The 60,948-nt window shown below is 35.8% G+C and overlaps 1 long non-coding RNA gene across 1 annotated transcript; it reads right to left on the reverse strand.

Annotated features, from left to right (window-relative positions):
• Positions 1-25,393: 25,393 nt before the first annotated feature.
• Positions 25,394-59,223, reverse strand: LOC148947836 (uncharacterized). Its single transcript, XR_016142264.1, has 2 exons — positions 59,119-59,223; positions 25,394-25,556 (listed from the first exon to the last, which is right to left on the reverse strand). It is a non-coding gene; the product is annotated as an uncharacterized LOC148947836 (long non-coding RNA).
• Between the last annotated feature and the right edge of the window lie 1,725 nt (positions 59,224-60,948).

Here is a 60,948-nt window from a genome sequence, read left to right on the forward strand (position 1 = left end):
TGTTCTCCTAGCTGCCTTTTTTGTTCTCTATTTATTTTGGCACTCATTTGTCCACCATGCTTTGGGAATATGTTTAAGGAAAGTTTTCCTGGGTGTTGTCATGGGGATAGCATGATTACCTATAATTATTAGTAAAGATGTCAAAACTTCAGCATGTGTGTCAGTTGTTGCGTTTGAAATGCATGAATTTTGGGTGAAACTTTTAGTTTCATCATTTAGCTTATTTTGGACCATAGGCCAATTTAGTGTTGATATATTTGGAGGTATATGATAGGGTTTCAGCAGGTTCGTTTAGGGAGCAAAGTATAGCAAAGTGGTCAGTACATAGACTATCAATTTTATTTATATAAATTTTGTTCAAAATATTTAAAGACACAATTTGTAGGTCAATTGAAGAGAAACTGCCACTTTTGGGATTGAAATATGTATTCAGGTTTGGAGGGGTAGCAACAGCTAATTCATTATTATTTGAAGTCATATGCTCAATGAACTTAGCAGCTTTTTTCGCTGGTTTATTCCCCAACCGAAGGCAGTGGGCATTAAAGTGTCTACAAATAATAATTTTTTTCAACATATTAGAATTATCTATATAGCTGAAGAAATCCATGGTATATGTAGTTTGGCCATTAGGGTTATAAACGTTTATTATGTAAGTTTTGGTATTATTCAGCCAAATACTGATACCAATTGCATCAACATCATTTACAAAATCAGGAAAGTTGATGCCACAGAATTGTATTTTATTATTAACTAATAAAGCTACTCCACCTCATTTTCTCTCTGATGATCTATCCTTTCTCAGGATAGTGTATCCCAGAGACTTAATTTGTTGATTTTGGGTTAAATGAGTTTCCTGGAGGCAAGCAATATTGATGGATTTATTATTCATAAAAGATATTAGTTCATTTAACTTATTTTCTGCAAGTGATCTTACGTTCCAATGAATTATTTATGTGTGTTGTGTTGTTGTTTTATTTGGCATATGACTGTGTATCAATGTTCAGCTTTGTTAATAGTAGAATAAGATCTTTTTTTGCTTGAATGAGCATATGATTAGGGATATAGATTTTTACCAATTCAGCAATAATTTTGTTTTCTGTTGATGTTGTATATTCATGGCCTGAACTGCATTGCAGTTTAGAATGAATAAGCATATATTTGGGGTTTGCATGTTTGGCTGTGCATCCAGTTTGTCAGTTAAGGGATTAATTCCTGGTAGTGTTTCTGGTTGGTTTCTTGTTCAGAGGGGGTACTAGGCCGACCTCATCTTACTAGGCAAGGAGGTTTGTTGGCTTGGTGATTCTTTCTGACAGAGATATGATCTGGGGGGCTTGAAGGATGGTGTTTTGTAAGGAGTACTTGATGCATTGGAAGTGTTTGACTTGGGAGTTTTATTTGATTTCAATATGGGTTTTATTTGGTGTGATTGGGCAGCATTTGCTTCCATAGCTGCAAAAGGGTATGGAATGGCCTTCTCTGTTGCTATTTGGAGTGTTAGTGCTTTCTTATATGCAGGGCATTGTGATTTATTGGTGGATTCATGTGGGCCTTTACAATTGATACATGTAGGCTGAGTGTTGTTGAAAGTTCTCAAATCTTTAGGATGGGAGCCTTTACAATTACTACAGGGTAGGAGAGTTTAATTGCATTTATTCGTTGTGTGTCCCAGTTTCAGACACTTCTGACACTGGATAGGCTTTGGCTTCTATTCCTTGTGCGGTTTGATTTGCCCAAATAGGAATAAATTTTCTGGGATATTAATTTTTTCCTTCAGTGTAAATAGGAAAGATCTACTTGTTTTTAATCCATTAGAGTTGGGTTTACCCAGTTAAGTGACATCTTCTACAGGGATTGTGTTACCAGCCCTATCTGAGAGCCCTTCTTTTAACTCCTGAATTGGTATTTCTAGGGGAACATTATATACTACTATTTTTTTGGGGGATAGTTTTGGGTTCCATTTAGATGAGTTAATCGGGGTATTCAAAAGAGATTTTAGATTAAGAATTATATCAGCTGATTTCTGATCTTGGACAGCTATTAGCAAAGATCCATCCCAGTGAATGTTCAGAGAAAACATTGATCTTAACATTTTGAAAATTTCAACCCTTATTGTAGTAATCTTTGTTATTTGAAAGGGGGTATTTGGAGAAATTTTGAGGTAAATTCCTAAGTTTTGGGAAGGATAATCTTGGAAAGGAGGAGGGGAAATACTTTTGATTGGGGATTTTTTTTTTCAGCTTTTTTTTTGGAGCTCCTAGAAAGGACCTCTTGAAAGCCATTATCATCTATAGTGACATTTGCTCCAACACTGATCATTGTCCTATTCTCAGAATTTGAGCTTTCATCTGAGCTTTGTGATAGGAAGCTTGACCAGCCAGGATGGGGCAAAAATTGATCAATTTCATTAGTATTTGGGGTGGGATCCGGAGGGACCTTTTTTTTAGGGGGAGTTCTTTGCATTGCCCTTATGAATAAGCTTTAAGCTAAAAAGGAAAGGATAATAGCATGATTCCAGACCGTCTGTACTCTACAGTGGGGAGAACGTCCGCAAAAGAAACATCAAAGTATGGGCCCGAGGAGGATTTTGAGCATGATGAGTTCAGTACAGCTACTGATTAATCGAGGCAATAATTCACAAGAAACTTATTTTTAAAATTTCTTAAAGTGTTGCTGTTGCCATCTTTTTCCTTGTTTTATGGAAGACTGTGGGGGAAGTGTCCTGCTCAAAGACATAATTTCCAGAACTTTCAACTGCGTTGAACAAAATGACTATCTCAAAATTTTGATTGGATATGATTGGGGAAATGGTGGGCAAGGAAGGGGCGTTAGTTTCCTTTCAATCACTTTTGACTATTAAAAAGGGCACTAGCCATTTCAATTTCTAATCGAATAAGCCCTTTTTGCAGTTTTTACGACAACGCTTTCTGTACAAACCTTATATGCCCCCAGGGCATAACTTACAACCATTGCCCTGAGGAATGGAGGGAGGGGGGTGTCATCCTCCAAGAACTAATTTCCAGAACTTTCAACTACGTTAAACACAATGGCTATCTTAAAATTTTGATTGGATGTGTTTGGTGAAAAGCTGGGCGTGAGAGGGGGGTTACTTGCCCTCCGATTACTTTTGGCTATTAAAAAGGGCATGAGCTCTTTGAATTCCTAATCGAATGAGCCCTTTTTCAAGTTTCTACAACACAGCTTTCAATAAAAAACCTTAAATGGTCCCGGGGTGTAAATTGAGACCTTAGCCCTAAGGGCTCTGGGGGGAGTGTCATACTCAAAGACCTAATTTCTAGAACTTTCAACTACGTTCAACAAAATCGCCATCTTGCAATTTTGATTGGATACGTTTGGGAAATAGGTGGTCGTGAGAGGGGGGTTAGTTGCCCTCCAATCACTTTTAACGATTAAAAAGGGAACTAGCCCTTTGAATTTCCAATCGAATCTAAAAATTATGATTGGATGTGTTTGGGGAAAAGTTGGGCGCATGAGGGGCTTAGTTGCTGTCCAATCACTTTGTTTTTTTTTTTGAAGTTTCTACAACATCACTTTCTATAAAAACTTTAGATGCCCCCAGAGCAAAACTGACAACCCTTGCCCCGAGGGCTGAGGGGGGATTGTCATCCTCAAAGACATAATTTCCAGAACTTTCAACTACGTTGAAAAATGGCTATCTAAAAATTTTGATTGGATATGTTTGGGGAAATGAAGGGCAAGGAAGGGGCGTTAGTTTCCTTTCAATCACTTTTGACTATTAAAAAGGGCACTAGCCATTTCAATTTCTAATCGAATAAACCCTTTTTGTAGTTTTTACGACAACGCTTTCTATACAAACCTTATATGCCCCCAGGGCATAACTTACAACCATTGCCCTGAGAGCTGTAGGGGGGGGTGTCATCTTCCAAGAACTAATTTCCGCAACTTTCAACTACGTTGAACACAATGGCTATCTCAAAATTTTGATTGGATGTGTTTGGTGAAAAGCTGGGCGTGAGAGGGGGGTTACTTGCCCTCCGATTACTTTCGTCTATTAAAAAGAGCATGAGCTCTTTGAATTCCTAATCGAATGAGCCCTTTTTCAAGTTTCTACCACACAGCTTTCAATAAAAAACCTTATATGGCCCCGGGGTGTAAATTGAGACCTTAGCCCTGAGGGCTCTGGGGGGAGTGTCATCCTCAAAGACTTAATTTCCAGAACTTTCAACTATGTTGAACAAAATGGCTATCTCAAAATTTTGATTGGATGTGTTTGGGAAATAGGTGGTCGTGAGAGGGGGTTTAGTTGCCCTCCAGTCACTTTTGACTATTAAAAAAGGAACTAGCCCTTTGAATTTCCAATCGAATCTAAAAATTATGATTGGATGTGTTTGGGGAAAAGGTGGGCGCATGAGGGGCTTAGTTGCTCTCCAATCACTTTGGTTTGTTTTTGAAGTTTCTACAACATCGCTTTCTATAAAAACTTTAGATGCCCCCAGAGCAAAACTGACAACCCTTGCCCCGAGGGCTGTGGGGGGATTGTCATCCTCAAGGACATAATTTCCAGAACTTTCAACTACGTTGAAAAAAAATGGCTATGTCAAAATTTTGAGTGTATTTGTTTGAGGAAATGGTGGGCGTGAGAAAGGGTTAGTTACCCTCCAATAATTTTAAACTACTAAAAATGATACTAGCCATTGAAATTTCCAATCGAATGAGCCCTTTTTGAATTTTCTACGACAACGCTTTCTATAAAAACCTTATGTGCCCCCAGGGCATAACTTACAACCCTTGCCCTGAGGGCTGTGGAGGGGGGGGTTTGTCATCCTTAAAGACATAATTTCCTAAACTTTACACTACGTTGAGCAAAATGGCTACCTAATAATTATGATTGCATGTGTTTGGGGAAAAGGTGGGCGCAAGAGGGGGCTTAGTTGCTTTCCAATCACTTTCGAAAATTAAAAAGGGCACTAGCCCTTTGAATTTCCAATCGAATGAGCCCTTTTTCAAGTTTTTGCGAGAAAGCTTTCAAAAAAAGCCTTATGTGCCCCCAGGGCATAACTTATAACCCTTGCCCTGTAGACGGAGGGGGGATTGTCCAGCTCAAAGATACAATTTCCAGAACTTTCAACTGCGTTGAATAAAATGGCTATCTCAAAATTTTGATTGGATATGTTTGGCGAAATGGTGGGCGTAGAGGGGGTGTTAGTTGGCTTCCAATTACTTTCGACTATTAAAAAGGGCACTAGCCATTTCCATTTCCAACCGAATAAGCCCTTTTTGAAGTTTCTACGACAATGCTTTCTATAAAAACCTTAGGTGCCCCTAGTGCACAACTTACAACCCTTGCCCTGAGGGCTCTGGGGGGGGGGTTGTCATCCTCAAAGACCTATTTTCCAGAACTTTCAACTACGTTCAACAAAATCGCTATCTTACAATTTTGATTGGATGCGTTTGGGAAATAGGTGGTCGTGAGAGGGGGGTTAGTTACCTTTCAATCATTTTTAGCTATTAAAAAGAAACTTAGCCCTTTGAATTTCCAATCGAATGAGCCCTTTTTGAAGTTTCTATGACAAAGCTTTCTATAAAAACCTTATATGCCCCCAGAGCATAACTTACAACCCTTGCCCTGGGGGCTATGGGGGGAGTGGCCTCCTCAAAAACACAATTTCTATCGGGAAATCAACTACGTTCAACAAAACGGCTATCTCAAAATTTTGATTGGATGTGTTTGGGGAAATGGTTGGCATGGAAGGGGTGTTAGTTGCCTTCCAATCCCTTTCGACTATTAAAAAGGGTACTCGCCATTCCAATTTCCAATCAAATGGGCCCGTTTAGAAGTTTCTACGGCAACTCCTTTGATATGAAGTACCTTGGTCTATAGAAAAAAACAATACATTGTGCTAACATTGCGCTGCTATTGCTATTGCTGTTGCGCTGGCTATCATAAGAGCAAAACTTACCAAACAGCAATTAAGCCAATGAAAGCGCAAGAAAAACAGCTTTACATCGAAAAGCTATCTTTCATTTAGTAGATTTAAGTTACAATCCCAGGGGAAAGCAATTTTGCAGACGTAAAATTATGTCCTTTAAGGACATCCCCATTTTTCACATCATGAATAATTATTTCCCAAGGGATTTCACACCTCAAGGCAAATTAATGATAGCTAGATATTTTTTTTGAAGAAAAGAACTATTTGTGCATCATGTCTCTGGAATTCACATCAAAATTATGCAGCTGCTGATAAGGTTATGAAAGGGGGACAATGAAAAGGAATTACTCCAAGTGGCAGTCCTGAACCAGTAACACTGAACAAAAAAAATTGAAATTTGCTGCTAAACAATAATTATTTGTCCATTTATCTTGAATTTATGTTCGGCAAATTAGTGTAGGAGTAAATTGAAAAAGCCCAAACTAGGGTAAAGGCCTCCTGGACCATAATAAAAATTAGAGTCACACCCCCCCCCTCCATCCACAGACCTGAGGGCATTTCTAGTCACAATAACGTTACCATATAAAAACAAATATACTATTTTTAGTTCTAATGGTATCTGAGGCATTGACCTCTCACACTGCGTTAGAAACCCTGTACGTTAAAAATATCCACTGAAAAACTATCTTCATTGGTAGATTCACTTTATACGCCCTACAGAAAGCAAACTCACGAATTGTAAATTATTTTTCTGTCACGAAATGCGCTCAAACATTCTCTGGGGAAAGAGGACAGGTTTTCTTCTTGAGGGTTCATCTTTGAAACCATGAATGTACATCTGCATGTTTGTTGACATGGTGCATATCTTGAAACACCATATAAATCTACCATCCTAGACCTAGAAAGTCAGCAGAGCATATGCCTGATTGGTAGACAAACGACTTATATTTAAGGATTGTATTGAAACTATAAACTTATCATAAAGCATCATTCTTCTTTAAATTATATAATCTAGTCGTAACATAAATCAAACTGTAAATATTAAATTTGGGCGGTTTATGTTTACTTATGTTTCTTCTAAAATCAAGTTCAGCTTCGAGAAGAGTCGGTTTTGTCCACGCCAACACACAGGACCAGGCATAGGGGTCAAGGAGGGCTGAGGGATTCCCAAGTTTTTTTTCGGTAGAACCCTGAAAAATCATTACCTAAATTCTATTTTTTTTACAATCAACCCCCCCCCCCAACACCAAGACAATTTTTTCTAATACCCATCGGTCAAACAGTCTGGCAACGTCCATCAATGTATGTAGTTCACGAACTATAGTTCACCTTGCATAGTTTTTCACTATTCAAAGTCTAATTGATTAAACCTACAGTTATTTGCCCGAATCCCACACTCATATTAGATATACGATTATTAAATAAGAAAGAAACAAAAAGCAATGCTATGAACTGAACTTAGGACTTGTAGGCAGTTGCAAAACGTTACATGTTCATCAAACGTATTTCCACCAGCGAGCGGAAACCCCAACTGAAAATTATTGCTAAGATTTACAATAAAAAACATATGTGAGTGCCTTATTTTAAAGAATCGTTGGCTTTTGAAACAATCTGTTTAATTCACATTTCTAGCAAAAAAAAAAAAAAAAAAAAAAAAAAAAAAAAAAATCAGCAAACTTAACAAAAGTGAATATTCCTGACCAGAACAAGAAGATAATAGAGACTAAAGTTAAATCCATAAAACTGCAAGGCATCGAGCAAAAAGAAAACATAGTCGGATCTTGTCTATTTTTATCAGCTTCTAAGTGTGCTTCCGATTCCATCTCCAAAGTCCTATGTCTTGAATGCAATCTTCTGCAAGTTAAATTTCATTACACTGGTCGTTGTTTTTTATGATGCTTCACATATTTAGTCAAAGAATTTTTTCGAGAAAAACAACTGTTACACTTATTACATTTAAACGGCTTTTCACCCGTGTGAATCCTCCGATGACGGGTCAATTCCGAACTTCTCCTTAGTGTTTTCTGACATATTAATTGAAAAAAAACTAATTCCACCAAATAAGTTTTTGAAAGAAAAGTAAAGAACTCCATTAAACAAAAATTGACCAAAAATAAAATCAAATAATCTACCAAGCGTGAAACTACCATAAATCAGCATCGATAAGTAAATGAAACCCAAAACGAGCAGAAACTACAATAAATAACCGAGCCAAACTCAAAACGAGCAGAAATTAACATAAGTTGGGCTCAAAACCCCTATGCCTTCCCAAGGCCAGAACATAATTTGCACTTTACTGAAAAAAATACAAATGAATATGCATTGTCAGTTTAATATACATTTACTGATACTTAGTAATTAAAATCTTAATATTATTTGATTTATTAAAGTTATAAAAGTATAAACATTTATATTTTTTTTCAGTAAAGTGCAAATTATGTTCTGGCCTTGGGAAGGCATAGGGGTTTTGAGCCCAACTCTAATAGCATTGATAGCTTTGATATCTCTAAGCTTTGATTGAATGTGTTTGGGGAAATAAAGGGCGTGAGAGGGGGGTTAATTACTCTCCACTCACTTTCGACTATTAAAAAGGGCAATTTCAATTTCTAATCATTTGAGCCCCTTTTGAAATTTCTAAAACAACTTTCTATATAAACCTTTTATGTCCCCAGGGCATTAATTACAACCCTTGCACTGAAAGCTCTGATGGGGTTTTTATCCTAAAAGGCCTAATTTCCAGAACTTTCGACTACGTTGAACAAAATGGATATCTCAAAATTTTGATTGGATATGTTTGGGGAAATGGTGGGATTAGTTGCCCATTTCAATAAAAACCTTATATGCCCCCAGGGCATAACTTATAACCCTTGCCCTGAAGACTATGGGGAGAGTGTCTTGCCCAAAGATATAATTTCCTGAACTTTAAACATCGTGGAACAAAATGGTTATCAAGAAATGTTCATCGGATATTTTTGGCGAAATGGTTGGCGTGGAAGAGGTGTTTGTTGCCTTGCGATCACTTTCGACTGTTAAACAGGGCACTAGCCATTTCAATTTCTAATCGAATGAGTCAGTTTTGAAGTTTCTGCGACGACGCGTTCAGTAAAAGCCTTATATACCCCCAGGGCATAACTTACAACCCTTGCCCTGAGGGCTTTGGGGCAGTGTCCTCCTCAAAAACATAATTTCTATCTGGAATTCCAAAACACTGAATAAATGGCTATATAAAAATTTTGATTGGATGTGTTTGGGAAAAAGGTGGGCGAAAGAAGGGGGCTAGTTGCCCTCAAACCACTTCTGACTATTAACTAAGGGACTAGCCATCAGAATTACCCACAGAAAGCGCCTTTTTTCAAGTTACCGTAACTAAGCTTTCAGCAACAACTTGTATGCCTCCGAGGTGATACTCATCACCCTTGCCCTGAAGACTGTGGGGGGAAAGGCTATCGCAAAAGTATAATTATCTAAACTTTAACTATGTGAAACAACATGGCTATCTACAATTTTCTGATTGGATGTCTTTGGGGAAATGGTGGGCGTGGAAGGGGTGTTAGTTGCCTTCCAATCACTTTTGACTATAAAAAAGGGCACGAGGCATTTCAATTTCTAATCAAATGAGCCCTTTTTGAACTTTCTACGACAACACGTTCTATAAAAACTTTATATGCCCCCAGGGCATAACTTACAACCCTTGTCCTGAGGGCTGCGAGGAGGTGATCATCCTCAAAGACCTAACTTCCAGAACTTAAAACTACATTGAACAAAATGGCTATCTCAAAATTTTGATTAGAAGGGTTCGGGGGAATGATGGGCGTGGGGGGGCTAGTTACCCTCCAATCACTTTCGACTATTAAAAAGGGTACTAGCCCTTTGATTTCCAATCGAATGAGCCTGTTTTGAAGTTCCTACGACAACGCTTTCTATAATAACCTTATATGTCCCCAGGCCATATCTTAAAACCCTTGCCCTGTGGGTTTTGAGGGAGTGTCCTCCTAAAAAATATATTTTCTATCAGTAAAACAACTACGCTGAACAAAATGGCTATCTCAAAATTTTGATTGGATGTGTTTGGGGCAATGAACGGCGTGGGGGGGGCTAGTTGCGCTCCAATCACTTTCGACTATTAAAAAGGGCACTCCAATCGAATGAGCCTGTTTTGAAGTTTCTACGACAACGCCTTCTATAAAAACCTAATATGCCCCCAGGGCATAACTTGAAACCTTTGCCCTGAGGGTTCTGGGGGAGTGTCCTTCTCAAAAACATCTTTTCTATCTGGAAATCAACTACGCTGAACAAAATGGATATCTCAAAATTTTTATTGGATGTGTTTTGGGGAATGATGGGCGTGGGGGGGGGGCTAGTTGCCCTCCAAACACTTTCGACTATTAAAAAGGGTACTAGCCCTTTGAATTTCCAATCGAATGAGCCTGTTTTGAAGTTTCTACGACAACGCCTTCTATAAAAACCTAATATGTCCCCAGGGAATAACTTAAAACCCGTGCCCTGAGGGTTGGGGGGGGGAGTATCCTCCTCAAAAACACATTTTCTATCTGGAAATTAACTACGCTGAACAAAATGGATATCTCAAAATTTGGATTGTATGTATTTGTGGGAATTATGGGCATGGGGGGGGTCTAGTTGCCCTCCAATCACTTTCGACCACTAAAAAGGGTACTAGCTTTTTGAATTTCCAATTGAATGAGCCTGTTTTGAAGTTTCTACGACAACGCCTTCTATAAAAACCTTTATACCCCCAGGGCATAACTTAAAACCCTTGCCCTGAGGGTTTTGGGGGAGTGTCCTCCTAAAAAACATATTTTCTCTCTTTAAATAAACTACGTTGAACACAATGGCTATCTCTAAAAATTTTGATTGGATGTGTGGGGGGGAAGGATGGGCGTGGGGGGCTAGATGCCCTCCAATAGTTTTCGATTATTAAAATGGGCACTAGCCCTTTATTTTCAATTTGAATGAGCCTTTTTTGAAGTTTCTACGACAACGCCTTCTATAAAAGCCTCATATGCCCCCAGGGCAGAACTTAAAACCCTTGCCCTGAGGGTTGGGGGGGGGAGTCTCCTCCTCAAAAACATATTTTCTATCTGGAAATCAACTACGCTGAACAAATGGATATCTCAAAATTTTGATTGAATGTATTTGGGGGAATGATGGGCGTGGAGGGCTAGTTGCCCTCCAATCACTTTCGACTATTAAAAAGGGTACTAGCTCTTTGAATTTCCAATCGAATGTGCCTGTTTTGAAGTTTCAACGACAACGCCTTCTATAAAAACCTTTATTCCTCCAGGGCATAACTTAAAACCCTTGCCCTGATGGTTGTGGGGGAGTTTCCTCCTAAAAAGCATATTTTCTATCTGGAAATCAACTACGCTGAACAAAATGGCTATCTCAAAATTTTGATTGGATGTGTTTGGGTGAATGATTTGCGGGGGGGGGCTATTTCCCCTCCAATAACCTTTGACTATTAAAAAAGGCACTAGCCACTTCAATGTCCACTTGAATGATTCCGTTTCGAAGTTTCTACGACAACTCCTTCGATACGAAGTGCCCGGGTGGAGAAAAACACATTGTGCCCACATCGTTCTTTACTTAGGCAGCGCTAGCGCGCTGCCTATGATGTCACATTCGATAGGTTTTTCCCCAGTATGAATTTTTCGGTGTTCAGTTAAATTAGAACTATATCAATTGAAATCAAGTTCGTAATCTGAATCTATTTCTTGTTTTAGATAAAAACTGTCGAAACCAGACACGCATGGTATTTCATGTTCCTGTTTGGATGGATCATTATCAGACAATGAAGCAACGGTGACATCTACAATAAAAATATCAATTGAAATCATATCTCTCAACAGTTAGGATATGGCCGGGGACATTCTTCCCTTCAGAAATTTGAAAAGCAGTAACTTAATTTTGTTCCTCTTATGATGTTCCCTTGAGAGAAATGCTCTAAGCACCCCCTCTTCCCTAAGTGGCAAACCTGTGTACGCCTGCGACTGAAAATGAAAATCTCAAGTTTGATTTTATTTTCCTCCTATTTAATTTTTGACTTTAAGCAACCGCATCATACCAGTAATCCCTTCAGATACCATTAATCCCTTTAGATACCAGTAATCCCTTCAGAGAGTCTGAATACTTTGGAACAGAGGTGTCCAAGGGAGGGGATCCAAGCAGCCCTGAGCAGCGTGGCTGAAGGGTGGGAGAATTTTTTTTAGAAAGGCAATTGCGTTAGTCATTTGGCAGCTCAAACACATTTTTTGGAGGGAGGAGGGGGAGAAATTTTTCCAGGGGCACCAACAACCCTAAAAACGGCCGCGGTACAGAGCCATTATTTATTTTTTCAATAGTGAGCTTTTACAATGGATTTTGTCTTGACTGACACCAAAGTACAATCGGGGATCATTAAGGCTGTTATTACAAAATTATATTAGTGTCCATCACTGAATTCCCTTAGTTTAAGAGAATACGAAATAAAATCCCATAGGAACCCAGCTAATCGGCCCTCTTGCGATGCAGTGCCACAAGATAATAAAATAAAACGTTAAGAAGAAAAATTACAAGACGCAATAAAAACCGTATATTATTTTTGTCACTTAAGGGAAAATTCTCACACCTAGGGTAAAATTATTATAACAATCAGAATAACTTTTAGATTTTACCTTTACCTTTCACCCAGAATTATCTTATTGTTTTTGCTTATATTTGCAAAAAATAAACCTTCCCTATTGGACATATCAAGAGGCACTGAAGTCATCTTCCACGAAAGTAGCTTCAGTTTGCCTATTGTACCTCAAACATGGTAAGAGTCCTTCATATTTATTTTTCAGTTATTGATGTTGACATAATCAAACAGTAAGGAGCGACAAGGGCTACTAGTAACTGAAGCTCTAAAAATAAGAGGTAATAATGCATACGCATTTTCAGAGACAGTAATCCCGCGCGGTAGCAAATTCATTGCTTAAGGTACACGAAGCCCATACAAAGTAGACATTTTAATTCCTGTAACGAAGTTAATTCAATTACTAGATATTTTTCCAAAGAAATTGCCTACAAATTTTTTGGGTACGCGACTGACTGACCGTATTTCATACAGTAGGATGCACGACAACTGTGGTTCAATCGCGCTTTTTAGGGCTATAACGAGAGAAAGGTTCAGATGGGTAGGGCTCGTTCTGCAGATGAAGGATGACAGATTGCCAAAAATTGTTCTTTTCGGCCAACCGCCTAGGGCTAAAAGGAAAGCAAATCGTCCGCGGCTGGGTTTGGAGGATGTCCTAAAGAAAGACTTAAGAGGAATGGGAACTTGCTGGGATGGTGTAAAAAGGTAGGCATTGAATAGATTGGGATGGAGGAGGAGCGTGCATAACTGTGTTGGCCTCAGGCGGCTAAGTACTGCAGTTAGTTAGTAAGAACCCTTCTTAAGATACAGGGCGAAGTGACGTCACAGCCACAGGCCCTTTTTCTAGGCCAATCAGAGAGCTAGAAATACTAACGGGAGTGACATCACTTGACTTCTAGGAATTATTAGCATTGGATTTGCGCAATAGCCCCAAGAGGTATTAGCAACCACAACTAATATAAGATACAGAGGGGAATGATTATGGCTTCACCGAGGGAGAGAGATGAAGCCTGTAGATTCTAGTGTATAAGATATATGTAATTTAAAATTCTTTAGTCTAAGAGATAAATTCTGGAATTATTATTTCGAAGCCCTTATAATGTAACTAGGACATATTAGATAATTTTCAGAAATTCAAACGAGATTAATAGATATTGTATATATTTAACGCGGGAATGTTTTCCTGAGAATTTTAAATGTGACAGTGCACAGTTGCCAAACAAAGGAACCGTCAGAGATTAATCGACATTTAGGGGACTATCTGGGCAAAACAGATTGAGACATTTTAGGAGTTATTTGGACAGGAAAAAAGTTAGAATTTCTAGGTTGTGGTCGCTATAATACACAAGTTAAAATTTAATTATAGAGGCTCCATTAAGAGTTATAAATGTGTAAGAAAAAAGTTATCAGAAGCTCTTTCAGACCTCATCTGTGAGAGTTAGACAAGCGAACGACTTGAACATTCAATTCTGACACTTTCTTGCTTGACATTATCAAATATGACAATTTAAAATGATATCTTTTTAAAAGTTCTCCATGGCCTAAATGTTTCCGTATTATAACTTATTTATTTACTATCCTTAGACACATCCACTTCAACTGTTCTTGCAAAAATCCAGCAGCAAAATTCATATTAAAAAGAAAATTTTCACGTTTTTAAAAATTATATTCATCGAAACCTCTATTTCCAGACACATTTTTACAAACTAATCTAAACAGGTAGAACATGTAATACAGATTGAAGACGTTTGTGAAACTTTGCATTTTTCCTTATTCTTAAATAATGCGTGAACTATAGACACCGAAATTAAATTTTAGGTGAATCTACAGAGTTTAAACTTCGTTCACTTTAAGCCTTTTTTTCATATTTTTTATTATTTTTGCGGATCGAGTTCAGAAGGACATTTGAGGTGAAGTTTTATTTTTAAGATGGGTTTGAAAAAAAAAAATTCAACAAAGTTATTATTTGAAATGAGAGCAGTTTGTTTGCCACTGGATCAAAGAAGAATCTTGGTATATATTTTAATGTTATATTTATTGAGATTACGCTCTTTTGAGGGAACACAACGAAATGTTGGACAAATTTAGTAACTGAAATTAGTGATTTGATGAGTTTGGGCTTATAAATAATGCCTGAAAGGCCTTATTGTTCCCCTCGTGAAAATTAGGATAATGTGAGATTACGCTCTTTGGGGGGGGACAACGAAATGGTGGACAAATTAAGTAACTGAAGTTAGTGATTTGATGAGAAATGATGATTTGCGCAACAATTTAATGCCTGAAAGCACTTATTGTTCCCCTCATGTAAATTTAGGGTATTGAGAGATTACGCTCTTTTGAAAGGCACGTCGAAATGGTGGACAAATTTATTAACTGAATTTACTGATTTGATGAATTTGGGCTTATAATTAACGCCTAAGAGCCCTTATTTCCCCCTCATGTAAATTTAGGGTAATTAGAGATTACGCTCTTTTGGGGAGGACAACGAAATTTTGGACAAATTTAGTAACTGTATTTAGTGATTGATGAGTTTGGGCTTATAAATAATGCCCGAACGGCCTTATTTTTCACTTTTTGTAAATTTGGGGTAATGAGAGATTACTCTCTTTTTTGGGGGTGGGGAGGGGGACAACGAAATGTCGGACAAATTTAGTAACTGAATTTACCGCATCATCGATGATTTTAGTATTATAAACTTTCAAGTATCATTTCATAGTAAGAGTCGGGGGTTGAGTTGGGCTTGGATCCTCCACCACGAATAGGATAATTTGGTCGCGGAGCATGACTGATTTTTGTGATGTTTTTTTTTCGCTTTGTCGATGATTTTAGTTTATTATAAGCTTTCAAGTACGACTTCATAGCAAGATACGGGGGCTGAACTGGGGTGCGATCCTCCCACACAAATAATATAATTTGGTTGCGGGGGCAACACTGATTTTTGTCATACTTTTTTTTTTGCTTTGTCGATGATTTTAGCTTAATATAAACTTTCAAGTACCATTTCATAGTAAGATTCGAGGGTCGAGTTGGGATGGGATCCTCCCACACAAATAGAATAATTTGGTTGGGGGCAACACTTTGACTTTTTTTTCCTGTGTCGATGTTTTAAGGTTAATATAAACTTTCAAGTACCACTTCATAGTGAGATTCGGGGGTTGAGTTGGGCTGAGACCCTCCCGCACAAATAGGATTTGGTTGCGGGGGCAACACCTTGATTTTCGTCATGTTTTGTTTCTTTGCTTTGTCGATGATTTTAGTTTAATATAAACTTTCAAGTACCACTTCAAAGCGAGATTCAGGGTTTGACTTGGGCCGGAATCCTCCCAAACAAATAGGATGATTTCGTTGCGGGGCCGACACATTGATTTTTGTCTTGTTTTTTTGGCTTTACCGATGATTTTAGTTTATTATACACTTTCAAGTACCACTTCATAGCATGATTCGGGGGTGGATTTGGGGTAAGATCCTCCCACACCGACTTATTGATTACTGTTAAAGCACCATGGACAGTGAAAATAAAATCTGTTGTTCGAATGGGTTAACGTGATGTTTGAATTGAGTATACTAATGAATGTGGAATAGGACTTTTAGATATCCATGGAAAAGTACCATCGCCTTATTGGTTACTGTTAAAGTATAGAGGACAGTGAAACTTAAATCTGTTGTTTGAAGGGGTTGTTTGAATTGAATGTGCTAATGGGTTGTTGAATGGGCTTTCTAGGTATTCATGGAAAAGTACCTTCGCCCTATTGGTTGCTGTTAGAGCACCGAGTACAGTGAAAATAAAATCTGTTATTCGAAAGGGTTAATGGGTTGTTTGAATTTAATATGCTAATGGGTTGTTGAATTGGCTTTTAGGTATCCATGGAAAAATACATCTGATTTTATTAATAATATTAAATGTTTCAATAAAGTTGGATTTTAGTTTTCATAAATATGAACATCCCTGTTTAAAATATATTTGATTTTATTAATAATATTTTTTTTTTTTTAATAAAATTGGCTTTTATTTTTCTAAAACAAGAACATCAACGTGTAAATTAAATCAGATTTTATTAACAATATTGGCTTTCTTAACAAAGTTTGGTTTTAGTTTTCAGAAATAATAACATCTACGTTTAAAATACATCTGAATTTAATAATCGTATTTGATTTTTTAATAAAGTTGGGTTTTAGTTTTCAGAAATAAGAATATCCACGTTTAAAATACATCCTATTTTATTAATATTATTCGATTTTGAATAAAGTTGGGTTTTAATGTTCGGAAATAAGAACATTCACGTTTAAAATACATCTGATTATATTAATAATATTTAATTTTTTTAATAAAGTTTGGTTTTAATTTTCGGAAATATAAACATCCATATTTAAAATAAATCTGATTTTATTAATAGTATTTGATTTTTTTAAAAAAGTTGGGTTTTAGTTTACAGAAATATGAACATCCATGTTTAAAATACATCTGATTTTATTAATAGTATTTGTTTTTTTTAATAAAGTTGGGTTTTTTAATTTTCGGAAATAAGAACATCCACGTTGAAAATACATCTCATTTTATTAATAGTATTTGATTTTTGAATAAGTTGGGTTTTAGCTTTCAGAAATAAGAACATCCACGTTTATTTTTCATCTGTTAATAATACATTTGATTTTATTAATAGTATTTGATTCTTATAAAGTTGGGTTTTAGTTTTCAGAAATAAGAGCATCCACGTTTAAAATACATTCTATCTTATTAATAATATTCGATTTTGAATAATATTGGATTTTAATTTTCGGAAAAAAGAACATTCACGTTTAAAATACATCTGATTTTATTAATATTATTTGATTTTTAAAATAAAGTTGGGTTACGGGTTTTAGTTTTCAGAAAAAAGAACATCCACGATTTAGTTTTCAGGAATAGGAACATCCATGTTTAAAGTACATATGATCATATTAATAATATTTAATTTTTTAATAAAGTTTGGTTTTAGTTTTCAGAAATATAAACATCCAATGTTTAAAATACATCTGATTTTAATAATTATATTTGATTTTTTAATAAAGTTAGGTTTTAGTTTTCAGAAATATGAACATCCATGTTTAAAATATATCTGAATTTATTAATAATATTTGATTTCTTAATAAAGGGGTTTTAGTTTTCAGAAACAAAAACATCCACGTTTAAAATACATCTGATTTTCTTAATAGTATGTGATTTTTTAATAAAGTTGGTTTTTGATATTCGGAAATAATAACATCCACGTTTAAAATACATCTGATTTTATTAATAACATTTGATTTTTTAATAAGGTTGAGTTTTAGTTTTCAGAAATAAAAGCATCCACGTTTAAAATACATCCGATTTTATTAATAATATTCAAGTTTGAATTAAGTTGAGCTTTAATTGTCAGAAATAAGAACATCCGCGTTTAAAATATATTTAATTTTATTAATAGTATTTGATTTTTAGAATAAAGTTCGGCTTTAATTTTCAGAACGAAGAACATCCACGTTTAAAATACATCTGATTTTATTAATAATATTTGATTTTTTTAATAAAGTTAGGTTTTAGTTTTCGGAAATAAGAACATCCACGTTTAAAATAAATCTGATTTTATTAATAATATTTGATTTTATAATAGAGTTGGGTTTTAGTTTTCAGAAATATGAGCATCCACGTTTAAAATTCATCTGATTTAATTAATAATACTTTATTTTCTAATAAAGTTGGGTTATAGTTTTCAGAAATAAAAACATCCACGTTTAAAATGCATCTGATTGTATTAATAATATTTGATTTTTTTAAGTTGAGTTAGAGTTTTCATAAATAAGAACATCCACCTTTAAAACACATCTGATTTTATTAATAATGTTTAATTTTATTTAAATAAAGTTGGGTTTTAGTTTTCAGAAATAAGAACATCCACGTTTAAAATTGTGGCGCCACGATAAGCGAACCTAAATGAAGCTAACTTTTTTGCATTTCTCTCTCTCACTAGGCCCCTGTGCTTGAGCTGGTGTGCTGTCATCTATAACTATAAGTGATATGAGGGGAGACTATGTGGTAGTGAAATTGTGTCAGCATCTTTACTTTTCTAAATGTGAATGAAGCTATTTGACTGCAGGTACTCGGGTTGTCTATTGTAACCTAACCTAAATGAATCTAACTTAAATGCAGTTGACTTAATGTAACCTAACCTAGTGATGATATGACCGCCCCTATGAAGGAAATTTTATAATAATGTCTTTTGAAAAGTATTGTTTAAAATTAGGATATGGATAAAGGTTCTTATATCTGAAAACTAAAACCCTACTTTTTTAACAATTCATGTATTTTTAATAAAATCAATTATATTTTAAACGTGGATGGTCTTATTTCTGAACACTAAAACCCAACTTTATTAAAAAAATCAAATCTTATTAATAAAAACAGATGTATTTTAAAAATAGATGTTCTTATTACCAAAAATTACAACCCAAATTTATCGTATTTCTGAAAACTAAAACCCAACTTTATTAAAAAAAATCAACTATAATTAATAAAATCACAAGTATTTTAAACGTGGATGTTCTTATTTCTGAAAACTGAAACCCAACTTTAGTAGAAAATCAAGTATTATTAATATAATCATATGTATTTTAAACGTGGATATTTTTATTTCTGAAAAGTAAAACCAACTATATTAATAAATCAAATATTATTAATAAAATCAAATGTATTTCAAACGTAGATGTTCTTATTTTTGAAAACTAAAACCCAACATTATTTATAAAAAATCAAATATTATTAATAAAATCAGATGTATTTTAAACGTGGATGTTCTTATTTCTGAAAACAAAAACTCCACTTTATTAAAAAATCAAATATTATTAATAAAATCAGATGTATTTTAAACGCGGATGTTCTTATTTCTGAAAACTAAAACCAAGTTTTATTAGAAAATTACATATTATTAATAAAATCAGATATATTTTAAACGTGGATGCTCTTTTTTCTGAAACCTAAAACCTAACTTTATTAAAAAAATCAAATATTATTAGTAAAATCAGATGTATTTTAAACGTGGATGTTCTTATTTCTGAAAATTAAAACCAAACTTTATTTTAAAAATCAAATACTATCATTAAAATCACATGTATTTTAAACGCGGATGTTTTTATTTCTGAAAATTAAAACCCAACTTTATTAAAAATCAAATACTATTAATAAAATCAGATGTATTTTAAACGTCAATTTTCTTGTTTCCGAAAATTAAAACCCAACTTTTTTTCAAAATTGATATTATTAATAAAATCCGATGTATTTTAAACGTGGATGTTCTTATTTCTGAAAATTAAAACCCAACTTTATTAAAAAATCAAATTTTATTAGTAAAATCAGATGTATTATAAACGTGAATGTTCTTGTTTCCGAAAATTAAAACCCAACTTTATTAAAAAATCAAAAACTATTAATAAAATCAGATGTTTTTTAAGCTTGGATGTTCTTATTTCTGAAAACTAAAACCCAATTTTATTAAAAAAAAGTCAAATATTATTAATATAATCAGATATACTTTAAACGTGGATTTTACTATTTCTTAAAAATAAAACCCAACTTTTTTAAAAAATCAATATTATTAATACAATCAGATGTACTTTTAAACGTGGATGTTCTTATTTTCGAAAATTAAAACCCAACTTTATTAAGAAATCAAATACTATTAACAAAATCAGACGTACTTTAAACGTAAATGTTCTTATTTCCGAAAATTAAACCCAAATTTATTCAAAATTCAATATTATTAATAAAATCAGATGTATTTAAAACGTGGATATTCTTATTTCTGAAAACTAAAACCCAACTTTATTAAAAAATTAAATATTATTAATATAATCAGATGTACTTTTAAACGTGGAAGTTCTTATTTCCGAAAATTAAAACCCAACTTTATTAAAAAATCAAATATTATTAATATAACCAGTTTTACTTTTCCATGGATACCTAAAAGTCAATTCAACAACCCATTAGCATATTAAATTCAAACAAACTATTAACTCTTTCGAATAACAGATTTTATTTTCACTGCCCTCTTCACTTTAACAGTAGCCAATAAGGCGATGGTAATTTCCATGGATATCTAAAAAGCCTATTCAACAACTCAATAGCATACTCAATTCAAACATCACATTGACCCATTTGAACAACAGATTTTATTTTCACTGTCCATGGTGCTTTAAAAGTAATCAATAAGTCGGTGTGGGAGGATCTTACCCCAACTCAACCCCCAAATTTCACTATAAAATTGTATTTGAAAGTTTATAATAAACTATAATAATCGAAAAAGCGAAAAAAATGACAAAAATCAATGTGTTGCCCCTGCAACGAAATTATCCTATTGGTGTGGGAGGATCTCAGCCCAACTCAACCCCCGAATCTTACTATGAAGTGGTACTTGAAAGTTTATAATAAACTAAAATCACCGACATAGCGAAAAAAAATGACAAAAATCCCAGCCCAAGTCAACCCCCGAATCTCACTATGAAGTGGTACTTGAAAGTTTATATTAAACTAAAATCATCGACAAAGCAAAAAAAAAGAAACATGACAAAAATCAAGGTGTTGCCCCCACAACCAATTTATCTTATATGTGTGGGAGGATCTCAACTTAACCCCCGAATCTTACTATGAAGTGGTACTTGCAAGTTTATATTAAACTAAAAACATAGACACATGAAAACAATCAGAGTGTTGCCCTGCAACCAAATTATTCTATTTGTATGGGAGGATCCCAACCGAACTTAATCCCCGAATGTTACTATGAAGTGGTACTTGAATGTTTATATTAAAATAAAATCCTCGACAAAGCATAAAAAATACGACAAAAATCAAGGTGTTGTCCCCGCAACCAAATTATCCTATTTGTTTGGGAGGATCCCACTCCAGCTCAATCCTCGAATTTCACTATGAAGTGGTACTTGAAAGTTTATAATAAACTAAAATCATCGACTATTTATCAGCCCAAATTCATCAAATCATTAAATTCAGCTGCTAAATTTGTCCACCATTTCGTTGTGCCCCCCAAAAGAGCGTACTTTCTCATTACCCTAAATTTACATGAGGGGGACAATAAGGGCTTTCAGGCATTATTTCGTTGTGCAAATCACCATTTCTCATCAAATCACTAAATTCAGTTATTAAATTCGTCCACTATTTCGTTGTGTCCCCCAAAAGAGCGTAATCTCTCATTAACCTAAATTTTCATGAGGGGGGCAATAAGCCCTTTCAGGCATTATTTTATTGTGCAAATAATCATTTCTCATCAAATCACTAAATCCAGTTACTAAATTTGTCCGACATTTCCTTGTACCCCCCCCCCCAAAAACAAGAGAGCGTAATTTCTCGTTACCCAAAATTTACATGAGGATAAAAATAAGGCCTTTTAGGCGTTATTTATATGGCCAAATTCATCAAATCACTGAATTCAGTTACTAAATTTTAACAATATTTCTTTGTGTCCCCCAAAAGCGCGTAATCTCTCATTACCCTAAATTTTCATGAGGGGAACAATAAGGCCTTTCAGGCATTATTTATATTCCCAAACTCATCAAATCACTAATTTTAGTTACTAAATTTGCCAACATTTTGTTGTGCTCCCTCAAAAGAGCGTAATCTCAATGAATATAACATTAAAATATATGCGAAGATTCTTCTTTGATCCAGTGGCAAACTAAATGCTCTCATTTCAATTAATAAATTTATTTAATTTTTTTCAAACCCATCTCAAATCTAAAACTTCACCTCAAATGTCCTTCTGAACTCGATCTGCAAAAATAATAAACAATATGAAAAAAAAGACTTAAAGTGAACTAAGTTTAAACTCTGTAGACTCATTGAAAATTTAATGTCTGTGTCTATAGTCCGCGCATTAAGAATAAGGAATAATGCAACGTTTCACGAACGTCTTCAATCTGTATTACATTTTTTACCCGTTTAAATTAGTTTGTCAAAAAATGTGTTTGGAAATAAGGGTTTGATGAGCATAATTTTTAAAATGGTAATAATTTTCTTTTCAATATGGATTTTATTGCTGGATGTATGCATGAACAGTTGAAGGGGAAGTGTCTAAGGTTAGTAAATAAAGAAGTCATAATCAGGAAACATTTAGACCATGGAGAACTTTTAAAAAGATAACATTCTAAATCGTCATATTTAATAATGTTAAGCAAGAAGTGTCAGAATTGAATGTTCAATTCGCTCGCTTGTCTAATTGTCACATATGCGGTCTGAAAGACGTTCTGATAACTTTTTTCTTACACATTTATAACTCTTAATGGAGCCTCTATATTGAAAATTGGAACTTGTGTATTATAGCGACCACAACCTAGAAGTTCTAGCTTTTTACTGTCCACATAACTCCTAAAATGTCTCAATCTATTTCGCCCAAATAGTCTCCTAATGTCGATTAATCTCTGAAGGTTCCTTTGTTTTGGCAACTGTGCACTGTCACATTTAAAATTCTCTGGAAACCATTCCCGCGTTAAATATATTTAATCTCTATTAATCTCTTTTGAATTACTAAAAATTATCTAATATGTCCTAGTTACATTATTAAGGCTTCGAAATAATAATTCCAGAATTTATCTCTCAGACTAAAGAATTTTAAACTACATATCTCGTATACACTAGAATCTACAGGCTTCATCTCTCTCCCTCGGTGAAGCCATAATCATTCCCCTCTGTATCTCATATTAGTTGTGATTTCTAAGACCTCTTGGGGCTATTGCGAAAATCCAAATGCTAATAATTCCTAAAAGTCAAGTGATGTCACTCCCGTTAGTATTTCTAGCTCTCTGAGTGGCCTAGAAAAAGAGCCTGGGGCTTTGACGTCAGTCCTCCCTGTATCTTAGGAAGGGTTCCTACTTGAGTTGTTAGTAGTAGTAGTAGTATGCCCAAAGTTTCTAACTCTCCAAGAGCCTTCAGATAAATATAGAAGGAGGTTAAAGGAAGCCGAGGAGAGGGGAGAGAGAAATTATGCCCTAATTCCTCTTGATTCCCGATAATACCTTTGGACTAAGCATATAATATTGGGGCTGGGAGGGATCGGGTGATTGAATCCCTCTTATTACTATTTTTTCTGTTTTTTGTTTCCTTGAGGCACTACATCCCTACTGGCGTCCAGGATAATATCCCTAAAATATTTTGTTCACAGAATTCACTTTGAAAACCAAGACAAGAATTAACCTATAATTTATTCTTTATATTTCAAGAATCAGTAAGCCAAATGGGTTACTAATAATAAGTAGTAACCCTCCTTTACATTTAAGGGAGGCTTTGATCAAACAGCTCGTAGTAAAAAGCTGTTACTATGAATAAAACTTAAACGAAAATTTGATTACGATATGTGCAATAGTTTGATGGCGCATATTGCATCCAATCGGCGTTTCAATTGCTGGGTCTTTTTCACATGGTCGGGTAGTAAGCCTGTCGCCTAACCTTGCAGCAGCTGGAATCAAGCTCCGGGCGCAGCATTGCCAGGCAGAGCATCAATCCACTGCCCTACCACAAGGAACTTCAACAAAAACCCAATGAAAAATGCCACCTTTGTTTCCTGATGAAGAGTAGTACAATTTGTTTAAAAGACCGACCTTACACGAATAGAAAGATATAAATGTAATCACCCCAAGGAATAGAAATTTTAAGGAGATGAAACAAAAGATAACAAGAGGTTAAAAAAGAAAATTAGGATAGAGATATCAAAGGCTACTACAATAATAAAATAAATCATCTCGCAAAAACCAATCCCAAGAAGAGGAATAAGAATCTGAAAAAGGATGGGAAAAGAAGTCGCTGGGATTGATTTTTGATTGGTAGAGCAAAACAGATTCACAAATACAGATAAAAAAACACAAAAAAATTACAAATTGCGACAATTCAGCTTGATTCCTTTAGCCTGTGATTCCCAGCGTGGGGAGCAAGCCACACCGGTGGGGCATGGCAATATTTTGGTGGGTAATGGAAAGGACGTGCACCCTTCGGTTGACTTTACTATAGAGCCTTAATTTTTTTTTTAAATGATGCGAATGGCGTCACATTCAAATGTATTTAAAGAGCAAAAAAAATAATAAAAAACACAAACATGATAGTGGTGCAGTGACGTTGTACATTCTATAAACGGGGTATGTGTGCAACTGAGCCCATGTAAAGGAACCCTCGTGCATCGGACCCCAGGTGCAACTGTACTCCCGTGCAAATCAACCCCATCTATCTGAACCCTCATGCAACTGAACCCCCGTTTAACTGGACCAACGTGCAACTCAACCCTATTTAATTGAACCCTCGTGAAACTGAATTCAAGTGCGACTCAGCCCAGGTGTAACTCAACACTCTTTGGACTGAACCCTCATGAAACTGAACCCCGTGTTCAACTAGGCCCCCGAGAAACTCAGCCCACATGCAACTCAACCCTAATTCAGCTGAGCCTCTTTACAACTCGAACCCATTCAGCTGAACCTTCGTTTAAATCAGCCCTCCTTTAACTCAACCCTTATGTAACTCACCTATATTTAAATCAAGCCCTTTGTCACTGAACTCAATCTAAGACTTAGGAACATGTTTGAACTAGTGCTGCCTAGAGGCTTAAAATTTGCTTCTTGCTCCGTTCAGACTTTCTAACTTGTATTGCCCATTTGGACAAGCCAAACTAATTTGGACCAAAGACGAAGAACCGGCAGCACCATGATTGCAACTATTTTTCCGTCACTGTCAGTCAATGAAATCACATATTTTTCAGGATACTGCTTTCGTGTGTCAAAGTACCCTCTAAGTTAGGGCTAAAAAGTGGTAACGCGTTATAAGTGAGGCGTTAGGTAAGATCGGTACTCAAAATCCAATGACAACTAAAATTTATTATTGATTAGAATAAAAGGAGAAAATGCTGCAATTCTTATTATTCTAAACTCTTCCAATATGGTCTCTTCTGGGATGGCTAATCATATATTGTGTGTGTGTCCGTTGTTCAGGAGATTTCCTCTACAGCCAACTTCGTTCACTGAAAAAAAGGATAATTTTAGTTGAAGGCTAATAATACTTCTAATTGAAAGCGTTACACTTGAATAGTTAGACAAGGCTTGAGTTCTAAGGTAATTAAGGTCCTTAGTTCAAATTATTGTTTCTTGGAAACTAGGAATAACCGTATTTGATTAGATATCAATTTATTTCTTTAACCTAAACCAAGGTCCTATATTTACATCTTATAAAAGAGATTACTGTTCCTTGGACCTTTGATAAGCTTTAACTTCACCTAGTGAAAAGAATTATTTAAATCTATCTGGACAGAAAGGAATTGAAATTCTAAGTTTGACAAAAATAGTTCCCCTTTTCCCCTAACCTATCTGTATAACATCGAGGTCTCCTTTATATGAATAGTCGGCACGGGTTAACGAGATGAAAGAGTGAAAAAAAGAGGAATTAGGTCCCCTTTCGTTTAAACGTCAGAGAATACACAAGGAAGGGGGGGGGTAATGTTAGTGTCCGATAGTCCCAATTTTCTTATATGTAACATTTTTTATAAATGCCAGGCAAGTTCCAAGGGACTCTAGGCTGGAAATAGGAAGCACAAAAGCTCTCGTAATGTTGACTTCTTGGTTAGGGTTTTTTTCCTTTCTTTAAATCCTAGGTTATTCACAAGTTTAAGTTTCTGGGAAGAAACTAATTTTGTCCTATTTTAACCCTTAAAATGCTGTACCTTGTCTAGATGGCCCAAGCCTTGGCTAATCAAGATACACTAACTGAATTATAAACCCAATCACCAAATAGAAAAAAATCTAGAGTCCTAAACTAGTTACGCGCGTATTTTTCCTGTTCTAATCAGTTTCAATTAGATTACGCGTCCTTTAATTAATAACAAATCTATTGACAACCCTCAAAGGGGAATTTCTGCACTGACTCAAATTTCAGTTTAAATGTCTCAAATGTAAGCATTAAATTAATTCAGCATAAGACCTGGGTCTAGTCCAAGTGACAGAAATCTCTCTGAAGCTTATTACCTTATTTCAGAATTATTCTCAAAGGAAATTTAAAGGATTCAATTGATAACTTAATTCGGCATGGAACTGAGGTTTTCTCGGTATAGTCTAAAGTGACGAAAAGGTTTGCTATTATTATTTTAACTTTACATTTAAAGAAATTGAGACAAGGCAGGTACTTGTCATAATTAATTAAAAAGGCTACTTACCAAAAGTTCCTTTCCAGTCTGCCCTCCTCACTAGATAACCCCTATTTTTTCTCATCCTTACACTTTATTCAATTTGATACTTAATTCGCTTAGCGACCTTCCTCCATTCTTTTAGCCGATCATCGACTTTTGGTTAAAAAAAAAAATTCCACAATTTTCAGGCCTTGCATTCCTCTTTGTTTTATACATAACGGGTCTAAATTAGGTCTTAAAATATTCATTTCTGGTTCAAATTTCGTTCGCCTCTTGAACAAAGAAATGTCACTATAAGATTTATGACCAGTTACACAGAGCGGAGGTTTTTTCAAACTCAAGTTAATTTGAAATTGTCACTTTATTTCTGATCTATTAGAGCAAAGGGTATTCCAAATTTTACTGAAATTGAGTTACCAAATTTACACAAAATAAGGCCTCCTCACAATCTCCCCACTTAAAATCTTAGTATAATTTTTGTTTTAAAAGGAATAAAAGAAAAGAAACACAAATTTACTAGATGCATTGTAACTCAATTTCTCCTTATACTTTTTCTAAATGGAACCCCTAAGACTTTTGGTCTCAATAACCTGCATATAAATTTCTTAATTTTTTGCAATATCAGTCCTACTGAAAGAAATCCTTTTATATATATAAAGAGTGTAGAAATTTTATAAGTCGATGTCCAATATGTTGTTACATCTTTCCCTTTTTCCTTCTTGCGAGAAAACTCGTATTTGCCTCACTTCATCCAGGCCAATTGTTGAACTAAACCTATTCTGAAAGTAAATAAAAGGTAAATATTCAATATTCGCCTTTCTAAGGTAAACTTATGCGAAGTTCTCGGCCAGAATCCCTATGAGTTTATGCGGATATTTTTAGCCTACGGTTTTTTTCTGTCGTTTCTCGGCATCTGAAATCAAACCCCTGCTCCTGTGTTCCTAAGCACAGCTAAATCGACTCTTCGATTACTTTAAGTCTAAAATTAAGTATATCTTTTTTAAAAAGAAGATATATTAATTGACTTTTGCGAACAGCTGAATTTAATTTTCTTATTTAGGCTTTTTCAACCTTTATTCGCAATTTTTGGTGATAGACTTTTTAACATGAAGGTTCAATAGACTTTTTTTTTTAATTAGAAGAGATGGAAGCCTAGTGGTGTAAGTGCCTTATGCTGAATTATGCAAAATTATAGAGGACTAGTAACGTGAGAAAAATAATTAATGACAAATTGGTATTTATGTAAGCTTCTCAAATTATGCGTCAGGATTTTCAGGTTTTATTTTTGTTTTTACAATTCAAGCGTGGCAGCACTAAGTATAATAACAGCTCAGTCATAACTATTGTTCTTTAATGGCAGTTATGACTGTACTTTGGTGACGATATTAGAGAATTTTTTTTTACTTATAAGTGAATACTTGAAAGAGTATTTAAAGGGGTCAAAAGGTCCGATAACAATGGAAGACTTGAAAAACGAAAGGCAAATGACAATTATACTCTACGATGAAAGAAAAAAATATGTACCCGTTCTCTACTTTGAAAAATAAATACGAGTTATTAAATGTTGAACTTTTCGAACATTCTGAGCTCATATCCTTTGTTGGAGACAGAAAAAACACGAATTATTACTAGTTTAAGTTAGTGCGTGGCTATATTACAAGGAGTCTTTTATTTAATTCCTATAATTCTTATCTGTATTTTACGGATGTTCTATCGGTAGTGTGTTTTAATCTCAACAATATTCTAAATCCTACGGGCAATGCCTTTTACACTCATCAATTTTCCTTAGATGGTGCTACTAATATATTTTTAGCAATGTGTATTGGTCACCATTCGCGCTAAGTCATAATTTTCCTGTTGTATCACTTGACCGAGTATGAAAGAGGTCACAAGGGAAAATATTATCTCTAAGAGTGGGGTAATTAACACTAACTTTATCTCTTCTCAAACAGAGTTCATAATTTTTTACTACCTCTTCAATCTGGCAGTACATATTTTCAAAGACACCATATTGTCTTAATTTATTTAGGGTCTTGACAGCTCTCATTTGGGCCCCCAGAAAAAAAGACCTGAATGTGTGAAACGGACGACTCCATTAACTGGTTTTTCTTCGTAAAATGATCTTAAATTGACATGACTGTTTGACGTTAGCTCTCCTAATGTTGACTTCTTGGTTAAGGTTTTTTTCCTTTCCTTAAAACTTTGGTTATTCATAAGTTTAAATTTCTGGGAAGAAACTAATTTTGTCCTATTTTAACCCTTAAAATGCTGTACTTTGTCTAGATGGCCCAAGCCTTGACTAATCAAGATACACTAACTGAATTATAAACCCAGTCACCAAATAGAAAAATCTAGCGTCCTTTAATTAATAACAAATCTATTGACAACCCTCAAAGGGGAATTTTCGCACTGACTCCAATTTCAGTTTAAATGTCTCAAATGTAAGCATTAAATTAATTCAGCATAAGACCTGGGTCTAGTCGAAGTGACAGAAATATCTCTGAAGCTTATTACATTATTTCAGAATTATTCTCAAAGGATATTTAGGATTCAATTGATAACTTAATTCGGCGCGGAACTGAGGTTTTCTCAGTATAGTCTAAAGTGACGAAAAGTTTACTATTATCATTTTAACCTTACATTTAAAGTAATTTAAACAAGGTAGGTACTTGCCATAATTAGTTAAGAAGGTTACTTACCAAAAGTTCCTCTCCAGTCTGCCCTCCTCACAAGATAACCCTTATTTTTTCTCATCCGTACATTTTATTCAGTTTGATACTTGATTCGCATAGCAACCTTCCCCTGTTCTTTTCGCCAATCAACGACTTTTTTGTTAAAAAGTAGCTTTTTCTAGAATTTCGAGGCCTTACCTCTTTGTTTTATACAAAACTGGTCTAAATTGGGTCTTCAAATATTTATTACTGGTTCAAATTTCGTTCACCTCTTAAACAAAGAAATGTTGCTACAAGATTTATGACTAGTCACACAAAGCAGAGTTATTTTAAATTAAAGTTAATTCGAAATTGTCACTTTATTTCTGAGCCATTGGAGCAAAGAGTATTCCAAATTTTACTGTAATTGAGTTACCAAATTTACACAAGAATAAGGCTTCCTTATACGCGTATCTTTTCGCGCATGCCAAAATTTATAATTACTCCATTCAAGTAAGACTTTATCCAGTTTCTATATAAATGACCAGTTTCTTTATAATTTGAGTTAGGAGCAATTCAATCGGATAAAAATACAGGATTAAATCTGGATAGCTTGCGTAACCAATTTTTACCTGTTTGTGGCTTTGTGCCAAAATTGTGATTATTTTTTAGAAGAAAAGAAAAATTATTGCTTTGTAACGATACTATATCAAATTAAGAACTACATTTTTACATCAATAAGATCCAAAGTGTAAAAATTACAAACCAAACAATAGAGGCCGAGCAAATGCAGAATGCCCAGTTTCTGCGAGAGATTATTTTCAAATTGGATTTATTACCAGCGCTTTAGCAGAAAGATAATGCAATTCCTGGACTATCAGATAGCATTGCTGCCTTACAAGTACAGATGAATAACATTAGTACACAACTATCTAGCAATGCTAAGACACATTAAGAAATTAAAAGAGAGCTGGAAAATGTGAAATCAGACCTAGTAATCACATACGAACGAACTAACCAGCTCGAAGCAGAGCATAAAAGAACAAATTTGATTATATATGATTATTCTCCGCAACACCTTGGCGAGTATACTGTGAAGCAAGAAATAATGGATTTATTAAACCATGCTATGCCATCTCTTAAAATAAGTCGAGGTGATGTACGTGACATTTCTAGATTGAAATCAGGGCCAGTAGTAGTGAAGGTAAACTTAGTCGAAGTCACAGACTACATCTTAAGAAATAATTCCTTATCGAGAAGGGTAGGTCTATCGGTGGCCCCAGATTACTCGGCTAAACAAAGAGAGGCCCGTAAACACTTAAAGGAAATTATGAATCTTGCAAAGAACGACGGCCGTGATGCAAAGTTACGAGGTGACAAGCTGTTTACCCAAGGCCAACTATTCAGGTACGATGGAAAGGCTGTGATTGAGGTTAAAAGTAACTTGGTGCCAGTAAAAAGGCACCAAGGCTTGGTGCCTTTTTACCCTCAGGGGGTTGACCCTCAGAAATGACCTGAAATATTAAGAAATAACTATCTCGAAAGTTTTATTTACAGTTAAAAGTGTGCTTGAAAATAAAAAGATTCTTCGAACTGTCCCATTTCTCGCTCAGTCAAATTCGTGGAACCCGTGAAGTACTGGCAGCAAGAATTTTTCTTAGCTGGGTTTTATGTCGAAATGTACCGACTAAACCGATTGATTTGTCCATCTTTAATTATTCAAGAGTGTCCAATATAAAAGACTTTTACGATAGGAACAGAAGTCTAGACATTCCTGTGTCAAGAATCGGCTATTTGCCTATCATACCCAGCCCTCCATCAAATCCAGATGTAATCGCAGCTGCCCTGGAGAAGCTTAAGTGCACTTCAGCTGCTCTGAAGTGCACTGAATATGAGTCAGACAATAGCTATTTGTGACCTTGAAATTTACGACATAGTGCTAGCCCTGAAATCAAAAGACCTTGCAAAATACCGCACTGTAATTGTGCGGCCAAGAGGACTACATATTACCATGAACTTCCTTTCTTTTATTGGTTATATGATGGAAGGATCAGGACTTGAAGAGCTGATCATCAAGCAGGCGTCATTTTCCCGGGACTACAAAAAAGATCATGACTTGCAAACCCTACTATCGATGTCTGAGAACTCATTGTGTCGTGTTAGAATTATATTTGGATGCCTTTGAAGATTTTTATGTTTAAGAAGAAGTAGATACACGTCTGTTCGACGAACTGTCATCGTGTTTCTCCGAAATGGATACGACTCCGGAAAGTCAGATAAAAGTCTCACTGTGCATTGACCAGCTTCTCCCCAGGCTGTATAGTTATGAAAACTCACGAGATAAGTATTGTACCTCAAAACTGTGGTTTCAGTATATAAGAATGGGGCACTCATGCAGTATCTTCTGAGTGAGCGTGCTGGTGATTGGAAAGAACTTCTAGCTGCTGAAGACGTCGGCCTCAAAGCTATTGAAGGATTTCTGAGTGGGGAAATGTCTAGTTTCTCAAAGATTAGAGTTAAAACCATGGACACGCCAAAAAAACTGGTTACTGCAGTCAAAAGGGTACCTGTGACAGCATTACAGAAACTTGATGTTATTAAAAAGGTCATGCTGGCATGCGAAGGGGGACAAGGATCTCCAGTGGATGTTCTGGGAAAACTCTTATCGCACGAATTGCTTCCATTTTCAAATAGCATTTATGAAGAAAAAGAAGGCGTTTCGAGACTACGTAGTGGTACAAAGTCGGTTTGGCTATATTTATTCAAGAATTGTTTGAATATAATATTCAAGAACTGTTTGAAAAATAGTAGGCACGAGTTAACGAAATGAAAGAGTGGCTGAAAAGAGGAACAAGGTCCCATTTCATATAAACGTCAGAGAATACACAAGGGGGGGGGGAGTAATGTTAGTGTCCGATAGTCCCAATTTATTTATATGTAAGATTTTGATAAATGCCAGACACGTTACAAGGGTCACTAGGCAGGGAAAGGGAAGCACAAAAGCTCTCCTAACGTTGATTTCTTGATAAAGTTTTTTTGCCTTTCCTTAAACCTTCGGTTATTCACAAGTTTAGATTTCTGGGAAGAAACTAATTTTGTCCTATTTTAACCCTTAAAATGCTGTACTTTGTCTAGATGGCCCAAGCCTTGGCTAATCAAGATACACTAACTGAATTATAAACCCAATCACCAAATAGAAAAAAATAGAGTCCTAAACTATCTACGCGCGTATTTTTCCGCTTCTAATCAGTTTCAATTAGATCACGCGTCCCTTAATTAATAACAAATCTATTGACAACCCTCAAAGGGGAATTTTCGCACTGACTCCAATTTCAGTTTAAATGTCTCAAATGTAAGCATTAAATTGATTAGCATAAGACCTGAGTCTATCCAAAGCGAGAGAAATTTCTTTGAAGCTTATTACTTTATTTCAGTACTATTATCAAAGGAAATTCAGGATTCAATTGATAACTTAATTCGACGCGGAACTGAGGTTTTCTCAGTATAGTCTAAAGTGACGAAAAGTTTACTATTATCATTTTAACCTTACATTTAAAGAAATTTAAATTAGGCAGGTACTTCCCATAATTAGTTAAGAAGGTTACTTACCAAAAGTTCCTCTCCAGTCTGCCCTCCTCACAAGATAACCCCTATTTTCTCTCATCCGTATATTTTATTCAGTTTGATACTTGATTCGCATAGCGACCTTCCCCCGTTCTTTTTGCCAATCAACGACTTTTTGTTAAAAAGTAGTTTTTTCTAGAATTTCGAGGCCTTACATTCCTCTTTGTTTTATACAAAACTGGTCTAAATTGGGTCTTCAAATATTTATTACTGGTTCAAATTTCGTTCACCTCTAAAACAAAGCAATGTCGCTACAAGATTTATGACTAGTTACACAAGGCAGAGTTATTTTAAATTAAAGTTAATTCGAAATCGTCACTTTATTTCTGAGCCATTGGAGCAAAGGGTATTCCAAGTTTTACTGTAATTGAGTTACCAAATTTACACAAAAATAAGGCTTCCTTATACGCGTATCTTTTCGCGCATGCCCAAACTTATAATTGCTCCATTCAAGTAGGACGTTATCCAGTTTCTATATAAATGACCAGATTTTTATTTGTTTTTCCCGTAGACTTGGTTGTAATTATTTATTTTTTTAATATATGAATAGGGAGGAGGGATGGTCGTTGAATTTTGACCTTAGCCCTGAGATTAGAAATAGCTTTTTTCTCGTCGGGCTTAAATTTTATATGGTTGTAGTCTCTAGCATGGAAATACACAAAATTCAGAAGGAATTTCAATAAAAATTTGAGGTATTGAGAAGAAACTAAAGTTTTACAGGCTCGAAAATTTTTGCTGAAAAAATCTCTTAAAGGATATTTTGACGGCAGTGATTATTACACTTGTAAGCAGGTTTGAATAGTGAATCAATCGTCTTTTATTTGGAACTTTTGGGTAAATTATGTTATGCAACATAAAAACCAGTGATCAGTTCATGCTCGTCCTTATGGGGGTGGGTGGAAAATAAAACACTAATTATGAGAACCTCGGATGTAGACCCCGAAGCCGCGCCGAAAAGTCGGTGGCACGCCGCCGAAAAAAAATGGCGGCACGCCGCCAAGCTTGCATCAGCGCGCTGACGCCGCCGCTGATTCTATCGGCGGCGGCGTCGCTAATACGCCGCCGTTTTTTTTTGTTTTTTTTCTCTCTTTTTTTGTTATCGATATCGACCTCCGGGCTTCAACCGTCATCCCGGATAATCTGTTTCTGAAAAATAAATACTGTCATCTTGGGCTCGCCATGTATATCGGTTCATAGGAAGGAGAAGAAGAAATTTTTCTTGAAACAAAAATTTTACCTTCCACTTTAAAATTCTGTTAATTTTTCTTTCTTATTTTTTGGATAAAAAGAGGTAGGTCCAGGAGCAATAGGCAATTCAGGATTTTGTCATAGACAGGGCTCTCGGGCTGTCTTATGTAAAAAACAATGTAGGCACAATGTATTATTTTTTTTTTCCATATCTGAGCAATTCGTATTGAAGGAGTTTTCGTAAAAACTTCAAAAAGGGCTCATTCGATTGGAAATTGGAATAACTAGTGCCCTTTTTAATAGTCGAAAGTGATTGGAAGGCAGCTAACACCCCTTCAACGCCCACCGTTTCCCCAAACACATCAAATCAAATTTTTAAGATAGCCATTTTGTTCAGAGTAACTGATCTCCAAAGAGAAAATATGTTTTTTGAGGAGGTTACTCCCCCACCACCCTTAGGTCAAGGGTTTTGTAATTATGCCCTGGAGGTATATAAGTACAATGTTGGCACAATGTATTATTTATTTTTTTTTCTTTAGACCAGGGCACTTCATATCGAAGAAGTTGTCGTAGAAACTTCGAAAAAGGCTCATTCAATTAGAGATTGGAGTGGCTTGTGCCCTTTTTAATAGTGAAAAATGATTGGAAGGCAACTAACACCCCTTCCACGCCCACCATTTCCCGAAACACATACTATTAAAATTTTGAGATAGCCATTTTGTTTAACGTAGTTGAAAGTTATTGAAATTATGTCTTAAAGGATGACAACCACCCTAACAGTCTTTAGGGTAAGGGTTGTAATTTATTCCCTGGGGGCACAAAAGGTGTTTATAGAAAGCGCTGCCATAGAAACTCAAAAAGGGATCATTAGTTTGGAAATCGAAAAGCCTAGTGCCCTTTTTGATAATCGAAAGTGATTGGAAGGCTTGACATTTTTATAGTAGAGATCGATGTGGGTATAATATATCATTTTTTTTTGTTGTTGTTGTTTAGACCAGGGCACTCCGTATTGAAGGAGTTGTCGCAGGAACTTCGAAAAGGGCTCATTTGATTGAAAATACAAAGGGATGATGTCCTTTTTAACAGTTGAAAGTGATTGGAGGGAAACTAATCCCCCACCCACCCCCACCCTACCAATTGACGTTTTGTTTTAAAAGTAAATGTTTCCTTAAGATTAAATAAAAATGCACTGTTTTTATGCTAATTCCCAACAAGGCATCTCAGCAGTATCCCAAGAACGACTGAGGGTATTATGTTCAAACTTTCAGGGCTTCTTCTGCTCTTAAAATTTGACCAAATCAAAATAGCGTAAGTGTATCCAAGCTATCAAAGAAAGTAAACAAATTTTTTTGCGAATTTTATCAAGTTTTCCATTTCAGGTCAACTAGAGGAGGTATGAAACTAAATTAAACACTACTATTTGTGTCCAGATTTTAATAAGGGTCTATGTTGTTAAATTTTGCCGAAAATTGTTTTCCGGCATACAAATAGCAGGCCAAACCATAAATTCTTAAAAAAACGAAAAGATTTAAAGTGTGATTTTCTTTTTCCCTGAAAAGAATGTGTCAAAATAAAACGAACAGAAATTAATTTAAAAAACTGTTTCCAAAAAATAAGTTTTTTCAATGAAAAGTAAAGAACTCCATTAAACCAAAAATGAGCAAAATTAAAATCAAATAATCTACCAAGCGTGAAACTACCACATATCAGCATCGATAAATAAATGAAACCCAAAACGAACAGAAATTACAATAAATAACCGAGTCAAACTAAAAAACGAGCAGAAATTAACATAAGTTGGGCTCAAAACCCCTATGCCTTCCCAAGGCCAGAACATAATTTGTACTTTACTGACAAAAATACAAATGAATGTGCATTGTCAGTTTAATATACGTATACTGATTTTTATTAATCAAAATTTTAATATTATTTGATTTATTTAAGTTATAAAAGTAAAAAAAATTATATTTTTTAAGTAAACTGAAAATTATATTCTGACCTTGGGAAGGCATAGGGGTTTTGAGCCCAACTTATGTTAATTTCTGCTCGTTTTGAGTTTGACTCAGTTATTTATTGTTATTTTTGTTCGTTTTGGGTTTCATTTATTTATCGTTGCTGATTTGTGGTGGTTTCCTGCTTGGTAGATAATCTAGAGCTAGTATAGAAACATATCTATAGAAATGAATTACATTTTTTTTGCACACTTAGCAGAGCATATTGAAGTTGAAGTAGCCTTAAACTTTGACTTTAAACATTATAGGTTGGCCAATTCTTTCAGAAAAGAATTTTGGAGGGTTACTCCATGTTGATGAGAAAAGAGGCTATAGTTGCAGTTCAGTTTCTTCTGCAGTGTAGGGCGCAGAAACCCTATGGTGAAGGTGCAGGTTTGTTCTCCCTTATAAAACAACATATTTCAGTAGATACAAAGAAGAAGCCCATTTGCGGCATTCTGTGGGACCCCAAGGTCCAATACTAGTATCAGATCCCGTGAGTGGCAGTTTACGCTCGTCAAGTTCTGTCTGTACCGGCCACATGTGCCCCAGCTAAACGGCTTTTTAGCACGACAGGACTGATAGTGACTGCAAAAAGATCAATGGCTCCAGGCAGAGTTACTTTTGTTACATCAATTGTAACTGAAGTGATGTAACCGCCGATTTAAAATTGTTGGTGTTGTTAAACCATGGTATCTGATTTGTATACAGTGTTTTTTCGATTTTGTTATTTGTTTTTTTTCCCAAATAATTAAAAAGCAGGAAATGACTAAGCACTGGGTTTTATATTAACAATATGATGTTAAACATAAAAACAACATAGGTTTCCCTTAGTCTAGTGGCTGAAAATGAGAATTCTATTTGGTCTGATCGACGGTGAACGAAAACACTTTCCGCATGGCCCAAAAAATTCCTGTTTTGTCATATTGTTCTTGTATGTTTTTAGCCAACCATTTAAAAATCCTTACTAAAATCGAGGTCGAACGTGCTTGTTGAAGTGGAATTTTTATTATTATTTTTATTCAGAAAAATCGGCGCGCCGTGGCGCGCCGCCGGTCTAAAATCGGCGGCGCGCCGCCAAAAAACTTTCGGTGTGCCTGGCGGCGCGCCACCGCCGAGACTGAATCCCACATTCGTCGCCGTCATTTCGGCGTGGCGTGGCTTCGGGGACTACTCGGATGGCTATCCATTTCAGGACCCCTATAACGTTCTATTGACCGGCTAGTGCTGGGGGAAAAAGAAAGAAAAAAGACACCTCCAGTGTATGAAGCATTTTTTCGTAGTTTCCAATAATCTGTTCCGTACTTTATTTTATTGTTAATATTTTAATTAACTAATTAGCTTTATATTTGAATGATTTTTTTTACTTGGTAGTTTTTTCAAACTTTTTTCCACTTGGAAAAGTGACTGGAAAGGGGAGTATTTGAGAGGGGGATATTAAAAGGCAGTTTAAGGGCTTTTGATCCTGGAGATTTCAGTGGTAGTCCTTCTATGGTTTAAAGCCTTTGCACTCCAGAAATGACTCTAAACTCAGATGTTGGTACCATAACGCATTTTATGATGCTGTTGTCATGACAACATTGAATATATAGGACAAAAGGACAAATTGTTGTTTTTAGAGGGAGGGGGATAGTTCTACATCGAAGCGGTGAAAACAAAAGAATTTACCAACAAACTAAGACCATTTGATTTGAGTCAGCTTTAGTCACCTCTGACAAAACGGGATGAATTAAATTTTGTAGTTATATTATTGATTTGAGAAGGATTGAGCTGAATGCGGTTGATTTGAATGGGGGTTTATTCAAACAGGTTTGGATTAAACGGTGTTGAGTTGAACGAAGATTGGGTTAAATGAATGTTGAATTACACGGAAGTTGAGTTGAACGAAGATTGGGTTAAATGAATGTTGAATTACACGGAAGTTGAGTTTCATGGGGGTTGAGTTTCAGTATGGTTGAATTACATGGAGCTTGAGTTAAATGACGCCTCAGTTGAAATGGAATCTATAAAACGTGTTATATTCAGACAATGTGTTTCATTAATATATAAATCATCTTAGAGGACGACCTAAAGTAGTTACGAAGTTTATAGCCTTTTAAGCTTCCTTCAGATTAATTAAGTATAATTTTGAAAAACAAAATTTAAATACAACAAGGGGGGCATCAGGATTTTCAAAATGTCTTGTTGGGGCATGGCCCAAAATCGGTTGGGAGCCAATGCTTTAGATATACTAGCAGTTCCAATCGAATCTTTTCCACAAAAAACAAGCCAAGCCCCTTGCTAAATATTATATATAATAAAATTATTCGAACAGGCATATAACCAACCCTGTTAAAACTTTGGCATGTAGTCCCAATAGCAAAATCAGGAGCTCCAAATGGTCATACAGGTGTCCAACCTAAAACAATGTTCATAGTTTTATTAAAGTGCAAGAACAATTTCTCTATAAATGGATAAAAACTCCAAATCCCCCTCTTATGGATGATGCACAATTTGGAAACCTCCACTGTAGCTCCATATCACATTACCTGGTAAGTCTTCTTAATAATATTCTAAAAAGACTAGATTTACAAGAAATATAGTTAAAATTTATTGTAATTTACTTGCGTAAGGTATTTGACCTGATTAGACTCAGTATTGTTCTAAAGAAACTACCTGATAAATTCAATGTGAACTTTTTCTAATAAAAATTGTTGCTAGCTTTCTCACTAATAAAAAGCAAAAAACTATGCACCAGGGAAAAATTTCTGATAACCTACAGATTAACTGTGGCATTCCCCAAATAAACTCCTTTGCGGGCAATTTTATTTCTTGACATGGTAAACAAATTAACAGGAGGATATCCATATCACCAGAAATATATCGCCGATCTATTTTAACTAGAGAAATGCTGTAGATGTAACATTAGCAAAGCAGGAAACATCACTTTGAGCAGCCTGACATGAGCCGACATATTCCCCTATCTTCCAGAAAAATTCCTTCAACCCCCAAACAGTGGACTCTCAACACATATTTACTTTGGGAATGTCGACACAAGATACTAAATACTTCAATTTGAATCAATGCACGATTATTTTGGGTTTAAATAAGTAAACCACTTTCATAAAATGTTAGAAAAATAAAACCAATTTTTACGATGTACTTCAACAATATAAAAAAACTTTAAAAATTATAATCTTAAGATGACGGGAAGACTACCTTGAGTTTTGTAGATAGGCTTCACTAGCCGAAAATTGCTTTCATAACTATTTAGATTACATTTAGATGATTTAACTATTCCCGTATAATTGATTGAAATAGCCAAATCAAGATCTTGACTTGAAAATCTTTTCATAGGAAAAGGTTTAAAAGACATAAAAGGATAGACGTCTATTGAGTGCTTAATGATTGCATCATCATTTGCCCTTTCCATTAATAATTTTCAACACAATCATTTTCCATTTTCTTTAAATACATTTCGATACAACCAACTACAGTATGTAGGAGCAGGTTAACTTTTTCTGAACTTACTAAATAGACTTCTTAGAATTTCAATAGACTATTCTTTTTAGTAACAGTCTTGTCCATGGCTTCTTCTGAAAGATGACTTATTTTACATTGTACATAGAATCTAATAAAGGCTATTCTTGATCTTACGGTCGAAAAATGGATCCAACTGACTTCTCTGATTAGGTTGCTATTAAGCAAGGTAATTTAATGCTCCTTACAGTTTAGGCCAGCATTGATAACAAAAGTTTTTTCTTATTCGTTTTGCCTCTGCTAAAAAAAAAAAATATTGTTCAACAGTGGAAATTATTAGATATGTCTTATCGGCCATAAGTGACTTGAGTTCCAAAAATAAACTCTTCTGATTCTAAGAAAAAACTTCTGTTTATCATTGCTGGCCTAAACTGTAAGGAGCATTGAATTACCTTGCTTAATAGCAGCATATTCAGAAGAGTCAGTTAGATCCATTTTTCGACAATCAAATCAAAAACACCCTTTATTTTCTGCCCCAAATCACTTCTTCCGGTAAGTTCAGGTCTTGAAGAAGTAATATTAGAATGTCTACGGTACACAAAAGAAAAAAGCAAGAAGACTAGAAAGTATTTGGAAGAAAAACTACTTATGTAAATTGACAGATATGTATAAAATAAAAAGCACTGAATTTTAGTCACAACCTAAGACATGACAATGGTTTTGATAAAACAGCATTCAGATTCAGTTTATTAAAATTTTAATTTGTGTCGATCAATCGTAAGCGCGTTCAGGTAAAGATAGTCTGCGTGATTAAACCCAGAACAATAAAATACAAGTGTGCAGTTGTTTGCAGGTATTCAATAATTTTCAAATAGTCATTGTGCACAAACCACTCAAGGTGATTTTTTACCACCCTCATATGGTGAAATGTACTTTTTTTACTCCAATGAAACTGTTGAAGAATGCCTGAAACATTTTTTCAATTATGGGATCTCTCATAACCTAATGCAGTTTTTAGAAGAAATATTGCAAGACACAAACAACTATGCCAAAAGTTACGAGAAAATACAAGAAGTGGAGGACGATGTAAATCAACGTGCTGCTTCACAGCCACCAAATTTATCCCCATTTCCAACCAGGATATATCCAGTTTGATTTCATCGCCTGTGTAAAAACACAACTACCTTCAACCACCGTTCTATATCCTACAAAATAAAGGAGCCAAACGGAGAAGTTGCCAATGGCCCATTTTGCAGGTATTGAAAGAACAGAAGATAACCCTGAGGATATATTATTGAATTGTAAAATACTGGAAATACAATAAACGAATCTCTTCAATTTGTAAATTGAACTATGACTGAATTTAAACCCACTGACTGATGTAAACCCTTTAACTCAATCTTCAAAAAGAGATTTTTTCATACATGCTTTTAAACTGCTAATGGATCTAAACCTACAACACCATATATTGATTCAGAGTTCAGAGAGTTAAGAGCAGTTCAATCGGATAAAATACAGGATTAAATCTGGATAGCTTGCGTAACCAATTTTTACCTGTGTGTGGCTTTGTGCCAAAATTGTGATTATTTTTTTGAAGACAAGAAAAATAACTTATTGCTTTCTAACGATACTAGATCAAATTAAGGATTATATTTGCACATCAATAAGATCCAAAATGTGAAAATGACAAACCAAACAATAGAGGCAGAGAAAATGCAAAATGCCCAGTTTTTGCGAGAGATTATTTTCAAATTGGATTTATTACCAGCACTTTCGGAGAAAGTTAATGCAATCCCTGGACTTTCGGATAGCATTGCTGCCTTACAAGTACAGATGAATAACATTAGTACACAGCTATATAGCAATGCTAAGATAAACTAAGAAATTAAGCAAGGTAATTTAGCTGCTATTAAGCAAGGTAATTTAATGCTCCTTACAGTTTAGGCCAGCAATGATGAACATAAGTTTTTTCTTATCACTTTTGCCTCTGCTAAAAAAAATATTGTTCAACAGTGGAAATTATTAGATATGTCTTATCTGCCATAAGTGCCTTGATTTCACGTTGTTTTAGTTAGGCCGTATAAACAATGTTAGGGGAAGGGTGATGCGGGATCTTTTTTTTATTGAAATTGATCAGTTGTGAAATCATGTTTCTTGTTTTCGGTATATTTCAACATGAAAATATTTCAAATACAAATATATAACAAAAATATGAATATGATTTGGAAAATAAAACAAAATTTTAATGGATAAAGCGTGAGTTAAAGTGGAGTTCCAAAAAGTGCCTTGTGTTCCAAAAATAAAGATTGCAGGTTATATCCTTTGTAATATCCAATGTATGTTACCCTCATTATTCATAATTGCATATTTGTTTTGTTTAGTTCGATCAATATTACGCAGGACATTTAAACAATCATTAGTTTTAAAGACATCGTTTTATGCCCAGGACATCAAAGCAAAACATCTTAAAAAGATTATTATACCTTTCCTGCAAAAAAAGTTGATTTCAATTACCTTATAAAATTACACTCTATTTTATTTGTAATAACAGGGTTATCTAAAGCTAGCCTTAGATAATATTTTGAATAATTACGACATCATTTTCGTTTTGGGCGAAGATTCGCAAATGCCTTTTTAAGGGCTCTAGAATTTAATAAAGGTGTTTCACGCGTATTTAGTTAGGCCGTATAAACAATGTTAGGGGAAGGGTGATGCGGGATCTTTTTTTTATTGAAATTGATCAGTTGTGAAATCATGTTTCTTGTTTTCGGTATATTTCAACATGAAAATATTTCAAATACAAATATATAACAAAAATATGAATATGATTTGGAAAATAAAACAAAATTTTAATGGATAAAGCGTGAGTTAAAGTGGAAGTAGCCCAGAAATCCGTATAACATAGATTCTACGTACATTGTAAAATAAGTCTTCGTTCAGAAGAAGCCATAGACAAGACTGTTTTGTCAATCAAGAATCACTTTGATTGTCAGCTTACTAAAGCAAGTGTCAAATTCTATAAATAATTGAAATCAACCATTTTTGCAGGAAAGGTATAAAAATCTTTTTAAGATATTTTGCTTTGATGTCCGGGGCATAAAATGATCTCTTTAAAAACTAATGACTGTTTAAATACTCTGCTTAATATTGATCGAACTAAACAAAACAAATATGCAATTATGAATAATGAGGGTAACATACATTGGATATTACAAAGGATATAACCTACATTCTTTATTTTTGGAACTCAAGTCACTTATGGCAGATAAGATGTTTCTAATAATTTCCACTGTTTATTTTAGCAGAGGCAAAAGGAATAAGAAAAAACTTGTTTATCATTGCTGGCCTAAACTGTAAGGAGCATTAAATTACCTAGCTTAATAGCAGCATAATCAGAGGAGTCAGTTGGATCCATTTTTCAACACTTATATCAAGAACTCACTTTATTTTCTTGGTAAAATTATTTCTTCCGGTAAGTTAAGGTATTGAAGGAGAAACATAAGAATGTCTACGGTACACAGAAGAAAAAAGCAAGAAAGCTAGAAAGTATTTGGAAGAAAAATTACTTATGTAAATTGACAGATATGTATAAAATCAAAAGCACTGAATTTTAGTCATAACCTAAGACATGATAATATTTTTGATAAAACAGCATTCAGATTCAGTTTATTAAAATTTTAATTTGTGTCGTTCAATCATAAACGCGCTCAGATAAAGATAAGTCTCCTTAATTAGACCCAGAACAATAAAATACCAGTGTGCAGTTGTTTGCAAGTATTCAAATGGCCATTGTGCACAAACCACTTAAGGTAATTTTTACCACCCTCATTCGGCCAGTTGTAATTTTTTGACTCTAATAAAACTGATGAAGAATGCCTGAAACAACTTTTCAATTATGGGATCTCTCATAACCTAATGCAGTTTTTAGAAGAAATATTGCAAGACGCAAACAACTATGCCAAAAATTACATGAAAATACAAGAAGTGGAGGACGATGTAAATCAACGTGTTGCTTCACAGCCATCAAATTTATCCCCCTCTCCAACCAGGATATATCCAGTTTGAATTCATCGCCTGTGCAAAAACACAGCTAACTTCAACCACCATTCTATTTCCAACAAAGTAAAGGAGCCAAATGGAGAAGTTACCCATGGCCCATTTTGCAGGTAGTGGAAGAACAGAATAAAACCATGAAAAATACTGGAGATAAAATAAATGAATCTCTTCAATTTGTAAATTGAACTATGACTGAATTTAAACCCATTGACTGATGTAAACCCTTTAACTCAATCTTCAAAAAGAGATTTTTTCATACATGCTTTTAAACTGCTAATGGATCTAAACCTACAACACCATATATTGATTCAGAGTTCAGAGAGTTAAGAGCAGTTCAATCGGATAAAATACAGGATTAAATCTGGATAGCTTGCGTAACCAATTTTTACTTGTGTGTGGCTTTGTGCCAAAATTGTGATTATTTTTTTGAAGACAAGAAAAATAACTTATTGCTTTCTAACGATACTAGATCAAATTAAGAACTACATTTTTACATCAATAAGATCCAAAGTGTAAAAATGACAAACCAAACAATAGAGGCCGAGCAAATGCAGAATGTCCAGTTTCTGCGAGAGATTATTTTCAAATTGGATTTATTACCAGCGGTTTAGCAGAAAGATGATGCAATTCCTGGACTATCGGATAGCATTGCTGCCTTACAAGTACAGATGAATAACATTAGTACACAACTATCTAGCAATACTAAGACAAATTAAGAAATTAAAAGAGAGCTGGAAAATGCGAAATTAGACCTAGTAATCACATACGAACGAGCCAACCAGCTCGAAGCAGAGCAGACAAGAACAAATTTTCGTATATATGATTATACTCCGCAACACCTTGGCGAGTATACTGTGAAGCAAGAAATAATGGATTTATTGAACCGTGCTATGCCATCTCTCAAAATAAGTCAAGGTGATGTACGTGACATTTTAGATTGAAATCAGGGCCAGTAGTAGTGAAGCTAAACTTAGTCGAAGTCACAGACTACATCTTAAGAAATAATTCCTCATTGAGAAGGGTAGGTCTATCGGTGGCCCCAGATTACTCGGCTAAACGAAGATAGGCTCGTAAATACTTAAAGGAAATTATGAATCTTACACAGAACGATGGCCGTGATGTGAAGTTACGAGGTGACAAGTTGTTTACCCAAGGCCGACTATTCAGGTACGATGGAAAGGCTGTGAATGAGGTTAAAAGTAACTTGGTGCCAGTAAAAATCTTCGTCCACCTCCTAGTGCTAGGCTCCCAAATGACCCCGCTGTTATCCCGATGGGGCTAAATAGTGACACGAGTGATAGTAATGCCGAGACAGTGATACCATCAACAGCCTATTCTCAGGCAGTATCGGCAACTAAAAGACCTGCTAGTGCTATTATTAGCCCTAATGACCTACATCGACCGCGTACTCGTAAGTGGCACCCAGAGGAAACCGTTCTCCAAGGAAAGGATTTGACAGAACACCTCGCAGTGGTTTTTCCCGTTATTTTATTGATAATAAACAGCGAAATATGCTAACAGATATTAATAGTCGCAGTCGTGAGTATTACCATTTTGCTTTTTCCCCGACGGAGGCTAGAAACGAGGATAGTAATATTAATGCACTGACAGAAAGCGTAGACGCATAGAAAATAAAGGGCCATATACTGAGTTTAGTGTCATGGAACAAACAAGGAATGCGTGATGAATTGCCTTATTTATATGATTAATTAAAAAAACTTTTTCAACAAAATAAAATTTTCAAAGAAAATTAAAGAACTCCATTGAACAAAAAATGAGCAAAAATCAAATCAAATAATCTATCAAGCGTGAAACTACCGCAAATCAGCATCGATGAATAAATGAAACCCAAAACGAACAGAAATTACAATAAATAACCGAGTCAAACTCAAAACGAGCAGAAATTAACATAAGCTGGGCTCAAAACCCCTATGCCTTCCAAAGGCCAGAACAAAATTTGCACTTTATTGAAAAATTATAAATATTTTTACTTTTATAACTTTAATAAATCAAATAATATTAACGTTTTGATTATAGTAAGGGCGCCAGTACACAAAAAGACGTTTATTTTCAGGTCGTCAAGACACATCTGTTTCACGCTATTTAAAGCAGTTTCTAGTCATATCGAAAACTTTGATTACGATTATACCCGGGAATAGGTACCTCAGAGGGGGGCTTGACCCTCAGAAATGACCTGAAATATTAAGAAAAAACTATCTCGAAAGTTTTATTTACAGTTAAAAGTCTGCTTGAAAAGAAAAAGAATCTTCGAACTGTCCCATTTCTCGCTCTGTTAAATTCTTGGAACCGGTGAAGTACTGGCAGCAAACCTTTTACTTAGCTGGGTTTTATGTCGAAATGTACCGACTAAACCGATTGATGTGTCCATCTTTAATGATTTAAGAGTATCCGATATGAAAGACTTTTACGATAGGAACAGAAGTTTAGACATTCCTGTGTCAAGAATCGGCTATTTGCCTATCATACCCAGCCCTCCATCAAATCCAGATGTAATTGCAGCTGCCCTGGAGAAGCTTAAGTGCAATTCAGCTGCTCTGAAGTGCACTGAATATGAGTCATACAATAGTTACTTGTGACCTTCAAATTTACGAAATAGTGCTAGCCCTGAAATCGAAAGACCCTGCAAAATACCGCAATGTAATTGTGCGGCCAGGAGGATTACATATTACCATGAACTTTCTTTCTGTTATTGGTTATATGATGGAAGGATCAGGACTTGAAGAGCTGATCAACAAGCCGGCGTCATTCTCCCGGGACTGCAAAAAAGATCATGACTGGCAAACCCTACTATCGATGTCTGAGAACTCACTGTATCGTGTTAGAAGCTGTATGCAGATTATATTGGGATGCCTTTGAAGATTTTTGTGTTGAAGAAGAAGTAGATACACGTCTTTTCGATGAACTGTAATCGTGTTTCTCCAAAATGGATACGACTCTGGAAAGTCAGATAAAAGTCTCACTGTGTATTGACCAGCTTCTCCCCAGGCTGTATAGTTATGAAAACTCGCGAGATAAGTATTGTACCTCAAAACTGTGGTTTCAGTATATAAGAATGGGGCTTATACTCATGCAGTTTCTTCTGAGTGAGCGTGCTGGTGATTGTAAAGAACATCTAGCTGCTGAAGACGTCGGCCTCAAAGCTATTGAAGGATTTCTGAGTGGGGAAATGTCTAGTTTCTCAAAGATTAGAGTTAAAACCATGGACACGCCAAAAAAACTGGTTACTGCAGTCAAAAGGGTAGCTGTCACAGCATTACAGGAACTTGATGTTATTAAAAAGGTCATGTTGGCATGCCAAGGTGGTCAAGAATCTCCATTTGATGTTCTGGGGAAACTCTTATCGCACGAATTGCTTCCATTTTCAAATTGCGTTTATGAAGAAAAAGAAGGCGTTCCGAGACTACGTAGTGGTACAAAATCAGTTTTGCTAGATCTATTTAAGAACTATTTGAATGTAGACTCATGGCCAACTGTAATAGCGGACCACCAATCCTGCAACCAAGTGGGAGTGGTTGTTGATTTTATGCCATATTTTCGGCTTCAGAAGCCAATTGAAAAGGGATTTTGAAGTGTTTCTCTCAGAGGATATTTCGGAAACTTCTGGATATTTTACCTGCAGACGCTAGACAGTTGCATGTGGTTGCAGATAGGTATGACGGACTTTTTGGTCAAATGAACCCCTCTGGCTCTTCTGTCTGCCTCAAAGATAGTAGCGGGAGTCATGAACGAAGAGGCGATAAATTGTTAATAAAAAACATTTCTGTGACAGAGACAATCATGCTTGAAAACTTAAATGCTCTTCTCAAGAATTCCAAGTGTAAAGCAAAGATAATCAAATTAGTGTTTGCAGAATGGAAGAACCAGTGCATTCCCAGAAGTGATTTCAGCATTTTTATGGAAGGAGGCTTTTCGGAGAGAAAGAGCGTGGTCAGGCTCCAGATGAATGAGGTTCCTGTCGCTATTCCAGAGCTTGGAAGTACCCAAGAGAAGGCCGACACTCAGATAGTGCTAATGGGTGTTTGAAAGTTATTGTTCGTGCTAATGACACAGACATTATTGTGTTTTTGATTCAACATTACCAACAGCTGGCTTTACTATCTCAGAACCAAAATCCCGCTCTGTTTGTACAGTTTCCCGAAAAAATAATTCCAGTTCATTGCGTGGCAAAATCGGCACCAACTTCATTGTTATCCTCCTTGGATCTATTGCATTGTTTGAGTGGTTGCGATACAACCAGTTTTTTTACTCCAAAGGAAAAAGACATATCTGAGTGCAAGTGTGAAGAGTGGATTATTGGAAGCTACGGCTGATTTTGGCAAGAAGATTGAAAGTGACATTTCAAACTTAACCTTATTTGAACAAGAAAATGACGCAAGTATGCAGGAAGCTGGTTGGTGCCGCGGTCAGTGAGAAGCCTGGTGACTTTAAGTCACTCAAAGATCATCGGGTCCATCTATTCCATAGAAAGAAAGTTCTAAGAAATATTTCGCCGACCGACAACACTTTTCGGTTCCATATAAAGTGTGTCCTTTTCCAACTCCTTATAGCTGATTCAGGCTCTAAAACCCCTTCCAATTATCCACAGCCCCTTCAACTTCGGATGGGTATTCAGCGAAGCCCATGGTGTGATACCATTAACTAGTTCCTTGCCTCAGTGGCCAATTTCGATCCAGAGAATCTCGCCATATTGCACTTGTACAAATGGTTGCAGGTCCCGTTGTGGTTGTGAAGGAATATAAACTTGTAGCTTGCTATGTCGTTGTGGAAGTGGATTTGTGTCGGATTCTGACGATGATAACTATTTTTGATTTTATTATCTATTGATATATTTTCATTTTATGACTTATAGCAAATGCTGTACGTTTCTTTGACTGGATAGCCTCTATTTTAAAGGCTATTCAGACTGAATAAGTATTGCGTTTTTTTTTTTCATTATCGAAACCTCTCCTGGCTAAGTTTCCACTATCTAATTTTCTTGAAAATTTCAAATTTGAATTATACTTCACCTTTCGTGTTCGTTTATCTTTTTAAGTTGTCTTATATTTACTAACCGTCGTTTACAAGTTTTTAACTCGTGTTACAAAAAGACGTTTTTATATAATTCGATAATACTAGATAGGGTCCCCTATAAGAATAATTTTTTTTTATGAACTTTCTTGAATGACATATACTTTCATTTATACTTCAATAGCAAAACATTTTTTTTTGGTTTTAAGCTTGATTTTCATATTTAATCTAAGCATTACTCGCTTTAAGATCTATTTATTCACTTATATTATTGCTTGTTGTATGTTTTTTTGCTTTGATTGTTTATTTAATTTCTGTTCGTTTTGGGTTTCATTTATTCCTTAATAGTAATTTCTGGTCGTTTTGAGGTTGAATTTTAACATGTATCTGTGTCTGCTGATCTTAAGTTTAAAATTGCCTTTACTTTTATTTAAAAACTTTTATTTTGGAAAGTTTTTTTTAAAATTAATTATTGAGAAAGATATGCATGTTTGAACTTTATTTTTATAAGCGACATCAGCGACAGTTCGTCATCTAAAATTTCCCAAGTTTTTCTCGACTATACGAACTATTTTGCGGAGGGATATACCCAACACCAGAAATTAATTTCTTCCAACATTTAAAACAAATACGCAGCTAAGGTAAGTTTTCAGATCTACTATTAACTCTTTCATAACCATCAATAGCTGATTGTTTAATCAAAACCTAAATACCACCATAATGTCTATAATTGCTTGCTGGTTTACGCACCACCTGTTAAACCAAATACCCTGGGAGAGGTAATATAGGAGAATGATCGTTCCATGTTTCAATAAATGAAATCAAATCAAACGAAAGTAATTCATCATAGGCAGCGCAATCGCGCTGTCTATGTACAATGTATTAGGTACTATGTACTATGTACTATGAACAATGTATTATTTTTTTTTCCATATCAGGGCATTTCGTATCGAAGGAGTTGTCGAAGAAACTTCAAAAAGGGCTCATTCGATTGGAAATTGGAGTAGCTAGTGGCCTTTTTAATAGTCGAAAGTGATTGGAGGGCAACTAGCCCCCCCCCCCGACGCCCATGATTCCCCCAAACACATCCAATCAAAATTTTGAGATAGCCATTTTGTACAGAGTAGCTGATTTCCAGATAGAAAATATGCTTTTGAGGAGGACACTCCCCCACAACCCTCAGGGCAAGGGTTTTAAGTTATGCCCTGGGGCATGTAAGAACGATTTTGGCACAGTGTATTATTTATTATTTTTTTTCCTTTAGAGCAGGGCACTTCGTATCGAAGAAGATGTCGTAGAAACTTCGAAAAGGACTCATTTAATTGGAAATTGGAGTGGTTTGTTCCCTTTTTAATAGTCGAAAGTGATTGGAAGGCGACTAACACCCGTTCCACGCCCCCCATTTCCCGAAACATATCCAATAAGAATTTTGAGATAGTCATTTTGTTCAGCGTAGCTGATTTCCAGATAAAAATGATGTTTTCGAGGAGGACACTCCCCCACAGCCCTCAGGGCATGGGTTGTAAGTTATGCCCTGGGGGCATATAAGGTTTTTATAGAAGGTGTTGTCGTAGAAAATTCAAAATGGGCTCATTTGATTGGATTCAAAGGGCTAGTGCCCTTTTTAATAGTCGAAAGTGATTGGAAGGCAACTAACATCCCTTCAACACCCACCATTTCCCCAAACACATCTAATAAAAATTTTGAGATAGCCATTTTGTTCTATGCAGTTAAAAAATCAGGAAGTTATACCTTTGAGCAGGACACTTCCCCCACAGTCCTCAGGGCAAGGGTTATAAGTTATGCCCTGGGGGTATATAAGGTTTTTATTGAAATCTTTGTTGTAAAAACTGGAAAAACGACTCATTTGATTGGAAATTCAAAGGGCTAGTGCCCTTTAAGTGATTGGAAGGCTTGACATTTTTATAGTAAAGATCGATGTGGGTATAATGTATTATTTTTGTTGTTGTTGTTGTTGTTTAGACTGGGGCACTTCGTATCGAAGGAGTTGTCATGGGAACTTCGAAAAGGACTCTTCCGATTGAAAATAAAAAGGGCTGACGCCTTTCTTAATAGTCGAAAGTGATTGGAGGGCAACTAATCCCCCTCCAAATCCCACCCTCCCATTTGCCCATTATGTTGAAAAACTAAATGTTGCCTTAAGATTAAATCAAAATGCACTCTGTTAATGCTAATTCCTAATAAGACATATCAGCAGTATCCCAAGAACGACAGAGGGTATTATATTCAAACTTACGAGGCTACTTCTGCTCTTAAAAATTAACCAAATCAAAATGGTGTAAGTGTATTCAAGTTATCAAAGAAAGTAAATAGATTTTTTTGCGACTGGTATCAAGTTTTCCATTTCAGGTCAACTAGAGGAGGTATGAAACTAAATTAAACACTACTATTTGTGTCCAGATTTTTAAAAGGGTGTATGCTGTTGAAAATTGCTGAAATTTTTTCTTCAGCATACAAATAGCAGGGCAAACCATAGAGTTTAAAAAAACGAAAAGATTTAAAGTATTATTTTCTTTTTCCCTAAAAAGACTATGTCAATATAAAACGAACAGAAATTAATTAAAAAAAAAATGTTCAACAAAATTAGTTTTTCAAAGAAAAGTAAAGATCTCCATTAAACAAAAAATGAGCAAAAATAAAATCAAATAATCTACCAAGCGTGAAACTACCACAAATACGCATCGATAAATAAATGAAACCCAAAGCAAACAGAAATTACAATAAATCACCGAGTCAAACTCAAAACGAGCAGAAATTAACATAAGTTGGGCTCAAAACCCCTATGCCTTCCCAATGCCAGAACAAAATTTGCACTTTACTGAAAAAAAAAATACAAATGAATGTGCATTGTCAGTTTAATATACATATACTGATATTCAGCAATAGTACGGGCACCAAGACCTACAAATGTGACACCTCCATGACACGTCTGTTTCACGCAATCTGATAGCAGTTTCTAGTCATACCAAACCCGCTGATCACGATTATACCCGGGAATAGGTACCTCCGAGGGGTGCTTGACCCTTAAAAATGACCGCAAATATTAAATAGTACTATCTATTGAGTTTCACTTGCAGCCCATTACATTTTGGTCCTTTTAGCTACAACTCAACGTAACTGAGCAAAAATGTAAGCAAGTTAGTGATAAAAAAAAAAAAAAACTGTTATCGCCTGAACGTTATTTTTATTTGATAAATTGAATAAAGCGTCGCAATTATTGCATTGAGAAATCGTTTGTAATCGTTACAATGTTTACTCATTTATTACCCACAGATTAACATTAGCAACTGAACAGGAACAGTCCTGATCAAGGTTAAAAATAAAATATTCAAATTTGAAATTTTCAAGAAAATTAGATAGTGGAAACTTAGCCAGGAGAGGTTTCGATAATGAAAAAAAAAACGCAATACTTATTCAGTCTGAATAGCCTTTAAAATAGAGGCTATCCAGTCAAAGAAACGTACAGCATTTGCTATAAGTCATAAAATGAAAATATATCAATAGATAATAAAATCAAAAATAGTTATCATCGTCAGAATCCGACACAAATCCACTTCCACAACGACATAGCAAGCTACAAGTTTATATTCCTTCACAACCACAACGTGACCTGCAACCATTTGTACAAGTGCAATATGGCGAGATTCTCTGGATCGAAATTGGCCACTGAGGCAAGGAACTAGTTAATGGTATCACACCATGGGCTTCGCTGAATACCCATCCGAAGTTGAAGGGGCTGTGGATAATTGGAAGGGGTTTTAGAGCCTGAAGCAGCTATATGGAGTTGGAAAAGGACACACTTTATATGGAACCGAAAAGTGTTGTCGGTCGGCGAAATATTTCTTAGAACTTTCTTTCTATGGAATAGATGGACCCGATGATCTTTGAGTGACTTAAAGTCACCAGGCTTCTCACTGACCGCGGCACCAACCAGCTTCCTGCATACTTGCGTCATTTTCTTGTTCAAATAAGGTTAAGTTTGAAATGTCACTTTCAATCTTCTTGCCAAAATCAGCCGTAGCTTCCAATAATCCACTCTTCACACTTGCACTCAGATATGTCTTTTTCCTTTGGAGTAAAAAAACTGGTTGTATCGCAGCCACTCAAACAATGCAATAGAGCCAAGGAGGATAACAATGAAGTTGGTGCCGATTTTGCCACGCAATGAACTGGAATAATTTTTTCGGCAAACTGTACAAACAGAGCGGGATTTTGGTTCTGAGATAGTAAAGCCAGCTGTTGGTAATGTTGAATCAAAAACACAACAATGTCTGTGTCATTAGCACGAACAATAACTTTCAAACACCCATTAGCACTATGTGAGTGTCGGCCTCCTCTTGGGTGCTTCCAAGCTCTGGAATAAGCGACAGGAACTTCATTCATCTGGAGCCTGACCACGCTCTTTCTCTCCGAAAAGCCTCCTTCCATAAAAATGCTGAAATCACTTCTGGGAATGCACTGGTTCTTCCATTCTGCAAACATTAATTTGATTATCTTTGCTTTACACTTGGAATTCTTGAGAAGAGCATTTAAGTTTTCAAGCATGATTGTCTCTGTCACAGAAATGTTTTTTATTAACAATTTATCGCCTCTTCGTTCATGGCTCCCGCTACTATCTTTGAGGCAGACAGAAGAGCCAGAGGGGTTCATTTGACCAAAAAGTCCGTCATACCTATCTGCAACCACATGCAACTGTCTAGCGTCTGCAGGTAAAATATCCAGAAGTTTCCGAAATATCCTCTGAGAGAAACATGTCAAAGTCCCTTTTCAATTGGCTTCTGAAGCCAAAAATATGGCATAAAATCAACAACCACTCCCACTTGGTTGCAGGTTTGGTGGTCCGCTATTACAGTTGGCCACGAGTCTACATTCAAACAGTTCTTGAATAAATATAGCGAAACTGACTTTGTACCACTACGTAGTCTCGGAACGCCTTCTTTTTCTTCATAAACGCAATTTGAAAATGGAAGCAATTCGTGCGATAAGAGTTTCCCCAGAACATCAAATGGAGATTCTTGACCACCTTGGCATGCCAACATGACCTTTTTAATAACATCAAGTTTCTGTAATGCTTTGACAGCTACCCTTTTGACTGCAGTAACCAGTTTTTTCGGCGTGTCCATGGTTTAAACTTTAATCTTTGGGAAATTAGACATTTCCCCACTAAGAAATCCTTCAATAGCTTTGAGGCCGACGTCTTCAGCAGCTAGATGTTCTTTCCAATCACCAGCAAGCTCACTCAGAAGAAACTGCACAAGTATAAGCCCCATTCTTATATACTGAAACCACAGTTTTAAGGTACAATACTTACCTCGCGATTATTCGTAACCATTCAGCCTGGGGAGAAACCGGTCAATACACAGTGGAACTTTTATCTGACTTTCCAGAGTCGTATCCATTTTGGAGAAACACGATGACAGGTCATCGAAAATACTTGTATCTCCAAAACACATCCAATAAAAATTTTTAGATAGCTATTTTTTCCAAGCAGTTCATAGTTTAGGAAATTATACCTTTGAGCAGGACATTCCCCCCAAAGCCTGCTTTCCTATTTCAACCAAACAGGATGTTGTGTCGCAACCAAGAAAAGCGCGGCCAACAAGAATAGAGTTACAAACCTATCCCAGTGATTTTTTTTTATAAAGTTGATGTGCCAGTATTTATTTTGACAGCGCTCTTGACTTGATACTGGTTTAGAAGTAGAGACCACTGGCTGCCGGAGGCAAATGATGGAGGAGAAGGATCAATAAATCAGCGTCGTTCCCGACTACTGCGGTTAACCTTTCCTTCGCCACATTAACAGCTGTAAACGCAATCAGAACGCCCGCATCTCTCTCTCTCTGCAAGAAGGACAGTGAGGCTGGCTTGGACAACCTTTTTACCAATATCTCGAATAATGCTCAATTTATTTATGGGATTCCACAAGAAGTCTTCCTTCTTCCTTTGCAGCTTCATACTCAGTGTGAAATCGCCGGTCAGACACTGGATACCTTTCGTTCGTCTAGTCTAGATTGCATCTTTGGTAGACAGACCTGAAGTGTAACCTGTGTCATGAATGAAACGTAACTTGCAAATCTGCTCGAAAGAGTTTCCTGTTTTCCATGGAATATGCTGGAGCAGCCATCCGCCATCAATCACGTGTTTTTTTCGGCTCTTTTGATAGGACTTTCGCAAGTTCTGCCTTTGCTAATTTCCAAATAGCTTTCGCTAGCTCCGTTTTATCTGGCTGTCGCGGCAGGCTTGACGATTCGAAAAGAGGAGTAGGGTAGCTAGAGAGTCCGAATCTGAGAGTTTCTTTCATATCCCCCCTGGCTGTAGTTGCCACTGCTGCAACACGTTGAAACAGAAGACTTGCGGCAATTTGTAAGTCTTCGTCGTCAGCTTCTTAAATGTTGCCTTAATAGTCCATCGTAATCCCTTTGCTTTTGCGCTTCAAGATGTAGTGATCGGCATCGGCGTTATCCATTGACTTCAGAATTTATTTTCCTATCGCCTTTCCTGCATCCGTGTTGACATCCCTTGCTGCTGTCATACCATTCGATACATTGCACAATTGGGTGCAGTTGTCGTACGGACAGGAATGCGTAAGAAGAGCTACTAAATTCTTAACGTCCTTTCTATCCAGGCTGGTCTTGCGGAAACGTGCTGGTCACATGAAATACACTTAACGCCGGTGAGAGACTGCATAAGCTCATTAATTTCAGCTCACACTGGCATTGACATTGTCCAGATCAACCTTTGCGTCTCACTCATTCCATTTCCCCTCGTGAGTCCCATGCTTGTTTTCAGTGACCTCATCAGTACTTGCTCAATTACTAAGTCGGAAGAGAGCCCAGCCCAAAATCTATCGCTTCTTCGAATGACAAACATCCCATCCGTGATGTCTTTATACAGCTTCTGGTTACTTTCTTTCAGCTCTTCCATTTGCTGAAGAAGTATTCCCTCCCATTTCGTATATAGGTTGTGGCCTCCAGCTCTAAAGTAAGGGAGCATCTCAGAGAGTGCTTGAAGATACTGCATCCAGTTTCCAGTCAGTTCTGCTCTAATGGCCTTCTTAAGAACTCTGAACATTTCTAGATTCTGAAGCCATATTTTTCAGTCCTCTTGTTCTCCAGCGTGTCTTGAAACTCCAGCATTTGTGTTTGGATTTGAAGCACTACGACTGCGTTGGATGCGTCTTCAAGAGTAACTTCCTCATTCATTAGAGCCATACATATTGCCGAAGCTTCTTCAAAGTCTTGACGACTCGCACGTATGTCATCTGTGCAGTCGAAATCATACGATTTTCAAATGAAAATGATCTGCAATGCTGAATCTAGCTCTTGCGCTCTCATGGCTCTTGAAACAACCTTACCGCTAAAGATATGCTTAACGTTGTTACCGGTATAAAGGCATTCGAACACTTCTTTTATTCCTGTTTCCGGCATCAAGTGCCCGATCACTCAAAGAAAGCTCATACTGCAATGGAGACCACCGATCAATGGAACTTCTGCCTTGAGAGGACGGTCAGTAGGCTCAGCATTGATGATGTTCACCGCTTTCATGTGCAAAGGCTGGTCGAAAGTAACAACTGGTACCGTTCCGTGATGGCGTGCTTTATCGGAAATAAAACGTAAGGTCGTGTATACACAAGAAAGATCGGAGGGATTATAGTCGATCATAGGCAGAAAAACAATCGTTGAAGCGCCCTTGTGTGACCCAGGGTGAATTGCTTGCATAAATCCCCTCCATCCGACCCGTTTCGTGTCATCTATCCAGCTTGCATGCCATAGTAGGTCAATGCCATCGGTTTTTTCGTCGAAGGTGATGGTCGCAATGGTATTTTACACAAGACTGTTCTCCTGTTGGCTTCTGTTGTAGAAGTAGAAAGGCACTTGTCCAACCTGCTGGTGTACGTCCAGGTTTACAACTGCTCTCTGACTTACGATTGGAAATTTGGGTAGCCTTGGTTTGGCAGCAGCTAGCATGCCCATCCCATGGAAAGTTCCTTTCCGTCAATAGTGCAAATGTCGTGGTCGACATTGTCACCAATGAACTGGATGAAGGTTTTAGAAGTCATCTCTGGAAATTCATTACCATGAGTTACTGCGTCAGGACGCTCGAATCGAAGCACTTCAGAGTAAGAAGTAGAAAAATCTAGCCTATTCATCTGGTCGATAAGAAAACGTGAACCAGATTGCTGGTTTAGCTAGACTCCAAGGTATATTTGTAAAGGAGCGAGAAAAGATCGGGAACGGCAAACCTGTATTATTGCTTGGCCGATTGAACCTACCAAAAGGTAGTGAATCTCCAGCAAGCAGGAAAATAGAAGCACCAGGGACTAAGATATGAAACTCTCATCAAAACGATGTTAGGGGGTTTTAAAACTGAGTTGATAGTCCTTTGTCTCCTCTCCAAATTCTGTAGAGCAGTCTGACTATTTTTTCCCTTCAAAGGATATCTTGATTCCCCCCTCTTTTTCACTTGTAACTGGAAAACGGGGGAAAGGCTAATTACAGAGAAATCAAAGTAACATATTCATTCTTCTCGCACTTGGAAACCCCAGATAACAAGTCTTGTAGACTGCTATACAGAATCTTTGTTTACCCCCTCTTTTACCCCTGTAAGTGGGGAAACGAGGGAACGACTTATTACATAGCAATAAAAAAAGGATATTCGATCATTTTGGACCCAAGACCATCAGGAATGTCATTCTCAGCATCAAAACTACCGTTCGTAGATTTTCGAGTTTTCCCCTGGATTTTCCCCTTTCTCCCAGTTTTTTACAATGTTCCGCCAAGGGGATTCTTGGGGACTTTTGGTATGTTTTACAGAATTTTTTCTATACAGAATGAGGTAAAAATTATTTATCTGGTAATTTTGTCCCAGATCGTCGATTTTTTCCGTATATTTACTGGACTATCAGTCGATTCATTTTAGGCATCACTTATTTATTTATATTGGGTAGTTCATTTCTGCACACCAACGATTTAGGGGGGAGGGGTTGTTTAGGGAATGGTCTAAACTAAACACGACGAAGCGCTTCCCAACATTTTCTAAATTTTAGTGGGGGTTCCTTCAGATGATTAAAAAGGGGTTATTTAATCCTAAGCCTCCCTTCATCCCAGAAAAAAATTATTTGAAATAAGCCTCTAAGGTTGTAACTAGAGATGACAGTTCCCCTCTTATTATGGACATATTTTGAGCGTATCTCATATGGTTATGTTTAAATGCTTACCTCCACAGATAGGAGAGGGGTGGCTCAGGAGTCCCCAAGAAGGCAAATTCCTGGCAGAACTCTCCTTGAAAAGTGCAAAAATGATAATCCTAAAAATTATCCTTGATATTCCTGGCCCCTTCCCAAGAAATATTTTGAGGGTAAACTTTTTCAGGAAGAATTATAACCCTCAAAAGTACTAGAAGCAAACTAAATTGCTGCGTAAACATCAAGGGCTGATGGTGCGGCAAGGGAAATTACGTTTCAGTGAGTTCTGAATCTGGTATTAAAACAGATGTAAATATTGTGATTAAAGAGTATTTTGTGACTAAATATTGTGATTAAAGAGTATTTTGTATATTATAATATTCAAATATCATAATTCGTGTGCCCTTATTTTGCACATATTGTTTTTATAGGGAGAACAAAATAAAATTCAATTTGTACCTTGTCTTTATTCCTGACTTTTCAGAACCATATTACTACAGCTAATCTTCCCTAAAATAATTGTGAAGCAATGTCATTATCATGCATTCTTATTTCAATTGTTGCGTAGCCCCATGCAGATAATTTCTTTTATGCTCAATGCCTCAGAAACAGAGTAAATATAGACAGATTATTTGTTTTAGTCAAAATGTATATTACGGATGATTAATAGGTACACGAACTAGGAAAAGTTGTAAGCCCCTTATTGATAAAGTTGACCGTTGTCAAATCGAACCACGTTGTTACTATAAAGCCTTCAGTCGTTTTTCTTATAATCAGTCAATTAAAATATAAGGAAGGTACAATAGTAAGTCAAATTACATAGTCCCTCATTCCAGATGACAACAGCCGATTAAAACTCCCTCACTTTTATTTGAATTTTGTTCTCCCAAATCTTTTTATTAAATGAAAGGTAAACGAATCTCTAGAAATTTCGGTGCTGTTGCACTTAATGGTACACACGAAAGAAGTCAAGTTTGGTTAATGCTAATAAAAAAAAATAGGATGAATATATAATACTTTAGAAACAAATTTGGGCTATATATTTGCACATTAGGGGTGAGGAGTAAAGCATAGCATATATTAAATACGTAACTTAACCTAAGCTAGGTACATCCCCCCCCCTAAACCCTAAAAAACAATAATTTAAATATTGTAAATTCAATGAGAAACCACGGTTTGCGATCAATTTAGATAGCAATTACCTGCTTTACGGGTCTCCATGACTGCATTCCTTGGACAGTCTGTAGCACTGTGTATAAATTAGTGCAACACTACCGAAATTTCTAATACCTTAAGCGAGAACGTGCATTGCTCTAATCCAAGACCTATCCTGACATGGATGTCCTTGTGTGTACCAGACACGAATCCAATTTTTTTTTTTTTTTTTTTTTTTTTTCATGTCTGAAAAATCAACTTTTCGTGATTATGCAGAGTAAAATTACTTTTATGCATTTTAATCGGACTGATCAAAGTATTTGGCATACTAGACCATGTTTAAAAATAGGAAAAATAATGCAGAATCCTAATGCAGAAACATCTATTTGGTCATATTGTATGTGTTGCAACTTTCCGTTTCTGCAAGTTTATTTAAAGTGAATACGTTTTATATTATTCTAAGCATTATTTGAGGTATACATTGAGAAATTGTATTATGAGTCACATTTTATAAATAATTAGTTAACTTAAAATTATATATTAAAATGTTTTCATTTATAATTTGTATTTGTAAGAATCATGTTATTTTGACAACTGAAACTCAGAGAGGAAAGAAAATAACAAAATGAAAAATAAAATAAAAGAGGTGAAAAAACGAGGATTTTGTCAGCCAGTGGAAAACCACGAACAAGAAGAAATAAGCAAATATTTCGACAAAAACCTCCTCCAAGGCTCCCTCGGTGCCAAACAAAAAAGAAAAAGAAAAAAAAAACGAAAATCTAACCTTTTGAAGTTTATCTGATAATGACAGAACAAACACTAAATATAAACCAGGCGGGAATCAATGAAAAAGCATTTACCAAGATGATTGAGCAGGAATCTTTTGCCTTGCAATAGTTTTAGCTGGTCTACAGTTTCGGTTTTCAATAGATATGCAAATAGGTTCTTTTAAGTTATACCGTGTGAAAATATTGATTGATTCCTTCAAAATTAAACTGTCGTAAATTGGGCTTAATGAAATATCTCCAGTATCTCTATTTATTGCTAAATTTTGGCTCATGTATTTTTTTTATCTCAATTACCTTTTTAAAAGTTTGTGGTAGGCCATTTAGAGTTGATATTAAGGTTGCCTCGTCAAAAAGAACCAGATGGGTCGGATTTACGAAAATATGCGAAGCCAATGCTGAATCGAAGTTGTCATCGTTATTTTTTCATCTGCTGCGTATCTATCGAAATTTGGTGCTCGTGCAAACCTTCAGCTGGTTTTTGATGGGTCCTAACAATGTAAAATTTCCCACATTAACACGGGATTCTGTAGACACCACTACCCAGTACAGGATCAGTTTTATTCTTGCCTGAGTTGAAAAAGTGTTCAACTTTTTGTTAGGTTTTGAAAGAAACAGAGAGATTATGTTTTTTTTTAATTTTTAAGTTTATCGCCAAGTTGCAGGATGTATGGTAAAGCGATGAAAGTTTTTTTCTCAATTGCCGGAGCAACTGAATCAAGGGGGACGAGCTCCCTATTTGTTGTTTTATCTTTTTTAATCGTCTATCTATGATATTTTCAATAAGTTTGATTGGGTCACCATTGCAGAAAAGAATATTCTTGACATAGTTTAATTCAGAGTTTATATGATTACGTGAAGAAATTTTTAGAACTCTGTCGACGAAAGAGATTATTACCCCTCTTTTAACAGAAGGAGAGAGATTGAAAGAGAAATGTAGATATCGATCATTATGAGTCGGCTTACTATATATAGAAAATTCAAGGCTAGAAGTAGTTTTTATAATCAAAATATCCAAGAATGGCAGATTACTCGAATCTTCGAGTTCCATTGTGAACTAGAGATTCGAATCAAAAGAGTTCAAATGTGCAT

The sequence above is a fragment of the Artemia sp. Qi Xiang Cuo genome, chromosome 10 (assembly GCF_049724085.1).
Source record: "Artemia sp. Qi Xiang Cuo chromosome 10, ASM4972408v1, whole genome shotgun sequence".
NCBI classification, from domain to species: domain Eukaryota; kingdom Metazoa; phylum Arthropoda; class Branchiopoda; order Anostraca; family Artemiidae; genus Artemia; species Artemia sp. Qi Xiang Cuo.